Genomic DNA, 65,019 nt, shown 5'->3' with positions numbered 1-65,019 from the left:
CCACCTCTACAGTAAGGATATGCTCCCAGGGGCACACATAATGAGGTGGTAATGATTGATGTCGGTGGCTTAATTAACTAAAATCGTACAATTAAATTTTTAGTGGCTGCAGTAAGCCGGCATGTCTGCATTGAAAGGTTAGACGCAATCGTGTTTCTACACAATTTCATTTGGCAGAATTCTTCTAGATCATCCGTGCTCCGAGCACGGATGAGCTAGAAGAACTGCGAAGTTTAATTGTCATTCGCATGATTACGCATGCAAGACAGTGAGGCCCGGTTCAAATCTCCTGCCTTATCTCGGTATAACAGAAGCTACAATCGGTACAGGCTGCGCGGTTCGGTGTTTTGATAGCGGTTCCGACTTCTGCGCTTTGCGATTACGCCAGCCGAGAGTGAAAGAGGGCCAGTTATCACTTTTGCATTTGCCTCCACCCCGTTGTCAAGCTAAACACCGTACGCAGCAGGCACGTCACAAAAGGGAGGAGCTTAGCGCCGGACTTCACTGTCCTGCATGCGTAATTATGCGAATGTCAATTAAACTATGCAGTTCGATATCTGGGGGTACGGATGCGCTAGAACAATTCTGCCAAATGAAAATGCGTAGAATCACGATTGCGTCTAACTTTTCAATGAAGACATGCCTGCTTACTGCGGCCACTAAAAAGATAATTATTCGAGTTTAGTTAATTAAGTCACCGACATCAATAATTACCACCTCATTCTGTGTCCCCCTGGGCGCATAACCTTACTGTAGAGGTGGCCTTCACGTACATCTAATAGCCTAATTTTAGAAAATACCTGTCGACTTAACTTTGATTAACCTGTATATCTATTGAATTATGTTTGGTATAAGTGATGGCTTGTAAAATTATCGCGTGGTGTACAAATGAGCAAATCTTCTTTATATTGAGATCTTCATATCAATTGTGCATTTAGCGGAAACCCCTTTTAATTAATAATGGTGGTACCTGTCGTTAGTAACTATATGAGCTTTTACCATTGCAAAGGAAAACGCCACTGCGTGGTAGGGACTTGGCCTTCCGCTGCTAAGCCCGCGTGTTCGGGATCGAATTGCAGTCGCATCTCATTTTGGACGAAATGCGAAACACGTGCCTACCAGTGCACTGAGTGTTAGAGAACCCCAGGGGGTCAAATGTAAGCTGGAGCCCCCCACTACGGCGTGCCTCCTTAGCATATCTTGGTTATGGCTCGTAAACACCAGCATTTAATTTACCTTGCCGCGTAGGAGATGATCCAGACCCAACTTTTATATTTACCTATGCTTTTCATATATAAGTGGGCAACAAAAAAATCTTATATAAGTGCTCGAGACTCTCGATTACCTGTGCTATCTCGACATTCAAGTCTTGGCATTTTATTTTTATTTCTACCATGCGCAGGCGCCATTTGTGATCAATTCCCTAATTAATGTTAACGGCCTGAAAAATGGTGCAGAAAACATCATCCTAATGTTTTATAAGTATCAGCACGCATCGCTCTCTTACCGGAAAAAGTGTGTTCCTACATTTACGCTAGTGTCTAGGTGACACTAGACACTAGTCTCTGGGTAGTCTCTAGACACTAGGTTGCTAATAACTGACTTTGTCAATGCATATCTAGATGCAAGGTTTCGTGTGGATTTGCTACTGGCACAAATTTTTTCATAAGACAGCCATTAAAATGCTTATTACATGTTTACTCAAACAATTTAAGTATTCATTAAGAAACGTCCTTATTGTCCTCGGTAAAACCACTACTCGAAGAGAAGAAAGAAAATGCGAGTATATAGAACACGAAATAAAAAATGTTCTTGCGTTTCGGCTGCCTTTTCATCTGACATATACCGCTAGCGCCACCATGTAACCTTTTCTTGCATGCGCTAATGGTGAAGCCCTCAAACTGCGTAAATAAACGTCAGGCGTTGGTTGGTCCCCGCTGGGAGCTCTCGCTTTTCGCAAGCGTTGCGCCTCTCCGGCCGTTAAGCCCGCCGCGTTAGGCCTCACCTACGGCTGCGTCACCGTGACGCTACTACTAAACTGTTATTTGAGCGGGACATGACAAACCATTAAAGACACTCACAGAGTTGACCATGCTCTGTGTATCTCTGCTTAGAGCTGTCGTTTTTTTTTTTTTGCCCTCGCTCTGCGATATGCTAGGTTAGTTCAGCGATAGGTTAGTTCAGCTGATATAGCGACTGCCGCGGAAAGACGTTTGTTCGTTACACGAAACCTAACTTTCTCACGCTTTTCGAATCTGTGTACAGCTTCACGCGCTAGCGTCAGAAAAAAAAAGCTTTTTGCAGAGCGAAGTTATCTGGTGTGAAATTTGTGTTTAGTGCAACACTATTTACAAAATATGTTATTATGCTAAGTAAGCCTTTTTAGTCACAACGTGAGAGAAAGTGCTTTAAGTACATCCTAACTTATTCCAACTTAGAGTGCGTTGTAAAGTGCTGAAAAAAAACAACAAATTTGAACGCATCGTTTGCCCCTACTAGGTGAAATCAGAATCGTTCCTCTCTACATTGGCGAAACGTTCAAAACTGCTCATTCCTGCGTAAGGCGATTCAACAGTTTTACCGCAGTGATCTTATTCAGATATTTAGTACACGTTAAACGTACTATGAGACAAAATGAGCATGATGCGGGCAACACCAGTGTTGCAGGACGTGGTCTGAAGAATAGCGATGCTCAGAGAACATTCTCATCACAACATATAGTTAGAAAGCAATACAAAAGCCATTTCTTTCTACGAAGCGGCCTGCAATAAAGCCTGGATTTAGCTTCTGAGCGGTAACGTCGGGTCATCACTTCTTTCCTGACTTATGGGAATGGTTAGCGTTGTATTCTATATTCAATCCATCACAGTTCAACAGATTAGGCAGGAATATTGCAACACTCTGATCAAGTTATTCAAGCCTCAGTGAATATATCAATTAAGTTAATGCGAGCATTCGAGAAAAAAAGGATTGTTGGATGATTCAAGTTGGCTTGACTTAGCAAATAACTGACAAATGTTATACGCTGCGTGTTGCTAGCAGCTACTCTACAGGGAGCCTTAGTTCATCCTAGTATTTGCATTGAGCTAGGGCACAGCTCATGAATTTGGTGTTAGCGGCCGTAGTTATTTCGGGAAAGTTTGGATCTGCAATTCGAACACGATATGAACGTTATTAGTTGGCACAAACACCAGCGATATCTGCTTAGTACGAATGCCAAACGTCTAAAATTTCGTTTTGGGTGAGGAGATCCATGTACAGTTTTCAGAAGGTGGCCAGTAACTTAAATTTTATATAAGTCGACCATTTATTCGGGTGAGGAGGCAGGGACGTGTGGCGAGCTCTTTCTCCTCGCACAAGCAAGACCGTGTGCGAGCCGGCGCGGCGCTGCTTGAATGTGTTCACGTCGTGCGCTCCCGAATGATTTCGATATGATTTAGCTCGTTATTCGTCAAATTAACGTTATGCCAGTTCATACAATGTTGTCGAATAAACACTGCGCACTTTTTCGGAGCTGCGGTTGATGATATTTTTTCTTGGCTGTGCAAACATGCAACGTGCATCATTAGTCATGGTGGGTGTATGTGTTGCGAACTGTATCGGCGAAGAGAACCAGTGGGCGAAGAGAACCAGCAAAATCTTCACACTACCTGGTCGCTTGGCGTGGTAAATGAAACGCAAGATATTGTGCTCGTGTACGTCCAATCCTTTGCAACCCCGAAACATCCAATTGCCAATCGTGCTTCTAGCGGCCATCGTCATCTTCATCGGCCGCCTTTTATTTATGGCGCGCTCAGGTGTATGTGCATGTGCCTCGTTCATCGCGTTGCCAGGTTAGAAAAAAAGAAGAAGCTATATTTCTTCTCCTATTTTTCTAACCTCGCCGCACGCAGCACGAGGAACTGCGAGGTTAGAGTTATGACACATTTTTCTGAGGCACCAGCATCGTTCTCACTTCTTTCAAGTCTAGTAGACTGAAATCACTGTACTAGGTCCGCGCTAGGTTCCCGTGTGAGGCTGATGGCGTTGCTCAACACAGCCACCACTTTGATTGGTGAACTGGTATGATACTTCTAAGCTTCGTGCTGCGGCCTGTCTTTCTTGCCCTGTAAAGCAGCAATATTCTAAGGGGATCAAATAAGCAGAATCGTGCCGGTATCTTTGAGGACACAGTTTGCGTGATATGGATGAGTGCGCGTAGAAGACGGGACGAACAAGAACGAGCATACAAGGGAAAAAATATAGTTTTATTTCTTCCAATAAGTGGTTGACTAACTGGAAGAATATGTGGAAGCATATGGAATGACATACGCACCAGAAAACCAGAAAAGTCGGAGCTCTTGGTGCTAAGAGAGCACGCTAAGAGGCCGATAACCGCAGCAGATACCAGACCTGGAACTAAAGGTAGGATATACCCTGATTTCGTGTGTTACAACGCTTCGCATCCTCGGACTGTTGATTCAAAAGAACGGGGCCACGGAAGCAGAGTTCGAAAACATTCAGAGAAAAGCGCAACAAGTAACCCACCTCATCAGAACGGTGACCAGCAAAAGTCATGGACTCAAGGAAGAAGACTGCAAGACAATCATACAAGTGCGGATCACGAGAATCGTCACGTATGGGACCCTATGCGTCGGCACGAAGAACAGTCAACGAGACAAACTCAACACCCTCATCAGAAAAGCTCAGAAAATTGCGATGGGCCTGTCGCCCTCCCCGTTCACAGCAGAACTACACAAAGTCGGAGTGCACAACACGCGGGCAGAGCTCATGGAAACGCACAACGTGAACCAGCTAGGGAGACTAAAGCTGACAAAGACGGGAAGGGCTCGAGAACGAGCGGCGGCCACGGGCTGGTTCGCTCAGTCGCTACCAGATGACGATTCAGGCGTTCGGGTCAAGGTTTAATTACCGTCGTTGTTTTGCTGCACCTGGCATACCACACACAGCGATCGGCTAAGCCACTATGTCGTCTACCCATTGATGGCGCCACCGCCTACGCAATATGGTGTGCCATGAAAATCAGTGTATATGCATAAATAATTGCAGCAGATGAAACAATGATTTCTTTCTCATAGAAGCTGCATAAGAGGCAGTAGTGGTCATTGGCGTCTCTTAAAAAAAATTGAGGGCCCTTTTGCACGACTATTTGAGAACACGGTTCTGTTAGGTAACACTTCAAGTTCAGCTCTATGGTATTAAATGCAAGCCAGCAAGCTCATTTGGGAAATATTATCCTGTTCATCAACAAGGGCGATGAATTACAAGAAACGATTCAGGACCTAAACCACGAAATTGTAAGAGTAGGGTTAAATATTATTGTGCAGAAGACGAAGTTAATGTTCAAAAGCCTCTCAAGGAAAATAATTCATGATCGCCAGTCAATCTCTAGAGTCTGTGCAGGAGTCTGTTTATCTAGGTGAATTACGCATCCTCGAGAAGGTAAATTAAAGAATAAAAATGACTTGGAGCGCATACGGCAGAGATCACAAAATCCTGACTGGAAGCTTACCCCTGTCGTTTAAAAAAGTGCACAATCATTGCATTCTATGGTGCTAACCTATGGGCAGAACTCGGAGGTTTAAATGAAGCGCGATAAAATGAAAGACCGTACAAAGAGCGGTGGAGTGAAGAATGTTAGACGCAACATTAAGAGACACGAGGAGAGCGGTGTGCATCAGAGTGCAAATGGTGATAGCTGATATTCTATTTGACATTAGGAGAAATAAAAATTGACTCGCCATCCCGCCCTGCGAAAGTGGATGTCCACCGCTACAACTGCTGAGGGGGTTATGTAATGCTTTATGGCTTTGGTAATGGTAATTTAGAGTAATGGGAGTAATCGTACATTGGCAGCTGGTTTTGGCAGTAACACGGCCGCGGGTCGTATTGGCGTTTCTTTTTCCCTTTGACACTCCGCGTATTCACGCTGCTTCTCGGGAGTCTTAGCTATGCGTTGCGTGCCCATAGCGGTGCTACAACAATAGTGAAACCAGTTGCCATGCTGGGGCGCTATAACGTAAAATGATTCTAAACTGTTTTATTCCCAACACCTGACGTCAAATTTACCTAACCACCGACGCAAACATCAGGCGGCGACCCGAAGCATTGTCTGAACCCAATCAAACACTCTCCTAGTTTATAGGAGGTAATTTTGTTCGTTTTCAAAGTCAATACCATTGTCTACACTCAGCGGTTTTTTCTGATCTAATTGGCTGACAAGACGCCAGTATCACGCTCTAGTGGAGAGGGTTTCGATGGGGCCGAGCCAGCACAGTGCAAATAGACAACCGCATGAAGAGGGTGGCTGCCGGCTTCTCCGATTGGTTCGCTTTGCCTCACTTAGCTTGCGGTGGCTGGTCGAAAATCGCGGGGGCGTGCAACGGAAGGATAAGAATGCCGCTAATACGGATCCTCAGCAAGGAAGAGTTGGCAGAGCGATGTCGTATGCATGCCGAAAGGGCTCGATAACATTTTACTGCCATGCAAAAAGGTTTATCATGCACAAATAAGTCAGGGCCTGAGCGATCGGCGGGACAGCCATCTTCTATTCCTTTCAGAACGGCGCAGTCTGTGGCTATTCAGAAAAATTTTCAGTTTTGTTCAGCATAGTAATGCTTTTTTTTTCGCGTACACGTCACTTTGACGTGGTGAGTTCTCGCTGTTTTGTGAGGTCGCGTGAAAGACAGGCGAAGTGGGCGTAGCCAGAAAACATTGGGCCAATAGCAGAGGGCTAATGGTGAAAAGGCGTCGAATCAGCAATGATTATTTTTCTTTTGTGCAGCTTTATTCATGTAATCAGTGTGTGCACGTTATACCAGTTGGGGAGCTATCGCCGTTTTCGTGACGTCGCGTGACAGACAGGGGAATTTGGGAGTGGCCCGAAAATGTTTTCGCCAATCGTGGAGGCTGATTACAGAAATCGGAATCAAAACAGTTTAGAATCATCTGTACGTTATAGCGCCCCTGGTTATTTTATATAGGAACGGCTAGAGACGTCACTCCCCACGTCGCAAACTTTGCGCCACAGTAATGTTTCCCGGAAAAAGTGTGCGGGGAACGCTAAGCATTTCTCAATGTCATCAGGAGCCCCTTATCGTCAAATATGTGGTTCGGATGCCTGCTTTGTGCTTGTTCTTTATGGAAACGAATGCTGCTCAGCATGTTGTATGCGTGGTTCCACAGAATATATGCATGTTTCGGTTCACTTAGCTGAGTGCTTGAAGCCTCTGCCGTATTGCGTGTTAACCTAGAGAGGGCCACCTGTAACTCTGCCTGTGTGAAAGGCCGATCTAGCTCTTCGTTCGACGCTCCTTCGTACTCCCTGGTGGTGGAGAGGTTGGTGGCAGTGGTTTGCGGGTTAGCTGAGCTGTGTAGCTTCGTCTGAAGTTCAGAAGCGATCGCCGAGCCTCCCATAAGCACAGTAGGTGATTATCGACCGCTGGATTGTCCTCGTCTAGATGAATCGTCCTAGTGTGGCCGTCAGCCGCAGCCACAATACCGTTCAGCCACGCTTCAATGTCCGAAACGTCGTCAAGCTCATTCCTATACGCGTTCCAGTCAGTGAGTCGCGCCTTTCCTGTCTTGGGCGCGCGGTGAGATTGTTGAACCTCGATGTGAATTATGTAGCGATCACTTCCAAGCGTGTCCGGGAGTTGGGTCGACGTGGCCTTTCGCACGTCTCGAGTGAACATGAGATCAGGATTGGTGTCCCTCGACACGCTGTTGCCCACTCGAGTGGGTTGGAGCAGGTGATTCCATAGCGTAAGGCCGTGCTGCTGTGCGGCGTCGTGAACCCGTGCCCCTTTCTTGGTGGTACTGGGGTAGCCGCAGGCTGCGTGTAGGGCGTTAAAGTCCCCTACTACAACAAGCCGGTTGTCTCCCCAATTGTGGTCAGCCAAAAATAAATGTGGGCTGATGAAATTAGGAAATTTGCAGGTGCAAGTTGGAATCAGCTAGTGCAAGACAGGGGCAAGTGAAGATCGCTGCAAGTGGCCCGAGTCCTGAAGTGGACATAAAAATAGGCTGATGATGATCATCTGGCGTGATATTCACTTAATTGTTGAGTGTTAGACCTAGAACATGCTAAGAATCAAGAAAATTGGTATGCTAGACGCGCGTGATTTGATCAAAAGATGGTACGAAATTTCAAATGGATAGCTCACGAATGATAACCTGACCCAATTGAAGCCTATTATAGCTATTTCCCACAATTCTTGGAGCAACATACAGAAAAGCCTAATTAAATTTAGACGACATTTCATTGAGGTGCACCCAATCACTTGAGACCCATGATAACACTGCTGAAATCTTGGAAAATGTCTTTGTGCGTAATCTGGAAGTGTAATTATAAACATCGATATCCGCACCTTTCGCTGGTACGTTGCAGCATAAAGTCCTCAACAGCAAGTAACGCCAGAATTTTTGCAATGAAAGAAGATAAAATGTGCCATTGTGGTGTTTTACATTTAGCACCAGAATATTAAATATTGGAATAAACATAGTAGAGGAATAAACAATAATACAGGAAGAAACATATACAAATAAAAATTCTTCGGCCCTAGACCACAAAATGTACCATAGAAGTGCGCTTGATATATAAGGCATTGAAAAATTTCTTGAAGGCAGTGGCATTGCTTGGCGTTAATATCACCTGTAAAAAAGCGTTGCCTATAAAATAGTGGTCTTTATTTGCATTGTCGCTGTGTATATAATGTGATATATTTGAGATTGTTGCTTTGACAACTTCCTTTAGATGTTGACTGTTATGAATTACGTTGACTGCTATGTGATACTGTGGTTGTGCCTGCATTAGCTGTTCTGCTTTTTCTCCTGCAAACGTACGGGCATAATAATTCCAAACTCTGTATGTACCTGCATCATCTGTTCAATAGACACCATGTCAATAGGCTACGCTATAACAGATTGACCGAACAGGAATTTTCATTTTAATGACTCACTGTTTCTGCCTGTTTCTTGTAATGAGGAAATAGTTACACCCTGTGCAAGTTTCGCGAAACCATGGTTGGTGGAAAAGACATTGTGTGGCAAATATCAACGTGATGAACTTATGAACGTATTATGACACCACTCTGGTGTGTACCTACTTGCACATAAAGTTTATTGACAGGCCACTTCGGCCGCTATTGCCACTAACGTTCCCGCAAAGCCACACATATTCTCGATTTTCACAAATAGTGAAGCCTGTTTTCCGCTCGAAAAATGATTTCGTGGAAGTGATTTTTCGCACAGCTACATCGGGGCAAACAGCTACAGGGCAAACACCATCATAGAAGTCGGCTTTTGTTTTATTTTGATTTATCAGCAATTACCCAGAGTGACATGAAGGCGTTCTCTCAGGCGCGCTACAGCAATTATCGCCGATAGCCTGCACACGTGCTGCTCCACAGGTGTTCGTCAGAAACAATATGAAAAGACGTGGCCTAAATAGCGCATCCATTCGACATGTCGCTTGACAAGGGAATGCATACCTTCGGAATGTCACATACGCCTATTGTAGAATACGTCAGACATAAGGGGTTTGCGCACCCCACCGCGACGGCGATTGTTACTGGGACTTTTCCATCATCTGGAAATTGGCTTCACATTTGTTGTAATGAAGTCGCCATACTAAAGATACGTAGTGTCTGAGTGTTTGTCTGTTTTTTCATCGCAACTTGAGAACTTCAATGTCAGGACGAGTAGACCCAACTGCTGTATTTAAACAGTGCGTGTACTCTGTAGAGACGACTTTGCAGAAGCGACAATTGTGTTATCAGACAGCGCAGAGCTGTGTTGAGCCAGCAACAGCAATGGCATCACCTGCGTTCGTGTTTCTAATGATAAACATTCTCGTGGCATTCACAAGTGGACAAGATGGTCAACCCAGCACTCCTAACGCTTTTCAGGCGAGTTCTTTCTTATACGTCGTAGTTTTGCAGTGTACATTACGAAAGTGGACATATTTATATCGGTCAAACTTTTATTGGCATTAATCTGAAATATAATAAGTAGCGTATCCACAAGCCGCCTGCTTCTGCAAGTTTTTACAATATCTTGTCTATTGCACTGCTATTGTATTGTGAGAAAGAAATTTTGATATGCTTATGTAGACATCCTGCATGCCATAGGACAATTATTCAGCCTAAGATGTGTTGAGAATAGGTTGGGCAAGCTGGTAGTACGGAAACCAAGGTGTTTTAAATTCTGCCTGTATGAAGGGCTTGCAAAGAATGTTTTTCACGGAATGTCATCGGAGAAACACGAGAACGTTTTTCAATGATTGTTATTCTATTTCTTTCCAGCAACACGCCTGTAAAGTGTATTATCGTGGGTACTAAAATATTCCTTCATTCACTGTCTAACAATCTGTAAAGGAATACAGAGGTTAACATGGTTGGTTTCGACTACTGTCGATGCATTAGCAGTGAGGAAAATGGGGCGCCAACTGCATTTCCATCCTCGAAGGGGACTACATTTTTCAATGCGTTCAATATTCCCTCCGCTTGGTAAACACTGTGTTGCGAAAGAACTTGTCATTACAGGAAAATCGGTTAAACTCATGTTCCATCGTCAACCTTTGCCGCCATGGTTTCTCTTTCCTTTGTTGAAAGAAAGTAGGCGGAAGTTGCTCCATTGGATTGCTGCTGTTTCATAACGTGGACTTTAAACCTTGTTTTGCAGTTTAAACCTGAGGATTGGTCGGCATTTTGATTGGTGTGCATGTTAGAATTCAGAGAAACGGTAGATTGCTGGAACCCAATGAAAAATTTCTCTTCGACATCCAATTAAACCTCACGATCCACGCACCCGTCAAGATGCTACTGTTGTGTGAGTGACGAAAAGTTTATACGGGGTAGGAAATGTCGCGGCGTGCTCCTACGTCATGGGTGATCTAAGAAACTACCGCAAAGTATTTAAAGTCACGTATATATACACACTAGGGACGGGGACGTTCGCCCGAACTACGACCTGCTGAAGACCTAGGCTTATCGCAATTGTCGTTGGCCATCTCCCGAAAATAAACGCATTCCACCGTAAAATGAATGGTGGAGGTGCCGGATAACGTAACGCAGTTCGCGACGCACTATCACGGAAGTGCAATGTCTGAAGCTGCACGGAAGCCACTCACTGGTCAGACTACCACCGTTTCACTGGAGATGAACCCAGACGGTGACAATGCGCGGCCTTTGTCTGGCGCTACCTGGCAACAGTAAATGGTACCACGGTCCTTCCCTGGAAAGTCGGAGCAGACATTCAAGAATGACTTAGCCACGAGAATCGGGAGGCCCAATACAACCGCTGGGACTCCAATTTCCAGCACACAGCTGACAAATTCGGACATGTTTCTAGAAGGGTCCCCGCTGATGTGGTAACCACGGAAAGACTCCTAACACATAGAAAAGGTTCCTCGAAGAAATCAACAAGTGTTTCCGAGATCCGTCTGTACATAAGAAGTGCACTGAACAAACTTTATTCCAGCGTGGTCAAGCCCCAAGTTAAACTTGCACAACTTACAGTGAAGAAACCTTGATAATATGTGAGACTGTACACATACTAGTGGATGTAAATTTTCCGTTTAACTGTATATTTTCGCATTCAAGAAGACAAGGTTGGGCACCCTCTCAAAGAAGTTGCCGAGGATTTCTACAACTTCCTCATAGGCTAGAATACCTTACAGTTGGTAGCATATGTGATCAAGAACTGCAGTAAGCTTGAAACTCTCCAATTACACCTAAGTTTGGTCGACAATTTGACGTCACTACTGTTGCTAGTCTGGACCTAACTCCTCTACCATCCTACCATCTTGCGTCTTTTATGATACAAATTGTGCACGAATAACATTGTTGATGTGAAGTTGTCCCCACACCAACTGTACACGGCAACAATGTCCATCCTCTTTACGACGCAGTGTGCAGGTGGCTGGTTCCATTCCGGTGGCATGCGCTCATAATTTTAAGCAATGTTCGTGCAAGCACTGCGATGTCAGCAAAAATTAGCTAGATATGTGACCCATAATACATAAGTAAGCTTCCTTTCAGTATTTTCGAATGACACCTAGTAGTATTACCTAGCGTGCAGCGTTGCCAGATGACAATGAGAACATTAGAAGCCAAAAACGGCGTGATTGCGGCAATAGCTTCAGTTACACTGCGTTTATGGCCAAACTATTCCACATAAGGAAATGCGGTTTGCTGTACCTTTAGGGTAAACGCCTTAAAAAATTACTATGGAAAGATATTGCGCGTAAGCCAAATTAAAATTGATATAGACCCCAATGAAAATGCGTCAAAGCAATGAATGTTTACCAATGAATATGTTTCATTTTTCCACAGAGACGAACAATTTTAGTTTACATTCTAGTGATCACGTGTACGAAGTTGTTCTCTTTTGATGATTAGTTCAAGAGCTATCCTACTTCGACACGGCAACTTATGGCTATACTTGGTCACGCATTTCCGAAGAAAAAAACACTATTCAAGCTGGAACTCTGAAATGTTCAAGAATCAAGAAATGAGCGCTTTTCTATGATTCCGTGGAATTCGCCTATCTTCATTGGGGGATCTACGCAAGAGCAGTGAACTTAGAAAATTTGTCTGCTGGCCAGGTCTGTGCAAATTGCCATTTTTTTTACATATACTATTGACCCAACAACTTCACGAAATACGGGATCTCAGAAAACGCTAAATATCCGAGCATCCTTTAAAAGTAGCCAGTAAAAGCGTACATCACAATGGCGTTCGCATTTACCAGTAGAGGTTGTAAATGGGAATACCAGGCTGCGTTGTGAGGCTGCGGAGATATTCAGCTTTTTGTCAGACCCCTTGGTCTGTAAACGTGTTTGGTCGATAGTACATGCTGATTCACTATACCAGTGTTGTCCGTTAGTAGAGCCATAAAATTTACTGGTAATTCTATCACTCACGAATGTTTATAAAAGTGTTTGTAAAAACATTCCCTATCAGTATTAAATGTCACAGCCGTTCTTTTTTTCTTCTTCCTTTTTTTTTCTCCGCGGTAGTGCCATCCACGCAAAAAATATTTTACGTGGAGGCAAACACAACAAGACAACGCATTCGCAGTATATTTACAAGCCGATCAAGCGTTTAACCATATTGTTGAGAGCGTGCGCTGGATCATCAGCGTCTTCTTCATCGACGCTCCTCCATGTCACTATTGTACAGTGACATGACACCCAGCCACTGAAGCACCGTCACGGTGCGTGCTATGGTACGGGCTAGTAGCAAGGCTTAAGGCGGGATACGTGAACAGCGTCCGTAGGTGGTGAAACGGTTGGAGAGGAACACTCGAGCGGGCCAATCTCAAACGTGGCGTCTGTCACATGGCGTAGGACACGGTAGGGTCCAAAGTGCCGCGAAAACAGTTTTTCGGAGAGTCCAATAGGCCGAGTCGGAGTCCATAGAAGCACAAGGGCTTACCGAAGAATAGACAACATCGAGATGACGGGAGTCATAGCGGTGCTTCTGGCGGCTTGCGTTGTGGTAAGGCGACGGCGAGCAATTTGGCGTGCCTCATCATCTCGGGAAATGGGATCGAGAGCGCACTCAATTGACAAATGAACGGCATCGCGGATGGTAGTGTCAAAAGGTAACGTTAGGTCACGACCAAACCGAACATAAAAGGGTGGAAACCCAGCATTATCCTGACGGGAAGAATTGCAGGCGAATATAACGAAGGGCAACGCAACGTCGCAGTCAGTTAGCGTCCGGTTGAAGCGCTCAGTCAAGCCGGTGGTAAGCCGTCGTAAACTTGTGTTTTGTCGCGAAGGAACGAAGCAGGTCATTGATAACTCTGGAGAGAAAGCAGCGGCCAAGGTCGGTGAGGAGATGAGAAGGGGCTCCATGATTTAAGATGACATCACGTTGCAGGAAATCAGCGACGTCCGTAGCACAACTAGTAGGGAGAGCGCGTGTAATTGGGTACCGGGTGGCGCGGTCCGTAGCAACGGCAATCCGTTTCCAGCAGTAGAGCCCGAGAAAGAGCCGAGGAGGTCAAGGCCAACTCGGAAGAAGGGGTCAGTTGGGACGTCAAGGGGCTGAAAGAGGCCAGCAGGAGGCGTAGGTGTTTTTCGGCGTTGGAAGGGTTCAGAAGCAGCGACGTAGCGACGAACAGAGCGGCAAACAGTGGGTTAAAAGAAGCGACGCCGACCAGCGGTTGGGGCGTCCTGTAGCTGGCCGAGAAGACTGAAGCGCAAATGCGTAGGAACGACGAACAACAGTTCGCGTCCGTCCAGGTGAACATTGTAGCGATATAAAATGTGCCATCTTTAAGCGCAAATGACGCAAGAGGGAACTCCATGCGAGCCTCCTGCCAGACCCAAACCCACTTCCCATGGGACTTCTCAGGTCGGCGCAGGTGCTGCTGCATATGCTAGGTGCCGGCTTCGTCCTCCTATTCCTATTCCACATATTAGGCCCTCGAGCCATCCTTCAATAAATACATTTTATCATCATCATCAAGCACGAAGAGGCGAAGGGAAGGATCGGGCGCTGCGGAATCCAGCTTTTGAATAAGCTCACTTAAAATGCGATCATGGCTCTGTTCATCACGGTGTGGCTTAAGGCGGAGAGGGAGAGTCCACATGCAGGCGTGTCATCGGAGGATCCACGGGATTGCGGGACAAACAGTCAGCGTCCCGGGGCACCTTCTTCTTCTTTCTGGGGTTTTACGTGCCAAAACAAGTTCTGATTATGAGGCACGCCGTAGTGGAGGGCTCCGGATTATTTTGACCACCTGGGGCTCTTTAACGGGCACTACAACGCAAGCACACGGACGTTTTTGCATTTCGCCTCCATCGAAATGCAGCCGCTGCGGCCGGGATTCGATCCCGCGACCACGTGCTCAGCAACGCAAAGCCTTAGCTAACTGAGCCACCGAGGCGGGTCAGCGTACCGGGGCAATCGGCCAGATTTATAAGAGACGGAGTAAGTGTATTCTTAGAGCCGGAGTGCCCAGCGACCAAGACGCCCAGTGGGATCTTTAAGGAACGAAAGCCAGCAAAGTACCTGGTGATCGGTAGTGACGGTGAAATGCTGTCCATGAAAGTAGGAGCAGAATTTGCCCACCGCCGAAACCAGAGCAAGAGACTCCCGTTCCATAATCGAGTAGTTCTGTTCGGCTAGGGAAAGGAGACGGCTAGCATAGGCGATAGCACTGCCATGCCCATTGCGATGCTGGACTAAAGCAGCGCCGATGGCGTAGCCACTGGCATGGTTGAGGAGTTCTGTTGGAGCGGAGCTGTCCAAATGTGCCAGGACAGGTGGTGTAGTGAGCGACGTGATGAGGGTAGAGAAGGTGGCAGCCTGCGCAGCACCCCCCAAAAATAAGACGCCTCTCTTCAGTAAGTTTGTGAGAGGGTGTACGATTTCGGCGAAATAATTCTAAACTATAAACAAGTCATCAGACTGCAATGTCTGTGTTATTCCCGGACTGAATCTTGAAAAGCTTAAGCGTTACTGGAAACATTTGAAAGAAATATAGCCAGTGTAATTGGAAGAACTATTCGAACCTGTTGGAATACTAGGCAAAAATGAGGCTACATTGGAATCTGATAAAGCATGCAACTTGCATGTAGCAAGAGGTGCATACGCACTGCAGTGGCATCTATTGGCATGCCAGACCTGGGAGGCAGGCGTAGTTAGCGAGTCCCTCCGCCAGACGAGCAGGTGATTCCTGGCCACTCCCTCATAGGGAGTGTAGTGGTTCAATTTTAAACCATATGAAATCAACTTGGAACACTACATGTTCGCAACTTAGTACTGATCATTTATTAAAGCAACAAAAAAAATTGGCTGGGTCAGAAAACTGCCACGACACTAGTTTTCTGACCATGACGCTAATATTATCGGTTCGGCTGCAGAGAGTGATTGAGAGCGCGATGCTTGGGTGGCTTGGAGTTATAGACGAAGGCAATCAAAGACAAAGTGTTAGGTAATGCTAACTCATGTTATTTGTTACACGCAATACACACGCCCAAGGCTTGCACGATGGTCTCGCGCGTCCTGGTGGGCTTTTCTATGCTGCCTCCTTCCAGTTTCCCAGCTCTCCCGCATGTCGACGACACGCACTTCCCGCCATGGCGAATGTCACGGCAGTTACAATAGACGCAGTTGACGGTTGGCACAGTTCTGCCAGCTTTTATGAGGGCCACTGAAGTGAGTGGCACGCCTAAAAAATGTGCTGTGGCACGCGACAAATTTCGTTAAGCTTTCCTGCAAGGTCACTAAAATTAGCGCTATACATTTTCGGTGAATTTTAAGTAGGCGTCTTATGAAAATATAAGCTAAGGTGACGTAAACCATTTGCCGAAACTTTCCCGTTTGGTTAGGGTCACGTGCCCGTCAGGAATAAACAATAAGTTTATCAAAAGTGTCTAGTGGGATATTACTTTAATAATAGATTTATAAAGGAAGTACGATTATAGCTCAAGTTCGGCGTTTACGTTCAGATAGTCAGGTTACAAAAACAGCACGATTCAAAGAAATTAGTACTTCTTCTTGACACGCGAAGTCGCATGGTCACCCGCAAATTTTCTACTTCTGGGCGTGCTTAAAAGGAGGGTTAAAATCGGCGACACGCACTTAGTCTCATTTGAGCACGGCGATGATAATTACGTCATGTTTTTGTCGGTCAAGTGCTACACTACCTCCCCTCAATTAAAATAAATTCTGGGGTTTTACCTGCCAATACCATGATCCGATTGCGAGGCACGGAACAATATTGATGAACTAGGGTTCGTTATGATGCACTTATGCACAGTCCACGGGTGTTTTTGCATTTTGACCCCATCAAAATGGGGCAGCTGTGGCCGGGATGTGATTGGGTGATGCTATATCGTAATGGCCATCACTGCTAGTCCGCCACCGGAAAGCTTCGCGCAGTATTGATTTGTGGAAAAGGCATGATATTTGCGTGAACGAGCCCGGTCCCTCCAACATCTAACCTTTTCTGCAATTTAACCGTCCTATTTATAACCTGAGGTGTTCTAAATCGTACAATTAAGTGTAGTGAATACATTATGGTAATTTTTGAAATTTATTTAAATACCCGCTCAAATGTCGACCAATCGAATCTATTTAGAGAAAGTGCCCACCTCCCAGATGATTAGAATGCATTCAAATTGGTTTCGTAAACAATTATAACAATCAAGAACTCGCACTTTATGAGCACACTGAATCCTGTGGATGCCACTGTGTTGTTAAGCGTAGTGTGAAGACCATCAATGTGAAGGCAAACATTGCTTCGTGATGTTCCCAGAGCCATGCGTCGTAGAGCCAATTTCGGCCGCTTACAATAAAAATAAAATTTTGAGTAATAAGGTGTGTTTGCGGAGGCCATATTCAAAAGAAATTTTCCAACTTTGCTGCCACTAAAATGTTTCGAAATTTTTCTGTCCCTGGCTAAAAAGCTAATCGGCAGCTAACTATGAAAAAAAATTCGCTAAACAGAAAAGAAAGTCGCTAAATGTAGCGTCGAAATTGCTAAAATGGCAATACTAACGGCACGACCACATGCACTCGCAGGTTAAGGCTCGCGTTATGCTTGTGAGAGTACCTGAATATACTAAAGAAAAAACACTACCCAGTTGACACCGTTATAGTGCTCGGAATCAAAACAAGGAGCGTTGGTTCAGCACCAGACAGGATACCATTTTTACCCCATATTCAGCCGCGGCTGTTTAAAGGTTGTGATCGGCGAATACAAGTAGCCAGTTTTCAACCTCTCATAACTCCTTTTAGCAGTAAAGGATACGCTACTTCGTCCGGTGCTGCACGTACCTTATTTGATATAAACTGCGAAGCAGCCATATTGTCAGTACCTGAGCTATTGGTCTGCCAGCTTCATCTGTTTGTCCTTCTGTTGATTTTCTGTCATCCTCCTACATAACGTTTAGAACTGACTTTCGCGTTTTTGATTTCAGTGACAATATTATTTACTCGCATAAGGTTCCTATTCAATTATGGTGCTGTTAACAATCTCAATCCTTTTGTATTTTACGTTTCATTGTTTCCGCCGCGATTAATAATCTTTATGATAGCGGACAAGATGGAAGCTCAAGTGTCATTTACTGCAGCGAGTAATCCTTGTCCCCTCCGAATCATGTGCGATGACTGTTGAGGAGCACGGGACCATTCTCTTAAGGTGACATGATTATATCCACCGTCGCACTGTTTCTACTTGGTCTCTAAGTTCTGATAAAATATTTTGGCATGATACTGCAGGAGCGGCTCCTTCACTTTCTTTATTTTCGCACGCTCGCTGCTAATTACTACGAATTCGCTTACGACTTGAATGCCCCCGTTTTCGCACTATTGTACGAAATGACGTAATCGTGTTTTATTCATTTTGCAGTTCGTTATAAGCATACCAGAATTTTTGGTGTTTGGTGACTCTAATAACGATGGCATCTTCGAATGTCAGACCCTTGAACGAACAGAAGTGAATGCCGAGAAAACCGAAGCTACCTACCTGCTTAACTTCAAGGGCCGGCATGGCAGCAAGGTGTACGTATGCTTTATTTGTGTGGGCAATGTGAATGTTTTTTTGTGCAGTGATTGCGAGCATCCTGATCGTAAACAGTTTTTGCAATAGACCATCCTTACCATTTCCTTAATTGCAGCACAATCAATTAAAGCGAGGCTGCTGTGAATGTAAATCTTATCTTTGCACACAGATACTCAGTTTTCGAAATATGGCTGCTGGTCTTGAAGCTGCACCAACGTAATCTAAACGGTGGATCGCTTCCTAAAATAGCATGCTTACGTCACAGGCCATTAATCAAAATATTTCACTGCTGTACTGGACCCAGCAGAATGATACTGATGGTTATAATAAACGCGATAAGAACTGTTATAGCACATTTCTGCGGGGCCTCATTAGTGTCGTGAGTCTGCCTAGCTATATAGCTAGCTATATGGCGGACATTATATAAGTACTGCATGTTGTTGCTAGGTCATAACGACTTTAATTATGAGCCCCTGTGTACAGTGCTGAAGGACCGTACATTCGACTAGGGTCATATATTCGACTCTGATGGAACCTAAAGCATGCTTTCATTACAAACTGGCAGTGAGGAGCATAGTTGCGTCCGTTTGCATGTATTTGTATGTAAACGGACGCTGTTTGGAAACAGTGCCATATACAGAGTGGTAAAGGCGCACTCAAAAATGGCGTTGACTTGCAAACCGTTACTGTGTAAGTATCCGCCTGCAGGATGGTCTTTACCCTGTGATTACGTGCTTCATTCCGAATGTTTGGAGCAGTTTACTTTTTCCAGTTTTGAAAATGGCGAAAACATCTATTGTGCAGATGTATCACATTCCGTAACACAGAAAACAATCTGACAAACCCTTGAGTGCTTCTAAAGAGACGCTTGTGGTTTTGCGGGCCTCGCGCTGAACCTTTGCGCAGTTGACAACAGCGCCAAAACGCATTGCTTAGCGAGCGCGCGTCCAAAGAAAAATTTAAGGGACGCATTCAGATTAACTTTGGCCATTCTGAATGCTCATCAAGAGGTGAAGGTGGTACTTGAACATGGCCGCGCAAGCATTTACAAGCTGATGCTTTGGAACATGCTAAGGTCAGCGATTCATACTCATGCATTCACCTGCTTGCGTTGGGAGTCTTTTATTGATCTTTATTGCTTTTAGTGGCTGGGGCAGCGGCTATTCAAGGATAAATAAAATAGTTACATGCGGCATTGTCTGGTCGGTGCAGAATTGAAATTGAAATTGAATTTTATTTCTCGTTCATTCAAACGAGGATAGGCTGAGACTAAAGGCCTGACAAAGGTCTCAGCCCCCACGAACGACAGGGTTGACAGCAGATCATACACATATGCACAATTTTGCGCGTTACAACAGCGTTGGTTACAGTGATTGATTTCGGCTTTCCCCGCTATTCATTACCGTCGCTGTAGCGCACAAGAAAAAAAAAACAATTTCACCATTATGAAATTTAAAGCTTCATACACAAGTCGGACGACGCAACAAAGCTTAGTAACGTCATCTTCTATATGACGGGCGTAGCCAATGTTTGGTTCACTATCACCAAGCTGATGTGACCACCTGGTCTGCATTTATTTCAAGCGCCACACATTTCAGCCGCCACACAAGCCGCCACACCTTGTGCAAATTTCGGCCAGAATAAAGTCGTCGTGGGTGGGAGCAACAGCAGGATGAGAACTTTACTAGCAACGCCGAAGACGGGGTCAATTTATTCAAGTGCGTGAACCCATTGATGACGGAAGTATAAAAGTCAAAACAAATGCTGAAAGGAATGGATGATGATGGTTTCCAGATGTAGCGAGCGGAAGACCCCAGAAACTTTGCTGAAGTTGTCAATATACGTCAAAGTTTTGACCAGTTACAGAAGCAACGGGCTTCTCGGGTGACGCCCGCTCGCACAGGAGAACTCTATTACAACGTTCAGTCTTGCCAAGGACCCGAACTCGGACGACAAAGTGATTAGTACAAATACTGGTACAGGAATAGGGCCACATTCGATTTAATAAAATTTACAGGAGATGTCATGCTTTAAAGCTTGCGAGCCTTTACACGCAAGGCCTCATGACGCTACGCACCGAGAAAATTGTACATCCTTCTGCAACTGTTCAGTTCCTCAATTGCATTATACAAACGTTGTTAGGTCAAAACGCCACAGTAGCTCAAGATATCGACGCTGGGTCTCACGCACCTCGGCGGCAGGGCCCATACCGCGGTTCCCCTGCTTAATGTCATGTAATCGATTACAAAGATAAGAACATGCTGCAGAGAGGAATCATTCGGCTATTTTGCAATCACTAGGTCATCACCTGTAGTTCTCGAAAAAGAAACACGACTCAATTTCGTTCTGCGTCTATTACCATTAATTACATTCTTGCTAGATCACTCGCAACGATTTTCACCCTGTTCCCCGTAAGGATGGTCTATGGACTGTTTGGAAGGGGCTGAAATCATTTATTCTCTTCAATTGCAACCTTGTTGCTGACAAGTTCCCATGGCCCCTTCTGATAGCACCAAGAGAACAATTCTGTCCCGCGGCGGTCTCTTCAAACTCCATACAGTGCCTTGCGGACTCTGCAACCTGCCGGTAATACTTGAGAGTAGGATAGAGAAGACCTTACCCGGTCTGAAATAAAAATTTTGCCTCGATTACTTGGATGATGTTGTCATGCTTTCTTTAGATTTCGACGCCCAGCTCATTTACCTACATTCAATCGTGAGCGTTCCTGACGTATGCCTCGAGGGGCCAATCGCGCGGCAATTTTGCGTGCATTTTCGGGTTTCTTTCGCTCTCAGAAAAACACTTTTAAGTAGCACGTATTGATAAAAATACCTGTATCGGCAGTTTTTGATGTTGCTCTACAATAATCTCATTGACACTTCTCATCCAACTACAATGTTTGAGAAGTTTAGTTATTTAGACTAATAAAGCAATTAGGCGGAATGCAAGAAATAATCTGGGTATCTCCAAGCGACGGCAAACAACATTACCTCAGTTCTGTCCAGCTGTGTGGCTGCTGCATATATTTATTTTTATTCACAATTTATGTACAAATACTGCCATCTTGCATAAGCAAGATATGGTAGGCGTGGGTACATAAGTGTTGAACAGAAAGAAAGATTAACACACATAATTGGGTAGTTGACCAACAAATTGATCAAGAGGCAATTCACGCAAGCACGCTTCAAGGTTATTCCAAAGTTCAATGGTGCAGGCGAAGAACGAAAACCGAAAACAATCCAGAGATGGTTTAAGGGGAACAAGATTCAAGGGATGGGTCCGCCTGCTACGGAGTGCTGTACAACTTGTGAAAACAGTGGGGAATATAATATGGAATTGTTGATTAACTATTTTTTTGCAGGACAATAATTTCGCTCGCGCTTACGTCTGATTGCTAGCGGTGGCAGTGACAGCTCGATGGTGGTGGTGGTGGTGGTGGCGATGTTGAAGCAGGCGGGGACAGCTCGACTGCATAAAAAGAATGCGAGAAAACACGGTCACAGCGGCGAAAAATAAATCGAACAGCTTTCTTCTGCACTTATTCGGGTTTATGTACATCAACGACTAGATGAGGGGACCAGACAGTGGACGCGTATTCAAGTATTGGTCTACCAAGGTTTTGTAGGCGGTCAGTTTGCATTCCTTAGATGCGCTGTTAAGGGTTCACCATAAGTAGCCTAACTTTCGCTGTGCTTTCTCGCAAATTATATATGTGCCATTGCAAGTTAGCAGTGATAGTTGCGGCTTTATATTTATTCAGTGTTTATATTCATTAGAACTGGCCAGCATATTACAGTTACAACCATATGTAAAGCTTAGACGTTGTTTCTTGTCTGTAATAGTCATTGATACAGATTTCTTAAAATTATTAGCCATCTGACATTTGCTGTTCCAGTCACAGAAGAGTGAAAACGCCATGTTTAGTTTCTGTTGATCAGTTCGGTTAGATACACTGGTATATAGCACGCAATCATCGGCCTACAATCTTATTTTCATGGAAAGGTCAGGCAGCGCCTCAAAAACGTCATTAATATAAATAAGAAACTATAGTAGTCCCAGGACCGAGCCGTGTGGGACCTCCGAAGTCACATTGATATTAGCCGACTGTGAACGGTTAAAATCAACGTACTGAGCCCTTGAACGTAACTGATCAGTTAACCAGACAAGGAGCTTATCTTGTTCGATGAATAATCCAAGTGTATGGAGAAGCTTATTGTGGCAAATCGTATCAAATGCTTTTGAGTAGTGTATGAATATTGCGTGTATCTGTCCTCTTAAATTGAATGCCGAAGCAATGTCGTGAGTGAATTTAATTAGCTGTGATTCGGTAGAAAAGCCTAACCAAAAGCCGTGTTGTGCCTGAGATATAAAGTTATGTTCGGTAAAGTACTCCACGATATATTTGTGAACTATATGCTCTAACAATTTACAGAAGGATGATATCAAGTATATTGGCCTGTAGTTTGGTATGATATGCCTGTTGCCGTCCTTATTAATTGGAATGATTCCAGCATTCGTCACGAGTAGAGGTACAGTTGATGTTCCCAATGACTGCTTAAAAATTACGGTTAGGTATTTATCCTGTTCAGAACATATTTGATTGTGATCATATATAATCAAATATTTTGAAATCTTGGTGCATGATAGATGGGGCACCTTGCATATATATATATATATATATATATATATAACACCTTAAATCCCGCCGTGGTTGCGGTTGCGTAGTAGTGGCTATGGTGTTTTGGGTGCTCAGCACGACGTCGCCTGATCAAATCCGTGCCACGGCGGCCGCATTTCAATGGGAGCGAAATTCGACAACACCCGTGTGCTTAGATTTAGGTGCACGTTAAAGAACCTCAGGTAAATTTTTTTGGCTTAAAGACCGTGTCACCTTAACCCGATGCGTCTAAGTACCGCTTTCGAATTCAACCCAGAAATTTAACACACGCCAATATTCAACAGAATGGTCTAGTGTTGGTCTACGTATCAACTCAGCAGTAGTGTTAAATAAGTGCACTTCGTCATTCTTAATTGCAGTGAACAATTCCATATGGAGTGTCAGGTTTAAAATGTGCATTTAATTTCCTGAAAATGAATTGCGACTTTGCCTTTTCTGTCGGGCACTCAGCTGCGTGAATTATTTCGTTTCCGTAATATTTATCGAGGGTCCATTGTACAAGCAGCAATTATGGAACATTGTGAATATATGCATATACGAGTTTTCTATTCTGAAAACGTAATAACAATAAGTGGTTAATAAAGAATAGCAGGCTAGAGTTCACCTTTCCTGGCTAATCCGTCTGTCTTTTCTGTAAATAAAGTGTCTATCTCACGGGGTTATTTAATGTATGAATACTCAATAAAACATTTTACACTTATAGCTATATGCAGTAATGATAAATGAACAAATGGTGTATTGATTCTGCAGTGGAAATCGTAATTTATATATGCAGGAAAGATGTGCCCTTCCACTTAATTGCTGGATCAACGCCCGACACTTTCGCTTACACTCCGGAAGACGGTAAGTTTGACAAATTAGCAAGTTAATTACTGCGCAGTGCAGCCAACCAAAAGTAGCTTAAGCAGAAATGTCTTTATGACCAAATTATTGCACCTAAGTTCAGGGGTGCGATCGGAGATCCTTGTTTGAAACGCGTTCTGTTCAATTGCTGTATTGTCAGAGTGGCACTGTGCAAAATTTGGGAGAACGGGAGGGAGAGAGCAGCTAATCACCAAGCGGTGAACTCGCCGGAAGTTTACGTGCCTCGTTTGTCGTCTTTTTGCACACAATATACTACAAAAGGAAATGTTTCTCACATTCCAACCAATGAAATATCCAATGAAAATGTATACTTCCTTCTCAAGCTTAAACCGGTTCTGAAATAGTAATACGTATGACTGCTGCAATTTATAACTATTAATTTCTCTCCGCGGTCGCTAGGTGGTCTCTCGCACAGCGAAAAAAAAAGATGGCGGGAACAGTGGCGCACTTTTCAAGAAGCAACAACATTCCGCTGGCTCGCTGACACCCGATGGTGCGGTCTAGTTCCCCGCACAACTAACGCACTGCTCGTTTCCAGAAAGGAAAGCGACACCAGGCATTCGCGTTTTCCCACCTCCTTAAACGCATTTCGCACCTGCAACTGCTCTGCTACCTCCTCGAGCAACGCCAACGCAACAACCGAAGCTTCCATTACAAGAGCCATTTTCTTGACTTAGACTATGGATTGGATCCGAACGCGGTAGGTGCATGTGCCGCTTGGATCCAACGCAATCCACCAAACGTGCCATGCGAAGCCGGTCTCGTAGCGAGCGGATGACCGCTCAGACTTCACACCTATCGTCGCATTCCGCTCCTAGTAGTCGATGTGCTGGTAATCAAAATGATTGACAGTAGCGTGTTGTCATTTTGACGTCACGAAAAACGTGGCCGCGCTCCGCGGAAGACAACGTCAGCGCGGCCTAGGCCAATCACAAGCGGCGTAACCGAACGCGCGCTGCGAACGACCTCTGATCGCGGCCCAGTTGCCAGGCTCATAATGAAGCATTCGTGATTTAGTATTGCAGAAAACGTGTCTGGTATTTGAACTACTACGGTAAACACCATGGCTCACTTCGGCTGTTGAAATTTATTTGAAGCAACTGCGTTCCAATTATGTCACAATAAAACGCTAAGAAATAGCCAGACTCTTAAGACTGACTCCCTTGCTAAAAATAATGTGAACATCAATTATAGAAATTGACTTTGGAAATCGCATTCAACGAATACCATGAGCACTGAATGACCCTTTTCGTTTCCATAAAACAACCTGTGAGCTATTTGGCATCCCCGGCCCGGAAGGACACCTTTAAACAGTTGAACAACGCTAAGCGACAGCCCGTGATCTGACATAACGTGCTGCATTTTTACAGGAGTAGAAGGGCGGTGGCTGGCCTAATGTTCTATTCCAAGTATTTCACGCAAGAAAAGCATGAATAACGAGCCCTCCAAGAAGTGGTCTCTGCTTATTTTGTAGTTCCTCCTCGCGCATTATTTTGAGAATTCGTTTCTAGAAACAGCAAATGTTGAACAAAACATGTGAAGGGCAGCGCCAATGCTGATGGGGCAAAGAAAAAGCCGGCAGATCCTACGCCCTATGGGAATCGATGTTATACGAAGCAGTGTGCGGGGAGCCTAACAAGTTAACGAAATTACCATGAGAGCACCAATACCTAGGCGGCTGTTTCATGACCTACATGAAACGCAGGTCATGACATGAATGTCATGAGTCCTCTGCAGTCTCTTTAGCTACTACGCCTAAGAGAACGTAGAGGGATAGTATTGGCCGTAGTGAGGATAGAAGAACTGGTGAGGCTTATGGAGTGCTGACTAACGGCCACGTCCTCTCGTAAAGAGGTCTTCCAGATAAGGGAGAATCCGGGGGAGAATTGCTAGTCCACAAGGACATAGCAGGTAACAGTGATGAATTCTACAGCATTAATGAGGGGGTAGCAGTCGTCGTAATAAAGCCAAATAGGAGGTATAGAATGAAGATAGTACAAGCCTACGTCCCAACCTCCACCCACGATGATGAAGAAATAGAACAGTTTTGTGAAGAAGTTGAATTATCGATGAAAAAGCGCAAACTCCGTATACTGTAGTCATGGGCGACTTCAATGCAAAAGTGGGGAAAAAGCAGGCTGGTGAACAAGCAATGGCAATACGGCGTCGATTCTGGGACGACTAGAAGAGAGATATTGGTAGAATTCGCGGAAATGAATAGGCTCCGAATAATGAATAACTGCTTCAGGAACCACAGCAACTGAAGGGGACCCAGAAAGGTCCTAATGGAGAAACAAGGAATGAAATAGATCTGATACACTCTACCCATCCCAGCATAGTACAGGATGTAGAAGTGTTAGTTAGGGTAAAGTGCAGTGACCATAGGTTAGTGAAGTCTAGGATTTCTCTCAATTTGAAGAGAGAAAGATTAAAGCTAGTCAAGAAGAAACAGGCCAACCAAGACGCAGTAAGGGTAAAAGCAGACCAATTCAGGCTGGTGTTCAGAAACAAATATGCAGCTTTAGAAGACAAAGATGAAGATAACATAAAGGGAATGAATGAAACCGTAACTAGGCTGACCTCAGAAGCAGCAATTGAAATGGGAGGTAAGGGACCAAGGCAAGCAGTAGGTAAGCTCGCCCAAGTAACAAAGGACCTAACAAAGAAACGACAAAGCATAAAAGTGTCCAACTCAAGAGATCAGATAGAATCGCTGAACTGTCAAAACTTATCAAGAAGAAAGTAAGGGATATTCAAAATTATAACGCGGCAAAAATTGAGGAAACCGTAAAATATGGGCGCAGCATAAAATCAGTGAGAAGAAAACTTGGCATAGGACAAAGCAAGACGTATGCAGTGAAAGATACGCGGGGCAATATCATCAGATATTTTGATGACATGATAAAAACAGCAAAAGAATTCTATACAGACCTGTAGTGTACCCAGAGCAGCCAAGCTATTTTCATTTGAAGTAATGATGAACAAGATACAGAGGCTCCTTCTATAACTAACGATCAAGTTGGAAAGGCCTTGCAACACATGACTAGGGGAAAAACTACTGGAGAAGATGGAATAACCGTCGATTTATTCAAAGACGCAGTAGACATCATGCTTGAAAAATTGGGAGGACGCTTAAGCTTCGCCTTTAAAATTGGAACGCGATAGCATTCAAAGATGCCTGACTGCTTCTCACGCTTCCTGACAACTGCAGCTTAAGCAACCGTAATGGTTACCGGGAAACACTGGTGGCGAACGCTATGCACGAAGGCGAGCTTTATGATAGAAACGTGGGCTCTTGCGTGGGGCGATCCCGGAGATATTGCACAACCGCGCCAAGCATAATTTTCAGGTAACCGTTTTTATTTCGTACTTTTATTATTTCAGTCTGAGAAGATTTAACATAAAAGGCATGCGCTGTGGGTGTTTTGTTTCATGAGATTTGTTTGTGGATTGCCATTCTCAAAATTCCGAGGAAGAGCTTTGCCAAGAATGCAAGAGAAGGTATGAGCAACATTAATGATAGAATGGTGTGGCATACCTAAACATATTTGGAGGGCCTTCGTGGTCGGGGATGATTTTCTCGGTGGCGGGTGCCGACGCCGACACCGACGCCGGTTTTTCTCCAACACGGGGCCCTTAACGCTATCGCAATAAAAGCTTACGGACCTATATACGCAACGCCTCAGGACTTCAAGTGTACCATAGAACTGGAAGAATGCCAACATCATACTAGCCCATAAGAAGGCAAACGTTAGAGAATTGAAAAATTATAGACCCATTAGCTTGCTCTTAGTACTGTATGAAATATTCACCAAGATAAGTTCCAATAAAATCAGGGCAACACTTTACTTCAATCCACCAAAAGAACAGGCTGGCTTCAGGAAGGGGTATTCTACAATGGATCAGATCCATGTCATCAATCAGGTAATCGAGATATCTGCAGAGTACATAAATGCATTTCATCGTGTAGAGATACCACGAGTGATTCAGGCATTGCGTAATAAAGGAGTATAGGAGGCATACGTGAATATATTGGGAAATATCGACAAATATTCAACAGCTACATTCGTTCTCCACAAGAAAAGTAGAAATTTACCTATTATGAAAGGGCTCAGGCAGCAAGAGAATCTCTCCGATGCTATCCACTGCATGCTTAGAAGTATTCAAGCTACTAGACTGGGAAGGCTTAAGAGTGAGGATCAACGACGAATATCTCAGCAACATCCGGTTTGCAGATGACATTGGCCTGTTCAGCAACACTGAGGACGAGTTACAACAAATGATTGAGGACCTTAACCGAGAAAGCGTAAGAGTAGGGTTGAATGAGAAGCGTAAGAGTAGGGTTGAATATTAATATGCAGAAAACAAAGATAATGTTCAATGGCCTGGCAAGGGAACAAGAATTCAGGATCGCCAGTCAGCCTCTAGAGTCTGTAAAGGAGTGCGTTTATCTAGGTCAATTACTCACAAGAGACCCTGATGAGTATAAGGAAATTACCAGAAGAATAAGATTGCGTTGGAGTGCATACGGCAGGCATTGCCAAATGCTGACTGGGAGCTTACCACTGTCATTGAAAAAAAAAGTGTGCAATCATTGTATCCTACTGGTGATACCATAAGGGGCAGAAATTTGGTGGTTAATAAAGAAGCTCGAGAACAATTTAAGGACCGCACAAAGAGCGATGGAACGAAATATGTTAAGCGCAACGTTAATAGACACGAAGAGAGTGGTGTGGATCACGAGAGCAAATTGGTATAGCCGATATTCTAATTGATATTAAGGGAAAAATATGGAGCTGGGCAGGTCATGTCATCCGTAGGATGGATACCCGGTGGATATGTACTTACGGGGGATGGGAGCTTTGTCAAGCCGCGATACCCATCTCCTCAGCCATGTGATGTGTTACATGTCTGGAAGAATAAAATACTACTGAAAGGCTACTATTATTACAGTTACAGAATGGATACCAAGCGAAGGGAAGCACAGTCGACGACGGCAGAAAACTAGGTGGGGTGATGAAGTTAGGAAATTTGCACGCGCAAGTTGGAATCAGCTTGCGCACGACAGGGGTAATTGGAGATCGCAGGGAGAGGCCTTCGTCCCGCAGTGGACATAAATATAGGCTAATGATGCTGAAGAGACCTTAAGGCAAAAGCCTTAGTCATGCTCATGACTATGACCTCAACCATCAACCTTTAGCCTACTCATTCACTTAGTACCACGTCTGAACTCATTCCATTGGTTGTTAAGTGGTAATCTTTTTTTCGCTGAGGCATTGTCATATTTGCTGAGTCATGGTCATGACTATGACTTCTACCACCATCCTTTAGTGTTTCCCTCACTTACTACCCACGTCCGAACCCACGTCTGAGCCAATTTGAGTGGTTTTTGAGTGTAATTTTTTTTTCGCTGAGTAACTGTCATTTATGCCTAGTCATGCTCATGACTATGACTTCTACCATAAACCTTTAGTATTTTCTTTACTTAGTGCCCACGTGCAAACACATTTGAGTCGTTTCTGAGTGTTATTCCTTTTTCGCTGAGTCATTGTCATTTTTCTGAGTTATGCTCATGACTATGACTTCTACCATCATGCTTTTGTGTTTATTTCACTTATTACCCATGCCCGAAACATTTTCGGTGGTTTTTGAGTGTTAATCCTTTTTCGCTTGATCATTGTCATTTAGGCGGCCGTTTCATGCCTACATGACACGCATGTCATGACATTCATGTCATAACCAGTCATTTATGTTCGTCATACACTCTTGTAATACTATGCCAATTTCGGTACATGCCAAGTTAACGAAACAACCATGAGAGCACCAAGACGTAAGCGGCTAGACAGATAGATTATGTCAAAGTGGCAAATGTGTGTCACGTGGGCGCGATTCCCAGCACAGCCGCCGACGGACCTGCCAGACGACGCGCGCTACATTGGCGCCATCTCGTAACCATCGTCGCAGCAGTACGCATTCCTTCTCCCGCTTTCGCCATACCCTCCTCCGCTTTCCGCCTCATGGTTCCACTGCACCCTCATCTCCGATTTCCTCCTCGCGTGTTTCATGCCCCACTGGGATCCGGGTTCGCTTCCATCTTTCGCTATACTCCTTCGCTCGGTTACACCACTGATGCCGACGCCGAGGCTCGCTGCTGGAACTGGCGCCTAAAACGCGCAGCAGTGAACGCGCACCACCTGCCCAGTACGGCTGTCTATATATTGCCGCCTTTTATGGTGTAGTGAACGAGGTGATCTCCACACAAAACAGTTGGCGCTGCCTGCGCCTAATGCGGGTACGTACGCATTTCCTCTATCTCTGCGTTCCGCACTGCTTAGAATAACCCTTATGTAAACGCACTTTCCCCGGTTCTGTCTCACGTCATAGACATCTCTTGCATCAACCATTCAACGTTTTAACCAATAAACGCGACATACGATTTATCAAGATTGCGCGGCATCGTAACTCGCAACAAAATAAACTATGTGGTCTTAGGGCCAGAAGTGCAATTTCATTATGAGGCACATCGTAGTGGTGGCCTCCGGATAATTTATGACCACATAGGGGTACTTCAACGTGCTTCTAAGTATAAGTAAAGGAGAAGTTTCCTATCCCCCGCCCTCCCCACCAAACGGCCGCAGCCAGAAATCGATCGCGCGACCTCGCGCTTAGCCGCTGTACGCCAGAGCATCTAGCGAACCACGACAGGCGTATCTCGCAATACAATTTCCCATAGAAGTGACACAACTGACATATTTACGCATCTTCTCAGGGTTCTGGCACGTGTGTTCCAGAAATGATCGGATTTCCGGACATGAAATCCTGCCAGTGATATCTAGCGTGGGAGGAAAAGAAGTGCTGAAAAGCCATTTTTGGCGGCTGCCTTGAGGCACACGCCAAGAACTAAAACACTCGAGTGCATGAATGCGGTCTAAGCTAGCCAAAGCAGTGTCATCGTCGTCTGGCACTCGCAGAGATAGTTTCGTGGTAAGGTGAACGCAATTCCAGCTTTTTTGAATCCAAGATTCTCCTGGTGATCGGGTAATGGTGAATAGGAAACGTTTCTGTTTATGTAATAACAGCGCAAATAGACACAGACAGGGGGGTGACAAAAGTTAAGTCTTTGAACTGGAGGTTTATTGCAGACACGTGAGAAATGTAAACAACAGAAAACACTTCAAAAGGAAATTCAAACTAAATAACCAAAACCCTTTTACAATTTCGCTACAGCAAAGTTGTAGTAATGAATATTATCTAGAAATGCACATTCATGATTTGCTAGAAAAATGCAAGCCTAGCGAAATCGCCCGTGCTCGCCGTGCTCAGAAAAAGCTTAGGTGTGCCCGAAGCTGGTCGTCTAAGAAGTTACTAAATACATGTTTTTATAAGCAATACAGACATTTGTTCTTGCAACTCACCAGAAACAAAGCATGCTTTCCTGTCTGCCAGAGTTGATGCATAAAGAAAATGCCCTAGACGAAAATGGGCGTCTGCTGATGGGGGTGTTTTTTGCCTAACTCACTGCAAACAACAATCATTTTTTGAGACGTACTCGAACTTGAGAAATTTATAATTTCAAATTCTTAATCTATGACTTTTCCTGTTTAATAAATATAATCAGAGAAAATTGGAGAACTAATGCAGGTGGGAATCTGAAAACCTCACCGTTTGTTTTTATAAAGTGGTAATTAAGCATCTGTACTTTTATCTACATATATGATATCTTTGGTTATCTGTTTTGCCAGTATTTCTGAGGGACCGCAAGCCGTGTTTATTATGCTGGAAATAGCCCTACTGCGACAATAGAGAGATCTGTCCTAGAGGCAAAGGGACGCTGCAGTAGTATATGTATTGGTGATAGACTGCAAAATGGCATTTCTATGTCATAATGAGATTGTATACGATGAACAGGTTCTAAACCTCAGTGTGATTGAGATTTTCTGAGAACTTCCCGCACATGTCGGTGTGTGTCAAACTATTTTCATGTCAACTTGGGTCACAGGTTATATGTGCTGCTGGGCATGCGGCTTATAGAAAACCTGGGCCATAGGGTATGTACAACTGGGCATGGGATGCTAGGCCACTGAAAATTCTTGTAGTTAGTTCCTCAAGAATTGGTATTTGCCACTGGGTAAGTGCCAGGATAGACAAGCAGAAAGAGGGTATAAAAGTGAAACACTTCTATGGGTCTAACGTTTCTATACGTCGTGAACACACGAAGAACAAGACCAGAAGGTGGCATGAATGCGCGCTAACTTTCAACTACTTTCATTACCATAATAACTATATGGACACCCCAAGCGCATTTCTGCCGTTGTCGTCGTCGTGACATTCCGTATAAAGTCCAAGCACGATAACATCCTCCACGAGCACCGCAAACTGCATGTGCGAGTGAAAGCTTGCGAGGGTTAGCCAACATCCGGCTGGCCCGATTGTCAGCTGGTGGGGAGGGGGGTGCTGCTGCTTACGGCGCGGCCTCGCGGGCGCCGTATCTTGAAAGCGATCTGCGATGTGGACAAAGTGCACGCCCGCGCGGGCCTCATCTTCAAAGCGATTTGCTATGTACAAAGTTCGCCGAAGGCCGGTAGCTTCGTATGCGCTCTACTTTCGACGTTTAGTTCGCTTTGAAGATCAATTCGCTCGCAGTTCAGTACGCAGGTCAATTCGCTCGCTGCTTCGGTCCCGCTTCTTCACACCAGCGTTTTGACAGCGAGTTTCCGCAGTCATCAGGTGAGATGTGTTCATGTTAACCTATGTGTGCGTGAAACCGTGCTTGTTAATTTGGTTAGCAAGCGAATGTTTACAACTTGATGCGGCCGATAAAACTAATTGTCCTTACTTCGTATAGCCATCTACTAATTTACTATCACCATCAATGCTTCGCTTTTCAGGCCGAAACTGCGACTTTTTTATTTCTTGACGTATGTAGTAGTAGTAGTAGTAGTAGTAGTAGTAGTAGTAGTAGTAGTAGTAGTAGTAGTAGTAGTAGTAGTAGCTAGAAGTTGTAGTAAAACTATTATATTCAGAAACCGGACAGGCGCCTACCCCAGTCCTCAGAGGGGGTAGGGGGTTAAAGACGAAGTTTGTCCAGCAGGATGTTGCCCCTATTCCGAAGGCCCCACTAGCACGGGCCATTCCTCAGCTCGTTGGATGAGTCGTAGATGATCTTCCAGGGCCGGGCTACACAGCAGCGCCTCCCATTCGTTCCACGGGCCGTTTCTTTTGTGTTCTCCGTGTTCTGCACACTCCCACGTGATGTGAAAGAGTGTTGGTGTTGCTCCACACTACGGGCATATGTCTTTTTATGCCATGATGTAGATCAGGTGGAGTGTGTGCAAATTTATGTGGGTGTTCGTCTGTAATCTTCGCAACACTGTTGCCTCCGCAGCGCTGAGTTTACCGTGCGGGGGTGGATAGATCTTCCGATTTTCTCTGAAGTATTTCAGAATTGTTGCGAAGCAAGGGTCTAGGGGTGTAGGGTCCTCTATTGCAGTCTGGGGTGGCAGGGTGATTTGTAAAGCCTCGAGCCGCCTCGTGCGCATGCAGGTTCCCGGGGACGCCCTCGTGCCCCGGTGCCCAGGTCACAGTTTGAGTCTATTGAACCGTGGGGTCTCATCCAGTCCCGACAAGTATTCGGAGCACCTGTGCTCCAACTTTGCCGCTTAGATAGTTCGTGCAAGCTTTCTGTGAGTTTGTGATTATCGTTAATGGAGCTTTTCGCGTCCAGCCTTCTTTTATTGCGAGCGCAATTGCAACCTCTTCTGCTGCTGCTGTAGAAGCGCAATCTATTGAAGCGCAGGCTGTAATTTTCCCTTTACGGTCCGTGACCACTGCCACCGCCTTCCTTGCATCTGTCTGATAAGGCGCAGCGTCAGTGAATGTTGCCGTATTCATGTATTTTGTCATTTTTTCTATGTATTGTGCCTTAGCCGTTCTTCTCCCGGCATGCAGGGTAGGATCCATGTTATTTGGTATGGGGGATGCCGTGTACCATTCTCTAAGTTCGTTGGGTATCTCATTAGTTTCTTGATGTTTTTGTATTAGTGCATCACGCCCTAACTTGCTTAAGACTTCTTTGCCTGTTGGAGTCTGGAGCAGGCGATTTTCTTGTGTTCGTAGCTGTGCTTTTGTTAATTGTTCAATCAGTGTTGTGTAGACCAAGCGCCAGTAGCTTCTCAGCTTGAAGTATTCCGAGGTAATCTTAGAGCAGTCTTGTAGACCATTCTTATTATTTGGTTTGCTTTTTATTTCTCTTCCCTGTTCATATTATGATAGGGGAGTGAGTATGTGATGCGACTGACGACGAGACTTCTTACTAGTCGGAGGGTATCTTGTTCTCGCATCCCCGTACGATTGCTTGCTATACGGGCGATCATGCGTGAGATCTGGTGCACTGCTGATTTGAGGGTATTTAGTGTATGTAGGCATCTCTGATTAGCTTGCAGCCACATACCAAGTAATATTACGGTATCTTTCTCTTGGATGATTTTTCCTTCTAGCTTTACTTGCAGCTTTAGACTCGAGTCCGTAATTAGTGATTTTCTCTTTGTAAAGCGGATACGTTCCGACTTTTCCGCTGAGCATTGGAGTCCCCGTAGTCTCATGTACCCTTCTATGGTGGTAGCTGCCTGTTGTATACTCTATCTTCTTTCTCCGCTAGGCTACCTGTAGTTGTCCATACGGTTATGTCGTCGGCATATATCGTATGTTGTAGACCGGCGATTTCTTTGAGTTGCTTTGCAAGGCCTATCATGGCAACTTTGAAAAGTGTGGGTGATATTACCGCTCCTTGTGGTGTTCCTATGTTTGGTGGCCGAATGGTGTCGGGATTCATAATCCCCCATCTTGATTATTGCAGTTCTCTGATTAAGGAAACTCCGGACGTATTGAAATATTCTTTGTCCACAGTTGGTTTCTTCCAGCCCTTCAAGTATTCCTTTGTGATTGATGTTATCGAAGGCTCCTTTTATGCCAACGGCCATGATGACATTATCCCCCACCTTTGAGACGTTCGTTAGTACTTCTTTTAAGAGTAGCGGGATATCTTGCGCTGAAAGGTGTGGGCGAAAGCCAAACATTGTGTTGGGCATCAGACCGGTGTGCTCAAGATGATTTAGGAGCCTGGCGTTGACCAGTCTTTCAAAGATTTTTCCTAAGCAGGACGTAAGCGAGATCGGTCTCAGGTTCTCGATGCTCAGCTTTTTTCCTGGTTTAGGCACCATGACCACAATCGCGTGTTTCCATTGTCGTGGCACAGTGCCTCCAAGCCAATGTTTGTTAATGAATTTTGTGAGAGCTACTATGGATTCGTCATTTAGGTTTCTGATCATAACGTTAGTGATTCGATCTGCACCCGCAGCCGTGTTCTTTTTTGTACTAAAGATTGCTGCTCTGACTTCTGTCTGCGTGAAAGGCTTGTCTAGCTCAGGTTTCGGTGATCCTTTATACCTTCCGAATACTTCCAAAACGTATGGCACAGATTGACACATGTAAATAAATAAAAAAAGATATAGCACAATCACAAGCAGCACCAGCAACGCGCAGAACTGTGGTCGACGCCGTCGGCGTTTTGTCCGCGCTTCGCACCGAACGCGCGCGGCGTTGGTGAATGTTGCCGGTGCCTCTGGGGCGCCACCGTCGCGCCTCTAACCTAAGCTGCTTCGCATTATAGCGCGCGGAGCCGCACCTGTTGCCATTCGTTGTGCAATCCGGAGAGGAGAGGAGCGTCGGAGAGGAGAGGAGGAATGCTGAGAGGAGAGGAGGAATGCCGAGAGGAGATGACATAAGGCGAGAAGGGTGAGGAGGAGAGGAGATGAGACAAGGAGAGGAGGGGGAGGAGGATGCGCATGCGCAGTAGGGGTGAGGACGCCGCACGGCGGATGGAGGGATGGAGGGAGCCAGGGAGTGACATAGCCCCGAGCATAAGATGCCTCACATCTAAAAGCTCGCCTTCAGTGAAGTATACTCTGTCTTATAAGCGGCGTTTAGCAGAGCCAAGGCTGCAAGGTGTGGGAGCGCAGGTCCTTGAACAAGGCGAATGTAATTCGCGTGTCAGCTACCCCGCCCCATTAACGTATTGTTGCGCAGCTCTGGACGCTGCGGTCACTGAGGACGCTACTGGCGTCGGTAACAAGCAACAATTGACGGACGAAAACATTTTGATGTTTTCGCCTTCCTCATTGTCCGTGGCACCATTAGTTTCTATAGAGCTGGAAGGAGCATCTCATACATATTATTACAGTGGCGTGTGCTTTTTTTAAGGCCAGCTGCCTTAGCACACTCTAAAACAGCCGTCGTATGTCATTGCTACGACTACGGCAGAAATCTGACCAGATGATTAGCGCTTGCTAGAGTGGAGGTCTGCCCGCAGGTGGGCAGGCGTCGTCTCGATATACGTCAGGGTAAACTTTGTGCAAAACGGCCAGACACGGATATGTGCCGGTCTGTAAAAGTCTAAGCGAAACAGCTTGTGCCCTATTCAATTTGGGGTGAGGGGGTGGAAAGACCCTTCTGGAAATGTAGAAAAATTTTGTTACCTCGTTGTGAGTAGCGGGAGCATCCCTGTGGCCGTAGGGCGGAGGGATGTCGGCTCTCCTTACAGAAGAAGCGCGGTCGGTGAGGTCGCGCGCAGCGTCGTGAGCAGACTCATTGAGGTTCGGGGGAGCACCCTCGACCGACCCTACGTGAGCGGGAAACCAATGAATCGAATGATGTGTGAGAGCCTCCGGATTGGAGACGCTAAGAAGACGAGCAGCTGGCTCGGCGATGCGACCCTTCTGAAAAGCCCTAACTGCCGTTTTGGAATCGCTGTAGATCTGAGACCCACGACCGTCTAGCAGGGCGAGGGCGATGGCGGCTTGCTCGGCGACTTCGGGGCCTGAAGTGCGAATTGAAGCGCTATAACATTAGGAGGCGGGAGAATGTAGCAGATATTCGACTTCTTCAATTGTTAGAGATATCGAATCGTTGTATACAATCATCTAGAAGTTGACAAATATCGAAGGCCTGTATGATTTCTCGGTTAAGCTGATTATGGCTGTGGGCGAGAATGATGATGTTAGTGTAACAAAGCAAATACCGGCACTTTGCAATGGTCTGCTAAGTGGGAATACGGTGAATTGCTCTAAGGTGAATAAGTCGAACTGGTAAGCTGGAATAAGTGAACTCGCAGTTGAGAGTCACCGCACCCCCATGTTGCTTCTTTTCCGATGTCTGCGTCCCTGGCGCTATATTATATATTTAAAAACACAGACCGAGATCCAGAAATTGCTTCTCTTTTTCTGCCACCGTCAGGCACGCGAAGTCCATACATTGGCTCATTAGTTGATATATGTCTGATGCTTTGAATATTAATCTGGTCATCGTGTCAAAGAAACGGCTAAGTACTGTTGTATTGTCAAAACTTGACACGTACCCACAATCTCTGCAATGTATGCCCAAATGACCGGAAGTTTGTGTTGATGTAATAATGATCGCTTCATCGTTCTAGATTACCCTGTATACGCTTTGCCACCAAACAAGGGAACGGAATATACTAAGTTCTCAGCGAATTCCACAAAGCACATGCGATGCTGCGTAGAAGAAGCAGCCGACTCCATTTCTCTCTCTTTTTTACGCGCGTGCAATAACCTCTGGAGCCAAGAGCACCACATGCGCACCTAGCTGCTTAGGTCCCTATCTATATGGGGTTATTCGAAATGCGATGCAAGTACTGCACAACTGTTACATTTTAAAGCTTTTCAGCACGTCCGTTTCATATTGTTCCCACCAAGCACCGCTTCCGCAATCTTGCCCCAACCAGAGTTGGTAATGATGAGGTAGCCAGCTTCTACCATTCATTTAGCCTGGTCAAGCAGACTGACTTCCACCCTGTGCTCACAAATTATTTTAGGACATTGTCAAAATGCGAAAATATACCTTCACATTTCATCACTTTACAATGGGCGAAACCAAAAAGTAGCACAGGTATTTTGCCACTCACCTCATACCTCCAACAAAATTACATCCCTAAATCTACAAATCTGATGAAGCCATCAACAGGAGCTTTAGGCATAAAGTCTACAGGAGCAAGGCAATCTTAAAACATCGACAGGGTTTTTAGAATAAAGAAAATAAAAACAACTACAACTGTCACCAATAAACAACTAAACATTTATCAAGAACATGAAAGCCACGACTACTTCCGTGTTTTTAAACGTTCAATAATATTTCTGCCACAGTTACACCAATTTAAATCACCTAAAAATTTATACAAGAGCCGATGTCAACAGCTTTATTTAGCGTTGCAATGTGACCATTATATATCGCAAATATCCAATCAAAGTAAAAGAAAAGAAACTCTAAAACGTTTCGCCGGACAGCTAGACCCCACTTATTCTCGAACGATGTTTTAGTGACAGACAAGCAGATAAAATTGCATTCTCCTCAGCGGACAAAAAAGGTGCAAATAGATACCCCTTTACGACTTCATTAAATTTAGCACGGAAAGCATTGATCGACTAGGTAGCAGCATATTTTAATAGGCGGGTGTCCTGCGACAAGTTAAAAAAATTCTTTATTTTTTAATCCTAACTGAACATGTTCAATATGGGGTGGTCAAATTGTTATAAAAGAAAGGTCTTTGCGCCTACTTTGGTGTTTCTTCTTGTTTAGGTGACTTTAATTTGTCTAACGGTCACGGTAAATGACTGGTTGAGGTTGGCAATGCTGCACCGATACTGACTTCGGTAGCAGAAGGTTTGCGGTAGCTGTGCATGGTGCAAATACGCAATGAACCATTAGGTCTTGAAAACCAAAAGAGTGACAGTTGTACTTGCAGCGCATTTCTCATAACCTCCAATGAACAGACAGCAAAGCGGGCATCTAGGTGGTCTCTCTGCTCGTAAGCCCCTGCAAGGGCGTAGGCAAAGGACAAAAAAAATGAAATATGTCGCTTGTTCTACGCTTTACGCGTTTTTGTGGAATGTGCGGTGCACCCAGTTTACTATATTATATACCCTTGTATATTAGCAATACCTATATAGGGCAAACTGACCGGTTGCAAAACGAAATAATTACCATTACAACGTCCACGCAGCCATTTCTGGTAATTTAGGCTTAGACTGCCCAGATTGTGGACGCGTACCGCGTTTTGATGATGCACCAGTACTTAGCCGCTTCTTTGATGAGATAATCAAGCCAATAATCGAAGCAGCAGACATATCTAAACTATTGGACGCATGTGTGAGCATGTCCTACTTGACGCTCATAGAAAAAAAGAATCAAGTTTGAGATGCGATATGTTTAGAGTGATAAGTTATCCGATTAAGCGGTCACCACGTGCTAGTGATTGGTGTTTCCTTTTTTTTTCGCGATTCCGATTTAGGCCATATATTTTCTACACTTCCGTAAATAACAGTCGTTGAAAGACAGTGTCCGTAGGTGTCGCCTACTCATCTTGTCCTTTGTCTGTTCGCACTGTCAAGTGTTGACTGTGCTCCAGAACCAAATGGCCCAGCAGCAAATTTTGGTTAAGAAAAGTCAACACAAAATGGAAGAAGTAAGCTACAGAGAAGGGAAAATGTCGGTATCAAAGTAGCTGAACGTGGAGAAGGAAATGAGATGTACAGAGGGGCATAAAAGCGTGCATGGAGAGAGGACAATATTAAAACAATAAATTCTGTGCTTTCACGTGCCAAAACCCAGATATGATTATGAGGCACCCTATAGTGGAGGACTCAGGATTATTTTTTAGCACCTGAGGTTCTTTAACGTGCACTCAATGCACACTACATGGGCGTTTTTGCATTTCGACCCCTTCGAAATGCGTCCGCTGCAGCCGAGATTCGATCCCGTGGCCTCGGGATTACATTGAGCGAGGAGTGTTGTGCTATAAAGCTGAAAATTCCAGTAGTGAAAAATTGAAGACGTGGGCTACACAAAAGCGAAGAACATGACAATAAGTTGTCTCGATGGAGTGCTTGAAGGCTAATTGGAATAATTTCGATAGTCATTGTGATATCGGTGCTGCCCATTTTTTGTGCTTGCAGCGCGGAAACAAAGCTATGTTCACGATCGTGCGGCATTTTCAGGTCAGGTGTAAAGGTAGTCACAAACCAGTGTGGTCTCATAACACGTTCATAACTTCATCACGTTTATATTTGTAATACATTGCCTTTTCAACCAGACATTATTACGTCAAACTTGCAAATCGTGCCACCAATTCATCATTACAATAAACATAAAGAAAACGTGAGTTGTTTATTGACATAAGAAAGCTATCTTTTGAATAGATGGTGCAGTTATATCCTTGCTCATAGTTTTGCAGGACAAACAGCAGAACAGCTAATGCATACCCAACGCCATTACCGCTTAACAGTTAACGCAATGCCGCAACATTTAAATTAACTCCGAAGCAAGAATGAAAAAAAAATTCCATCTTATACACAGCGACAATGCAAAAAAAGAGCACTCTTTTAAATGCAGCGCTTTTCATTACAGGCTACTTGCAAGTGAGAACATTATTGTGCATCATGCCAGGGGAACTTGCAGAATTCAATGTTTATATTGCCGCTTTCAGATTACGTATATAAAACCTTTTTAACATCTACACGGCATTATAATAGGTTTGCTAAGTGTTTGGGTATACCTTAATGAAATATAATCTAGATTTCTATAGCTGCTTCTGTATGTTGCTTGTATGTTGTATGCAGCAATAATAAAAGTATATTGTTTGGATGCTTCGATTGGCCCGGCTTTTCACTCGTGAGCTATACATCTGAAATATTAAATGGTCTTTGAATCAGACCAACCTCTTCTAGCGTACCAATTTTCTTCATTATACGTGTGTGCTGGGTCTAACACTCAACAAATATCATGCCAGATCATCATCATCAGCAGCAGCAGCCTTTTTTTCTGTCCACTGCAGGACGAAAGCATCTCCCAGCTATCTCCAATTACTCCTGTACTGCGCTTGCCGATTCCAACTTGCGCCTGCAAATGTCCTCATTTCATCAGCCCACCTTAATCTTCTGCTGACCCCAACTGCGATTCCCTTCTCTTGGAATCCATTCTGTAACTCTAATGGTCTACTGGATATCTGCCCTACGCGTTAAGTACCCTGCCCAGCTATATTTTTTTCTCTAAATGTCAACTAGAATATCAGCTATCGCCATTTTCTCTCTAATCCACACCGCTGTCTTCCTATCTCATGACGTTACGCCTAAAGTTCTTTCGTTCCAACGCTCCTTGCACAGTCCTTAACTTCTTCACCAGCTTCTTTGTTAAACTCGAAGTTTCTGCTCCGAATGTTAGAGGCGTAGAATGCAATTATTGTACACTTTTCTTTTCACCGACCGTGGTAAGCTTCGAGTCAGTATTTGGTAATGCCTGCCGTGTGCAATCCAAACCATTTTTATTCTCTAAATTACTTTCTGCTGATCAGGGTGCCCTCAGAATAATTGACCTAGATAAACGGTGCTCCTGCACACACTCTAGAGGCTCACTGGCGATCATAACTTCTTTCTTTCCAGACTATTGAACATTATATTTGTCTTCTTCATAATAATCTTGAACCGTATACGTTCACACGTTCTCGCTTTAGGTCCTCAATCATTTGATGCAACGCATCGCCAGTCCTGCTGAACCGACAAGATTTTGCAAATTTACTTGCTGGTTCGTGTTCAATACTATAAAACTCAACCTCAAGTGTCGCCTAAATGGCGTTTGCACAAAGCAAGCTTTCGAATAGTCATGCTAAATGGTCTTCGGAATTTTTTAAAGAAACGCCAGTGGCCACGAGTGTCAGTTTTGCTGTTTCCATGAAAAAGAAAAGTGTGTTTAATATGCGCATTATAATACATATACACCATTCTTTATGGACGCCGCCATATTGCGTAGGCAGTGGCACCATCTGTGGGCAGTCGACACGCGACGTGTGGTATGCCAGATATACGCTCGGCGGCAGTTTCTGGTGGTGGTTTTTGCGCTCACGTGGTCTACTTAGTATGATGTAGCATATGGTACGCGAGAAGTGGTACTGTAAGACGTATTGAAGTGATTGATGTCGACATGGCCGAAGTTTCTGCTGGCCTTGTGGTGGACGGAGCACCGAGCGCAATGTGTGCACATGTGTTTGAGACTACACTCAACCACGAAGATCAGTTGCGCTTATCTGAAAACTTGTTTCGCTATTGCGACCTCACTGCAGCATTCCCACTGTAGTTGTAAGATGTGGTTTAGCAGCAGTGAGTAGTTACGAAACATTTAACCGTATCCTACCAGCGTGGGTACCGTTCTTCTGCGGAATACGTTGTGTTGTCTACGCTTTTACAAGCGTTAAAACTGTTAACTGTAGATAGTTTGCGCGACTACCTCGTTTGTTGGTAGAGGTTTCCACTCATAAATAAAAAAAATTTTGGTTAGAAATAACCATCCATCATACAGTGCAAATGACCCTTGTTGAATGGTTGAGTGACTGGCTCAAGACTGGGTGAGTGCGGAAAGAAGTGGTGGGTGATTGGTTATAGATATGTTTGTTCTATATTAGCGCATAGCCCAAGCATGCGGCATGACCATGGGAGGTCAAATTACGGTGTTAGCCGAGGCTTTCCTTGCATTCTTTTTTCGCTAGAGAAGGGTGTTGGACAAAGACGCCTTAAGGTCAAGTATTTATTCAGCCAGCAGCATAAACATACAGACAGAAACGATTGAGCGGCTTCGCCTTATAAAGGGAGCCTGGGTGCAATCGAGGCATGCCATTGGCTAGCGATACATTAGCACATGTGAACAGTGACCGCGGACATCAGATACGCGGCGCGCAGTAACAAAGTAACACTGGATAATCGTTGCACCGATACAACAAAGAGGAAGAAGCATTTTTTTTCGCTTGGTCTTCGTCTTGTCGTCTGCGACGCACTCACCCGTTTCAAAGAAATTTTGTCCACACTAATAGCCGTAGCATTCTTTTTATTCGTTCTATTTCAGATATAACTGCTTTACATGGCAAAAAGGCCAGCACAAAGCACAACGCTTAGCAGTACCATGACGGTTTACCAGCCGCAGTTATTGCTGTGTTGAGTAACATCACCGGCCTTATACAGCAAGATAACGAAGATATAGCACAGTTATTTCACTCTACTAGCCTTTAAATGCTTGAGAAGGGTGCGGGTGGATGACGCAAATGTTTTCTAACAATTGGTGGTTTTGTATGTTTCGGGGTTGCATTGGGTCGGGCCTACACGAGCAGACGATCTTGTGTTTTTTTTACCACGCCAAGCGACCGGATAGTATGAAGATTTTCCAATTCACGCTGCAGCTCAAACACTGGTTACTTCGTCAATAAAAAATCGATGCAGCCAAAATTGTTTGCAACACATACTCACACCGAGGCTTGTCGAATAAATATGCGCGTCGGATATTTGCGTGGCCAAGTAAAATCTCCGCATATTCTAGTTACTGCAACACCGACAGTGCACACAGTGGTTGTTCGACGACCTTGTGCGAACTGACATCACGTAAGCTTCAACAAGAGCGAGCTAAAACATCTCTAAATCGTTCCGCAGCAAGTGACGGCAACACTTTTAAGCGGAGCCACGCCAGCTCGCGCAAACATGAGAGGAGACAAGGCTCGCCGCGCGCGCTTCCTCCTCACCCAATTAAACGGTCTATATACATAAAATTTAATTTACCACCAAAGTTCTGAAAAATATATTTGGACCTGCCCTCCCGGAAGGCATTTTCTGATGTTTGTTGTTCGTCAATGTGATACTAAGCAAATACCGCCGTTGTTTGTTCCCCTCAATAACGTTGATTTCTTCGTATTGCAGATCCGAACTACACTGAAGTAGTCAAGATCACTTACACCAACTTCAAGAACTGTGGTGTAGCTCAAGGCAAATACTACGATGAACGTAAGGCCCCCTGTGGTAATAGGGAGTGGCAATAGTCGCCTAGTGGCAATAGTCGCCTAGTGACTCGTAGTCGCCTAGTCACCTAGGAGTCGCCTAGTGGCAATAGGGAGCCTATAACACTTTTCAGTTATTTGCTGCGTGACGCCAACTTGAATCATTCAAAAGGCTTTGTTCTCGGATACTCCCACTAACTTAATTGATATAGTCACTGAGGCCTGAATAACTTCACAGTGTTTAAATGACCCTGCCAATTGTGTTGAAATGTCGTGGATTGAAATAGAAGACAACCTGAATCATTTCTATGAGTCAAGAAAATAGTGATGGCCTGCACGTTATTGCTCATCAGCTAAAATCAGGCTGTATTGCAGGTCACTCGTTATAAAAAAAAACGGCTTTTGAATTGTTGTCTAGCACTATGTTGCGACGAGAATGTTCTTTGAGCATCGCTATTCTTCAAACCACGTGCTGTCACACTGGTGTTGCCCGCAACATGCTCATTTAAAGCGCCCAATAAATCTTAATAATATCATGGCAGTAAAACTGTTGAATCGCGTTAATCAGGATCGAACATTTTGGAACGCTTTTTGAGTGCAAAGACGAACGGTTCCTGTTTCGCGTAGTACGGGGAGACAATTTAGTCAGATTGTTTTTTTTTCAGCGCACTTTAAAAAGGAATACGTTAGAGTGTACTTAAAATACTTTCTCTCACGTTTTGAATAAATGAATTGCTTAGCACAATAACGTATTGTAGCTAGTGTTGCATTAAAGACAAAGTCCTCTCCAAGAAAGTTCGCTGTGAATTAGAAAACTTTCTGACAATAGCGTGTGAAATAGTACACATCCGAAGCGTCTTAAATGTTAGTTTTCGTTTAGAGAGCGAACGCCTTTCCACGGAAATCGCTTTATTATATGAACCATCCTGGAGGCTAGCATATCACAGAGCGGCGGCGAATTAAACGACAGCTCCAAGCACAGAGACACAGAGCATGGTAAACTCTGTGTGCATATTTGATGGTTTGCGATATCCCGCTGAAATAATAGTGTAATTGTGGCGTCAGTCGTAGGTGACGCCTAAGGCGACAGGCCTAACGACCGCGGACGCGCAGCGCTGTCGAAAAGCGAGAGCTAACAGCTGGAACAACCAGCACCACACGTTTATTTACACTGCAGTTTGAGGGTACCAGGCTCCACAAGGCCTGACCCTCATGGACATACAAGAAAGGGCTACATGGTGACGCTAACAGTTTGCCAAGTGAAAAGCTTTGACCACCTGGGGTACTGCAGCCCCCAATACATGGTACATAGGTGTTTTCGCATTTGGCCTCATTAAGATGCTACTGGGATTTGATCGCGCGGACTCAGGGCTCAGTATCGCAACGACACAGGGGCGTGTTTCTTCGTATTGCCAAAAATGCATATTGTTGCTAATGGGCGAATCGACAGGAACCACTGCTGTTCAAGAAAAATGGCTTGCACTAAATGCAGTGCTGATATAAAAATGTTGCTCTCAAAGTAAGCAAGATTCCATTATTTCTATGCCGCGCGATGATATTCCAAGTCAGCACTTATGGAAAACATAATTTACTAGATTAATCCCTGCGGGTGGGCGCAACCTTCGGCGGATAATTTATTCGATATATATATATATATATCGACTCCTAAGCGTGAGTATTAGGAAAGCAAGAGGACGATCGACATACCCAATCAGGCGGACGACAGTGGGCAGTAACCTTGTGAAAAGACTGACTTATCAGCAGAACACTTTCAGGATTTTTAACGCACCTCTCACTCTGTGCCGTGTGTGTTGTAATTCCTGCCTCTCATTATTTTTACTAATGTCATTTGGCCGTAGCGTTCTAAAAATCAAGAAATACTCACAAATGTTGTGCAACATTTTTTTTGCTCTAATTACTGCTCAAAGAAGCCATATGCTCCTTAAGCAAACAGTGATTGAGGCAAACCGTACCTGAAGTCAGTGATTCTATTGTTTATATTTGTTTCAGTGTACTCGAATATTAGCGGCATTTTGTCTTATTTCGCTACCGCGATATTTGGCATTGCTTTCATAGCTCGCTTGTCATTATAATTTGTGAATACTTTTTTTCAATGTGTGGTATTGAGGCTTGTTGCCTTATTTCTATTTAATTCTCATACAATCTTCCTTAACGGATTATTTTATTTGTTGATTCCGACTAAATAAATTGTAAGATCATCACACCTGAAATGAGTCTGAAACTGCGTATGTGTTTTGTTTCCTGTTTTTTTCGCAATGTGTTCCTTTCACTGTTCCAGGTTGCCTACTGTACGTCACCAAGGATGTTGCTAATGATGTGCCAGCGGAATGTACGAAAAACTTCGAAGAAATCTGCGGAGTCTCATCTTCCTCTAACTGGGATGACGTATGTGGAGAAGACGCGTAGACCACGCGGGCATCAGGAAAGTGACATAAAAAAAATAGCCTTAAGACCCGTGAAGTGTAAACAAGAAAAGTTTAAAATAAACACATTTTCCGGCAAGCGCAACTTACTGAACAACTGATAAATGCTGAAAACACGACGCCTGCAAAAGCCAGGAAGAGTAAAAAGGTATAATAAATTCCTGTAAGTTCGTTGTTTTCAAAACTGAGGTATCCTTCAAGAAACTGCAATAGTACTCGAATATAAATTGGTGTAAAACTGTAATTTATTCAACAACACAATTTCTTTATATTACTATGTCGAATAAGTACGCAAGTGTTGCACTTTTGTAAAGCGTGAAGGCCAAAACCTGCGAGCTGTGGATGAAGACGACGATGAACGCGCGAGCAGTGGCACGAGCGCGTCTCTGTGACCACGTGACGTGTGCAGTCAAGCACGCACTAGACACAACTTTATTAAGCCAGAACCGTGAAGCAGTCGTGGCTACAGGAAAGCCTGCTCGTCCCGCACCACGGACGCTCGGGTTCGATTCCCACCAAGACCGAACTGAGCCAAATTTCGATTTCGAAATCACTAATTGACTTTGTTCACAGGAACCTCCCTGAGAAATGTGACGTCAATCCGAGCATTTTTAGACATGTTCTTACTCTTTGCGGCGTCGGCCATTTTTCGGCACGGTGCAGTTTCGCCAAGGTCACCGTCAGGGACACCACCAGCATAGACAACTCAGGCTTTCGCCGTAATGAATTTCTTTTCACTGAACATGCTACAGGCCATGTGCACCACGAGAAAAAAGAAACGGCAAAAAGTACGGAGAAGAACCTAGGCGCCCTATATTGCCGCAGCTGCGATGCAAGAAAAACGTCGGTGCACGTACAAGAACTGTACTTATTCGTCGGACAACGTTGAAGAAGGTTTTTTATGCTGAATTTCATATGCTGGATTCATTTTTTGTTAAGCCGATGGCCGCTGGCACATTTCAGGTTACAAAATGAATGTTATCAAGCAGAATAGGGCAACCACACCTCGTAGAAGATGGGGAATCAAAAGCGCGAGATCACGTGTTATTTCGTTATCTCGTTTGTTCGCGGCTCCACATTTTGTCAAGACATTCACTAATGCGAAACCCAGTGCCACTGTATCCAGTGGCAAGCTGGATTGCGGGTCCCGTGTTTCGCTTGAAACTGGAGCGCTCGACTGGTGCCGCAAAGTGAAAAGCGCTGGGCGCGAGTGAAAAGTAGCTCACGAGTGAAAAAAAAAAAGAAAACGCAGCGCCTTCGGGCCATATAAAGTTTTTGAATACAAACAGTGAGGAACATCTACCTAATACAATAGAGAATTTAAAGAAAAGAAAGCATATTTCAGGTGAATCTAACATCACGAGAATTCGAACATATCACCTACCGATCAGAAGCTGTTTCGTGCGTGCGTGGCTGATGGTGAAAGTAAAGGCAAGCTTGCGACGACAAAGAAACCACCGGGTTTATTTGGGGCCAGTTTTATGGCATACATTGGGAGAGGGTCCAGTGCGCATGAAAGGAGAACATATGCACACCGGGCATACGCACCGCGACGATAGAAATGTTGCACAACTGACGCGCTTGCCATTGTTATCAGAAACACACACACGATACATCTCCCCCTCTCAATAAACATAAGCTTAAACATGGCTACCACCAAGACACGCCGCAGCGTGTGCGTTGAAGTGCGCCCGTTTCAGCAGGCCAAGAGACAAGCGAAGTGTCGGTGTTTATATGTTGCGCACAGCCAGAGTAGTTGCAATTTCTCCCCCCAAATAAAACGGTCACCGTTATTTGCCTCTATGAGAGAGATTACAATATGGTGTCTCTGTCGAATGATGATCCGTCAAGTGCTGCAACGCCTATTTTCTTTTATGGTTGGCATTTTTAGCTCGCGAAAAATATCTTTCAAGTGGACCACCAACCCGGACGTTGGACGGGTCATTATTGCACATTTCGATATCCGTTTCTACTCCTTCGCGCTGATCAACAGCTATAAAATATTTCTGTTCAAAATAATGTAGCTACAGAAATATAGCGTGCGTGAGAGCTCGCTTATTTTACGTTTCTTTCACGGAAGCGGAGAACCCCGTACAGCTTTGGTGCTGTATATCTTCTATCGGCACGGCAGCACTATCGAAACCAAAATTTCATATTCGCTTGACAAAATACAAATAAAATGCGCCAGAAATATTCAACTGCATCCTATTTCAACAATGCGTACCAATCGAGGCGTCGTTTTAGACACATATCTCAGTCACAGAAGCGTGAGTGTGCGGCTGGCCGCCTACGGGCAAATCACATATGCGGTACGTATGCTTGCAACGCATCGCATTGCTGCTTACTGCTTCTTGTGCGGACACCGTGGATATAAAAAAAAAACGGTTTACTTCAGATCACTGATTCCAATAGTGAAACTTATAGTCCATCTCTATTTATCAACATTGTTTATTGCGGAGCCCAGAAGTGCCGATCACGTGTTGACACGTTATTGGCATAATGTAGCGCAAGGGCAGAACCCCAAAGAGAAACGCAGAACACGTCAGAGGGGCTACTCCAACAACTTTGTTGAAAAAGCATTGAGCGACACTATATATCTGCTCTTTCGTATGCGCGGACGCATCACCCACAATCAACATGCTACAGAGAGCGTTTATCAAAGCCGGCAAAATGTTCTGCAAGATAAAAAACTGTTCTCCCCGTTTATTTATTTATTTATTTATTTATTTATTTATTTATTTATTTATTTATTTATTTATTTATTTATTTATTTATTTATTTATTTATTTATTTATTTATACATGTACCTACAGCGCCCTCTAAGGGCATTGTTGTAGGGGGGTTTGCTATACAAAAATACATAAATGACATCATGCAATACAATATGCAACAGTTTAACAGCATCCGATATATGGTACGAATACATAGGCAGGACAATTGCCTTTGACATCAAAAAACAGCAAGAAAAAAAAAAACATTATGACAACACATGCTCTTTTAAAAGTTCAGGAAAGACAGTGAGTGGGGACGTAACAATCCGCCCCGGAAGGCTATTATTCCACTCATGTATTGTTCTAGCGAAAAATGTATTTCCAAAAGCGTTTGTTCGGCACATATATTTGCGTACTTTCAAAGGATGGTCCCTTCGTGATGAAATGTAGCTAGGTGATTTTATGTAATTATCTTTATTGATCCCCGTTTTGTCGTGTATTATGTTATAGAAGAGACATAATCTGAGATATTTACGCCTTGATGAAAGTAAGGGTCATCCCAATGTGTTGACAATTTCGCTTGAGCTTCTCGTGAAGTTGTAATTGCCCGTCACAAACCGGGCGGCACGTTTCTGGACACGCTCCAGTTCATCGATATTTACTTTAGTTGCTGGGTCCCAGGCGGTGCAGGCGTATTCCAATATTGGGCGTACATTTGATACGTATAGAGTTTCCTTAAGAACAGAAGGTGCTTTCCTGTAATTACGTCGTAGAAAGTTTAAAACGCGGCTGGCTTTTGCTGATACCCTATGAACATGGTCATTCCAGGATAGTGTGCTGTTAATGACGACCCCTAGGTACGTATATTCCGTAACAACACGTAGTGGGGTCTGTTCCATGCAGTAATTTGTAAGTAGAGGCTGCTTTTTTTCGTAAACCTAACAACACTGCATTTTGACACGTTAAGCTTCAATTTCCATTTGCTACACCACGCTAATACTGAGTCGAGGTCTTTTTGCAGTTGTTCCGAATCCTTTGTACATTTAATATCGCGATATATGCAGCAGTCATCTGCATACAGCTTGACATGACTGGTCACACATTCAGCAAGATCATTGATATAAATAAAAAAAAAGAAGCGGCCCCAGAACGGAGCCTTGTTGCACGCCCGATAAGACAGATACATGTGATGATGACGCGCCATCAAGAGCGGTGCATTGCAAGAACGGTGAATTGTTTTCGGCATGAAAGATAGGCTTGTAACCATGCAAGTGTGTTAGCCGATATGTTAAGGCACGATAATTTTAGCAAAAGGAGCGAGTGTGTTACAGTGTCAAAAGCCTTGCTGAAATCGAGGAATATACAATCCATTTGGCCACCAGAATTTAACGTTGCGGCGATGTCATGTGTAAATTCTATTAGTTGCGTGTCACAGGAAAATCCTTTTCTAAAACCATGCTGTGTAGGACAGAAAAAGTTGTTAGCCTGAAGGTGGTTTATTAAATTTGTATAAGTGATATGCTCAAGGCTTTTACAGGACACGCATGTTAAATAAATAGGCTGATAATTACAAGTGCTCGCTTTGTCACCATTCTTGTAGATGGGAATGACATTTGCTCGTTTCCAGTCATCAGGTAATGCCCCTTGCGATAAAGATTTTCTGAACACAGCTGTGAGAAACTGGCTAATGGAAGCAGCACAGTTTTTGAGAATGAAGTTCGAAACCTGATCTGGACCTGACGCTGAAGTTGCTGTAAGGTTCTTTAAATAGGAAGTGCAACACCCTGTTCAGAAACCTCTAACTCAGCCATTTCCTATAACGCTGCCTATATTGTATGTTGCAGTTTGAACAGCTGACGACACTGAAAACACCGTTTGAAAATATCGGTTAAAACAATCAGCTTTGCTCGCATTATCGGAAATGTATTTATTACCATCAATTATATCTGGTATAGGCGCCGTGAGATTTAGTCTTTCTTTTAACGTATTTCCAGACAAGCTTAGGGTTGGTTTTCACTTTATTACTTAGGTTACTTAAATATGCACCCTGTGCCTCGCGCAAATCTTTGGCTATCTTCTTTCCAAGTTTTTTCATCTGTATGTACGCTTCAGCGTCTGTCGTCTGGCAATATTTACGGTATAGACGATCTCTTTTATTTATGAGGGTTCGAATTTCCTTGTTCAGCCAAGGCTTATCATCTCGGTGTTTGGCAGATAGGATTCGCGATGGGACGAAAGTTTGTGTTAGCGATAACAGTTTTGTCTTCAGTACATTCCACATAGTGTTCACGTCAGAACACAAACCTAATTCTTGAACCTCGAAAAACTAAGCGTCAAGATTTCTTGAAATGGAGGCATAGTCCCCTCTTTCATAGAAAAACACTTTGCGTGGCGCTGAAGCTTGCTGTTTTGCCACATCACATTTTAACATCCACAAGGTCATGATCACTAATTCCCGGCACTGCAACGACAGAAGAGGCAAGGCTTTGATCATTGCAAAAGAATAAGTCTAACACATTTGCTCTAGTACTGCAGACCCTCGTAGGGGCTGTCACGATGTGATATAGCTGGTGAACATTCGTGATTTCCTTGATAGCTCTATGCAGCAAATACTCACTGTGGACTACTGGTTTGAATGAGTTCCACACCACATCTGGCAGGTTAAAATCGCCAGCAAGCATTACGTAAGTTGTGTCTGGAGATGACAAAATATTGCTTAAGGTAAACAATGGTTGTGGTGTTACATTGCCAGGAGGCCTATAGAACGAACCAACAGCCACAGTGGAGCCATTACTCAGAATTAGCTTGCACCACACAGTTTCACACAAGTCACTATCAGTATCGATGTGGATGCTACTAAGACTGTTATGAATCAGTACGAAAACACCACCGCCATGAGTAATGTGGTCCTTTCGATATAGTGTATAGGTCAACGGAAAAAATTCATGATCTGCGATAGTGTTATCGAGCCATGATTCAGTGCCGAAAACTATATGTGGTTTAGTCATTTCCAATAACGAGACGAACTCTGTTTTCTTGTTTTTCAAACTGCGACAGTTAACTACAATGGATGTTAGTTCACATTTCCGAGCTTCTTTTTAGGCGGTACGACATTCCGCGATGGTGGCTATCTGAGGATAGGCACAACGCTATCTATGGCGCTGTTGTACAAGAAGGTTTGGCGATTCATGAATAATTTGTTGAAACGAAGCCTCAGTTTTTGTCTCTCTAGCCTGATTTTGGGCGAATAGTCTTCGCTTATTCCGAACTCGGTTCCCTTAAGCTTTCCAGAGGTTTTCAACACACGTTCCTTGTCCTTGAATGATAGAAACTTCACTATTACGGGCCTTTTTTTCATCGCTGCATAACGGCCTAATCTGTGAGTACGTTCAATAGCCTCAGGCCAAAATCAAGCTTTAAGTTACTAGAACAGAAGGAAATTAGTTTTTGCTCTGATTGCGCCCACCTTTCATTCTCAGTGTCTGGAAGGCCGTAAAATATAAGATTATTTCTGCGAAACCTCCTTTCGAGGTCATCCTGGCTATCCTGTATTGCCCTGCATACGCCCACAAGTATTTCGGTTTGGGCTGTGAGCTGCTCACATTCCTGCTTGCCTTCAACACCTTGCGATGCGTTATTTTCTACGCGTGTTATTCTCTCGTTTACTTCTGCCAATTGCCGCTCAAGAGCCTGTTGCACTTTTCGTACTGAGTGGATTTCCTCTGTTATTTTTTGTTGGAAAGCTTCGTGATTTGCTCGAATAGAGCTTAGTTCATCAAGAATTGCAGACTGAGATTGCTGCATTGACGGTATAGTCATGATGACGTCAAACATCTGCTTTTCTTGTTGGGGTGTTAGAGGGCCCGGATTTTGCTCTACATCGCCAGATAACAACAAAAGCGTTTTGAGCGCACGAAGCAGCATTTGTGCACAGAGCAGACACGTAGCAAAACATTATGCACAGTACAGCAATGGGATCTGAAGCCGATTTCTTTAATGGTCTACCTTGCACAGGGAGATAAAATTAACTAACCTGAAGAAATACATAACCTAAGTTTCCGGCAGCCATGGCGGCGCCAGATGCCGAAGTGGCTGAACGGTGTGCGAGCTTTTGTAGTCTTTTGCTGTCCCAGGGTTTGCAGTGTTGCCAGCTGCACTGTCGGTTGCCGCCGAACGATGATACCGCCGGTAGCACCGTCATGTCAAGCGGCATTCGTGCCACAGGAAGGCTAACAACATCCTGGCAGAAGTCTTGGGTTACGGCAATGTCCTCCAAAGATGGACACATTGACGCTGCGTTGCCCTGAGCAATAGCCGTGATCTGCATGAACTGAAGAAATACGTAACGTAAGTTTCCGGCACCCATGGCGGCGCCAGATCCCACGGCTGCAATAGATACAGAGACTGCCGTGTCTGCTGCAGCTGCAACAATGTACGAGGCAAGCAGCAGCACGTCAGCATCAGCAGTAGTGTCAGAAGGAACTGAACTAGGCCTGGTAGGGCAACATGGGTGCTACCACTGTGACTTTTTTGTAGTGCATAAACCTCATTTGCTCAGCATACAAAAGCTTTTCACGACGACTGTGAGCCAGTGTTCTTGTGCATTGAGAGCAAGACTACGTTTGGTGTTATAACACAGTATAAGCATCACTTTAACATATGCAAACCTATTACAGTTCTTGCCTCCCCGGCCAGCCCACATAGCGACAACAATGTGGAACGCATGTGGGACACACCTCTCCTCCATTAAAAGATAGTAGAGAGACTGTCAGTGTTGTTACTAGATTAACTTGTCATTGTATCCGACTTGAAGGACAACACAGGTGTCATAAGATTGTTGTTGATGTTGTTGCTGAAGAGGTAGAAAAGATGTTTGATGCAGCTGAAGCATTCATATTGAGGAAATCAAAAGCGACCACCTGAGAAAGCTACACTATCAAAATTTGGGTATCTATGTGCCGCCAACTCTGGTAAAGCTCACAGGGAATGTGAAGGCTTATGTTGAAAAGTTAGCAGACCTCCTTCAAAATGTGCTAAGGCACCCAAGCCTTGTTGACTATGTAAGGAAGCCCTGCAGAATGCAGACTGACTCTGCACATAGTGACTTCTAGGATGGAACAAGGTTTAATTCGCATCCCATTTTTAACAAACACAGAAAATGTTGTTCTTCTCAACCTGTATTATGATGACATAGAACTTGCTAACCCGATTGGTACCAAAAGATGCAAATTGGGCAAGCTCACTATATTTTATTTAAAAATAATAAACCTGCCACCTTCTCAGCATTCTAAACTGTCTAGCATCTTTTTGATGGGGGGTGGTCACATAGCTTACCTGAAGAAGCCTAATGCCCAGTTAAAATTTTTGAAGATTTCATTCAAGTGGTGAGAGTGCTCGCCAACGAAGGAATTGTCTTTGGTGCAGACAGAGGCTGTGAAAGGTTTTTTTTTTTGGTGCCGTGATGACCGTTAGATGACATTCTTTAGCTGCCCACTAAGCAGGTTTTAAAGAATATTTTGGCCCGACTGTGTTTCGATCCTGTCGAACATGTCTTGAACCGTCATACAGTTATGCGCAACATGTTCGTCACGGAGTGGGTAACCCGAGATCGGAGAGTGAAATCAAGTTGCAAATGCAGGAACTGAAACAAGCAGCATCAGTTTCAAATAGGAAGCAGCTTTCGAAAGAATTTGGGATCAATGGAGAATCAGTGCTGATTTCATTTCCCCTTTTTTGTTGACAAAATATATTTTGTATCACCCGATGCATATCCTGCGACCACTCCGTGTGACCACTTTCCATGTTATTCTGCATGATACCGCTCAACCTACAGAAACGAGACTACAACTTGTCTTTAAGAAAGCTTTCACAAAAAACTATTCATAACACGATTAACACAGCAGTATTTTTATGGGTTTGAGGTTCCCGGACGTTTATTGTTGCAAAAAGTGAAAAAACGAACAAGTGTCTAACTTACACCTATTAACAAGTGCGACGGGGACACAACTTTTCTAGTCATACATCTTCACCATATCAAGTTTCTGAACGCCTTTTATAATTAGTATTACCAGTTACTTATATCTGAGTGCATGGTATGCATATAGCAGGTGTAAAATCAGGTCAATTTGATCAGATGCCTTATCTGGAAGAGATTCGTATATTAAAGAAATTTGAATTAAAATAGGTACATTAGACACAATCTCTTAGCACTTTATTGCGTGGGGTTTAAGCATTGCTCACTACTTTTCTGGATGGCAGTTTCAACTAGCACAGCACTGCGCTTTGCCACGGTCACATGTATCTTCAAAGTGATGTTTTCCTGTTGTGTTGGTCTCTTTGTGTAGGCATAGAGCAAGCTTTTTATTTTTTTGCATTCACATGTTTGTACTAAGCTTATATAATGCAGTTACAAAATGTGTGTCACCATAACGACCTGTTATATTGAGCTTACACCTGCAAAAATAGTGCTCAGATGGCCGCACTTCTATGTAGGTGCACCGCTAGCTTTGTGTATGTTGTCATGTTTGTATAAAGCATATATAAGCCAGTTACAAAATGTATGTCACTAAGCACTGTGATATTCTTTAAAGAACTGCTTGGTTGGTTTTACACTTGTGAATTAGTACTAAGGCGGTGGTAATTACATGTTGGCCCACTGCAAGCGTTCTGTGTGTTCGCGTGTTTGTATTAGGCTTTTACAAGGGAGTTGCAAGATGTACGTCACTAAGCGCTGTGATATTTTTTAAACTGCTTTGTTGATTTTACACCTGTGAGTAATAGTACTCAGCTGGCACTGTGTAATCATGTGTAGGTACAGAGGGACCATTTGTGCACATTGTACTCAAGTAAAGCAGTTAGAAAGTGTATGCCACTAATCACTGTGATATTTCTTGAACAATTAGTGTGATCGTTTTACACCTGGGAATAATAGTGGTCAGGAGACAGTACTTGTGATGTATAGTTGAATTTATACAGTCGAAAGAGATGGGCTGTGTACGTACCAAAAGAAATCCATGTCATTATATTGTTGTGATGATTATTACTGTTTGGATTTGATTAAACTGTGATAACTTTGTTTCTTGTATCAATTGAGGTATGGCAATTTGTCATGCAACCAAAATGAGGACCTGAACATGTGCATACAAATAAACAGCTGATTTACGAGTATACTGCTCATATTCTGCTAAACCACTTTAACAAATCTTGTAATACGATGCTGGACAAATTACAGTGCTGAATTGGATGTACAGAAAGATTTCTGCACTGGCTGAAGGACTGCCCCACACTGGAGTTGGTAATTGCATATATTGGAGTAAAACAGAAAGCGCACTTGTATTAAAAATGCGACAGTCAGTGCAGACACATAAGGTAGACGAGCAGATGTGGCATTTTTATTTCAGGGCCCTCCATGCCTACTACTGCATTTCTAGTCTTCCTGTGCTCTGCTTATAAGTCCTTGTTCAGCCAAGCTTTCTACTCCGTGACAGTTCTACAGGGTTCGTAGAAATATTGAAGGAAAAAATTCAAGAGTTTTCAAGGACATTCGAGGCGCCAACATAGCAACTTCAAGGACCTCATGCGATGTGTTTAGTAGCTTGGACAGGCAATAACTTGTTCAACAACGACATCGTTAATTCTAATGCAAATAAAAAAACACGAATAGCATTTCACTGATTTCAAACATTTGGAACACTGTTAATTTGCCTTTCACTGCCCATCCCTAACGCACACAGTGCCTTAATGCACACACAAGGAGGCATTTAAAGAAAGTGGTCGAAATTTTTCGGAAATAGCACAAATAACTGCTTGGAACTGCAACATTTGCAGTTTCTAAATACTGTTTGATTTGATAGTGTATGTGATGTCTTTTGTTAGCCCAGCTTTTCACCATCAAGTAAGCAATAGTCATTTCTAGTTTCTATTTATTGTGTCTGTAGCTCTCGATTTACTCTTCAACACGGCTTCTCCTCGAATGCCTCAACTGTTGAGCTTTCTGCTTCTCCTGTTCCTCCAAGTACACTTTGTGCACAAGGGTACCATGTGCCCAAAACTTGTATCCGCAGCTCCTTTGTAATTTAAGCATTAAAGATTTCACCTTCCTTCTATTATCTCCACAGACAATTCTCAGTGACACACTCTCGCGTGTCACACAAGGAAAAAAGTCTAGCCAAGTGTACAACTTTAAGGACTTTCCAATACTTCAAAAATTCAAGGGCTTTCAATGCGTTGAAAATAGCATTTTAGAAATAAAGGGTTTTCAAATATCGCTACAAACCTAGGATTCTAGCATCTAAATTACTTCACAAGCTTATTTTGGCAAGGAATTCAGAAAGTCGTGCTTTTTAACCAACACTGCACTATCTCTGTACATTGAAGCTACGAGAGCGGAACTATTTTGTAGTAAAGAAAAATACTGATAGCCTTCAATACCACTCTTTTTTTTCTATGGAGCTTCGTCTTGCCTAGTTAAGTTTACAAATGTGCCTGGTTTTGGTGGGCGTTCCTTCGACATTTTCTGTGAGAAGCAGATGACTAAACGTGTACAATTCGGGGCAACGCACTGTGCCATTGATACTGAGAGGAAACGGGGAAAAGAAAGTTAAACCCCATGCCCTGAAACTTTCGTGCACCTAGCTGTGCTGTGCATCTATCGTTGGAGAAGAAACAGCGCAAATACAAGGACGACGAAAAAGTATGAACCACACCAGCCCTTCGTGGTGTGGTCCATGCTTTTTCGTCGTCCTTGTTTTGCGCTGTTTCTTCTTCCACAATGCTCATCCAACTAGCCGGCCAGTCCATCCTATGCATGTATGTTGAACACACGCATGAGTGTAGATGGTCTTCGAAGCTTTCAGAACGAGCGCCGCCACAGTACACGAGCAGTGCATGTGCAACAAGTGGACACATTAGTAATTTAAACATGCGTTCCGATGCATGTGACGCGGCCACGATCTTATAGAGGAGGTGAGGAGTTTATATAGAGGAGAGGAGGAGTTTATAGAGGAGGTCGTGGACGCGGCTATCGGCATGCGCAGTCTCCAATTGCTGGAATGCATACGCCCAAAACGCTAACCACCCGCTGCTAATTCAGGACAACAGCTTACAGCGGAATGAACCAAACTGTAAACCAATGCACTTGAAAAGAACGCATACACGGTATAGTGTGAGGCACGGCGAAATGTCTTCGTGACACCGGTACTGGCGTCGCAGTTGACCATATACGAATGAAAATGGCGGAAAAAAATGAAAAAAGGAAGTGGATATTGGTGCCGGCAGCCGGATCGCAATCATGTGGTTCACATGAATGAATGCTCTGGAAGCTTGGCTGTATGGCCTAGGTGAAAGAAGAAGAAGCCGGTTCGAACGGCAACGTCTGCGATGAGCTCTGCTGGAAACAGCGCATCGGCCCTCGGCCGGGGATTCCAACCACCATCAACGACTGATTCCGGTAATTACAAGTTTGTTCTCCCTCGTCTACCATCTGGCGATACCGTTCTCAATTCAGTTTTTCTGCATGCTGACCTAGCAGGGCGGCCGTATGGGGCCCCGGTCTTTCGCGATGCGCTCCTTTCTGTTATGAATTCAGCTGATATCCGCGGCGCAGGACAGTACCAGATGAGCCATTTGTGGCTAGTAACATGCGTTAATAGCATCGCGAAACAGAAACTTGTCGACAAAGGCGAGCTGCTGATGAAGGGCCTCAAGTGCCTTGTCATAGACCCGGAATGCAAAAACATCAAGATGAAGCTTCTTTGGCTTCCCCCACACCTCAAACAGAGACGGATTATTGAAGCGCTAGAACCTTATGGGATAGTGCAGTCTATCACGAGAGAAATGTGGCGGTGTAACGGCATGGAGGGCTGGAAAATGACAAATCGCTACGTGGCGTTTACACTGAAGGACGGAGTCTCTGCCAGTAATCTGCCTCACCTATTGAGCATATACGGACATCAGTGCCTCGTCTTGGTTCCTTGCCGTCCACCACCATGCCTACGGTGCAACAGAGTCGGGCATATCCGGCGACATGTAGGACATCATGCTGCAGTAACTGTCACCGCTACGGTCACATTGCAGATGCATGCGTCGGAACCTACGCTGACAAGCTTCGTGCAATTATACCAGCTGAGGATGAGACCATCACCGATCATCTAATGGATTTGAGTGAGGTTGTGGATGCAACCGCTGAAACACCCACTGAAGCTCATCGACAGGAAGAGACAAAGCCTTCATCGGCGGACGATAGCCTTAGCCCAAAGCCGGCCGCTGTAGAGGACACTAAGTTGCCTGACGACGAACCAACTATGTCACGGGCTGAATTGCCACCAGTCCAAGACCGTTCGCCATCAGTGGAATCTGTATCGATGTGTGAAGCTACTAAGAAGCATCCAGCGCCAGCTGACAACCCATCGCCCGCGGGAAAGGAGGCCCGGGTTCCCAAAGTGTCAAAGTTGACAAAACCGCTCCGGGGAACGCCTACACCCGCAGATAGCTCATGCGTTGAAGTGCAGCAAAAGGTCGCCAGTGCATCACCTCATCAAGAAGGGAGTGATGTACCCCTAGAGCAGCGTGTATACGCTGCAACAACATAGGTAATCATGGCGGGCGCTCTTCCCTTACAGTTTGGTACTTTAAATGTCCGTGGCTTACGCAGTAAGCGACGGCAAGTTCAACTCCTTCGTTCGCTACGCAATGGGAAATTAGATATTGCTGCTATCAAGAAACAAAGATTGAATGCGATGAAAACACAGAAGTAGCTCTAAGTCCATTTCTATCTGCCTATAATGTTTGTATAAGCCATGCAATAGGAGTTTCCACTGGTTCTATGTTATTCGTTAGAAGGCAATTACAATGTGATGTGCTGCATTTGTTTACAGATAGGGAAGGGCGCCTAGTATGGTGTTATATTGATACCAGTGGTATGAGCTTAATATTTTTGTGTGTTTATGCCCCAAACAAGCTACGTGAACGAGAGTGTTTCTTTTTATCTATAGAACATCATTTGTGTACTAATCGTGCATTGGTCCTTTTTGGGGACTTTATTTGTGTATTTAATGTGCAAGATCGTATGTCATTGAGGCTGAGACGTGATTCAAGTGGTGATGCGTTGCAACGCCTGATGTGTGATTATCAGCTTGTGGACATTGGGGAACATGAAAAAGCGGAGTGTCGCTACACGCATTTCCAAGGTATCTCGCATGCAAGGCTTCATTGAAATTACGTTTCGCTTAGCGTCCTATCTTTATTCATGGTTACACTGTGCACCCTGTGTTCTTTAGTGACCATTGCCTATAGTCTCAGCATCTTTTGGTAGTCGCCGATACCAAAGCCGGCGTATGTGCTGGGAGTTGTGTAAATTTAATAATCAACTACTTTCGCGTGAGTGCTTCCTAAAGCGTGTTACTGAGCTTTGGTATCATCTGTCAAGCCGCAAGGACTTGCCTCTTTTTGCTGTGTGGGAATTAATCAAACAGGAAGTTAAAATGATAGCTATCGAAGAATCATCGCTATTGGCCTTTGAACAAAACAATAATTACAAAGAATTGTATAGACTTCTGAGGGAATTACATGAGCTTGAATGTCTGCATCCGGGTGAATATATTGATGAGATTCATAACACCAAGGCGCAGTTACAGGCTTGGTACACATAAAAATACAGAGGTGCACTAATGCGGGCGCGAGCGCAGCGTTTTCTGGAAGAACAGCCATGCATTAGGTCTCTCGGTGATGAGCGCCGACACGCGCTGTCTAAACAAATCCTAGATATAGACTATGGTGGGATCGTTGTGAATGACCCGACCCTAATAACTAAAGCGTTTTTTGAACATTACCAAAAATTATTTCGAAGCCATAATCCATTAGGTACAGGTGTGTCTACCACCAAATTTGTATCGTTGCTGCCCCAGTTAAATAAGGACGAACATAATTATACAAATGATGATATTGATAATAACGAGATAACTGTATGCATAGATTCATTATCGAAAGGCAACACGCCCGGTCCGGATGGTCTTAGTGCCGAATTTTATCAGTGTTTTCGTTCCCTCTTGTCCCCATTATTACTTCAGGTTTACCGTGAGGCCTTGGAGGTAGGGTACCTACCTGCCACAATCTACGATGAGCACACTGTCCTCATAGCCAAAAGCAATGATGAAACTAAATTCCAAAAAGTGGACGGATACCGGCCTATTTCCTTATGTAATGTGGATTATAAATTTTTTGCAAAAGTATTAGATAACCGTTTACAAGTTGTGATAAAATCTGTGGTAAGTGACCATCAAAAATGTGGCATCAGAGGTCGGTCCATTCAGACCAACATTCATGTTGCGAGATCGGTGCTAGAGTGTGTAGCTGAGGGGATTGGACAGGTAGCAATGGTTCAGCTAGATCTGGCTAAGGCGTTCGACAGGGTAAATCACTCGTTCCTGTTTAGTGTACTAGAGCACATAAATATCGGATCCCGGCTCCTTAAAGGTGTCAAAATATGTTATGCTAATGGCTCAACGAGGTTGATAGTGAATGGTTCTCTCTCCGATCCGATTAGGCTTTTATCATCAGTAAGACAAGGATGCCCTTTGTCACCGCTTCTCTTCTGCCTGTATTTGGAGCCATTTTGTATGAGCATCCTGAAAGAAGAAAATTTCCCAGGATTTAAACTGCCATCGAGTGAGATTTGGGTTCTTGCATATGCAGACGACGTCGCCTTCTTTTGTACTGACAAAAGATGTGTATAGACTGCTCTCGCAATTACACAAGAATTTTGTGCGGCTTCTGGTGCAAGCATTAACTTTGAAAAAAGTTCAGGTTTTTAGTTTGCACTATGGGCCACAATGCCATCATATTACGCAGGCATTCAATGGAAAAAAGATCTGTGCTATTTAGGTGTACCTCTCTCAAAGTCTAGAAATTGCATCAGTCATTGGTCGGGAGAAGTAGAAAAAATACAAAGTAAAGTGAATTCATGGCGAGGACGGAATTTGTCAATGTTCAGTCATGCTGAACTGTGCGACGTGTTCTTAGTTTGCCGTCTCATGTATGTGCTGCAAGTACTGCACTGCTCAAGACTTCGTATTCAGGCACTGTATCGCGTATTTGCAACATTTATTTGGAGCTTGAGTTGCGAATCGATGCGGCGCGATAATTTGTTCGTCCCTCTTGCAAGAGCTGGTCTAAGATTAGTCCATCTCTTCGTCAGGCAAATTGTTTCTAGTCTGCTTTTCTATCGAGACAGTGACCATCCTTTTTTGCTTGAAATGTTACAGCTCCGATTATTTCATTATCTTCCTGATATAGTAGTACACAGGCTCCTTGGGACTTTCTCAAGGAGGTCGTTGATTCATTCCTTTTTTTTTTTGAAAGTTTGGTTCAGCCTGGAGTACATTTTCACTGCGTGTCGAAAAGCAATTTCTGCTGCTGGTGGATTCGATTTTCCCATATCCTTTGTATCATGCACCTTAATTATTTAAATCAGCCATATCAGGATGTACTTCAGCGGGTCCGTAAAATGTGTGTAGCTCTTGGAGCTAAAACATTTTTCTTTAAATTGCATACGGAAACACTTCATGTTAAAACCTGGTGGAACGCGAGGGGCTGCTTCGTGCCATGGTCCACGAACTGTCGACTGTGTCCACGTGCTGAAACCATAGATCGCTGTTTTAGAGACTGTACGGATGCTATATTTTTTCTGGGACATTCTCCAACGAACGCTTAAAAAGGACATTGACATTGAACCAGTTTGCAGGTTCCTACCGTTTAAGAATACTGGCGGTCCTCCCTATGACATGTTCATAGTAGGGGGTTTGTATAGCCTATGGAGAGCTAGAATGCGTGATCGCCATGCCGAAAGCCCGCGATCTACAAGATCATTCTTTCAAGAAAGTGCAGCTTATGTAAGAAGTGTCTACGCTGCGCAGGAACCTCCGCCGGACTGGATGCACTTTTTGGACGCATGTGTGTGTTTGCCCGAGTTTTAAGTGTGTAGCTATGTCTGCACTGTAATATACCTTCAGTTTTATTTTCCATGCATTAAAGAAAAAAAATGTGGCTGTATGGCCTAGTGGTTACGACGCTCGCCTTGGGAACAGGTGTACGCTACTTCGAATCCCGCCTTGGCTAATTTTTTTTTTTTTTTTTGGTATCCCGCTTTGCTGTTTTTTGCTCTTTGTTTGGCGGCGCGGTCGGTTGAGCCCCGGCGCCGCGGCGGAGTGCCGGGCGCCGACGCGAAGAGGCGGTCGTTGGGGTGTTGCGGAGCGCAGCGTAGCAACAACCCAAATAAAAAAATGCTGCTCCAGTCAGGTAGACTGCTCCCTCCCTGAGAGTGAGATTATATTTGGATCATCAAAACAGTGATGCGTTTATTAGGAATGCCGGCTGCCGGCAAAATATCCGTGAATGCTAAAATGCCGGCATAATATCCACGCCCTAAAAAAATGCTCACAAGTACACACTCGAATGAAATTCACATACGTGGATGGCTCGCGCGATACTTTATATCCGCGTATTTTCGGAGAAGATATAATGCATGGACTGGAGAAGCACTCAACCGTGAGCAGAACGGCGCATCTGTTATTTTCCAGCGGTGACAACAAGCCGGGAAGAATAGTTCTCACGTTGTCGCTTAAGACGTCGACGTCGACAAGCAAGCTACACCCGTAGGACAACGATAGCGGCGAACAGAGTCGGCAATTGTCGAAATCTGGTCAGCGGCGAAACGAGTCGGCTTTTATACATGAGTGTCGAAGGTTCCATAGTAATCCCTGGTGCCCACGTGTCTTCCAGAAAGTACTAGACAATTCGCGTCGCTCATAAAATCAGATTACATAAGCGTTGGTGACAACAGACAAAGGATAGAAGTACCGATAACGTTCAAGAAACTTCCGATACATACAGGCGCGTCCTGTGCCTAGAGATAACGTTTAACATTTGTTAGCCGTTGAAAAGCGGTCAACAGTGAAAGATAAACATGTACACATGTCAGTACCAAGGAATGCAAATGATGCAAACGCAAACATATTCCGATACTCAACAGCACAGCACTGCCGAGAAACGCCACACACAGCCACCGATTCCTCAACTACATTTGGTAGCTATACGTATACCCCTGTAAAAGAACACCTCCGACCGTAGTGGCGCTGTGGTCAGATCATTAGGATGTGTCCTTTGGGATTGTACAAATGCGAGTGTACGCGGGCTCGATTCCACGTGATGTGCTATGCAATATTGGTAAATCTTGATGAGTGTGTTTCTAATTAAGCTATGTGACTCCTGATTGCGAAACTTGCCACGATAATTGCGGATTAAGTGTTAATTCGCTTTTTTCCCCGCAAGTGGCGTTCGGGACGCATACGCATAAGGCCGCTCAGAGCAGTCACGCCTATGGTAGGCTGCAAAAAACCAGAAAAATTTTGACTTAAAATCCGGCATAACGTTGCTGATGCCTATCCTGAAGGTCGCCTGAAACTTGAGCCGCTTGAAAATAGGCCGCTTTCTCTGGGGGGAGGGGGGGGGGGACATGCGCCACGCCGGTAACATATATTGCCTGGTGATCTAATATGGCTGTGGACTCCTGTGCGGAAACGCGGGTTATGCCAAAAGCTTTTGGCCACCTACGATGGACCATTTGTTATTATTAACAGAGTCACGGAGGTCACCCATAACCCAGCTCACCTCACGGCGAGTGTTAGAAGAGCTGCAAAGACCCAAGTGGTCCTTGTCGCCCGCTTGAAATTGTTCACGTCAAGAGAAATAGGTTGCCTCGCCCGGCGGGCTTCGTCTGCGATGAGAGGAATGTTGCCCATACGCGCGAGGAAAACGAAGACAGGTGAACGTACTTGTGGTGCGGCGTTGGAAAAGAGGTAGAGGACGAAGTTGAGTTCTTCAACCAGCTGGCCGCTCTTGAGCTCACCTTCGCTACCTAAAATA

The 65,019-nt window shown here is 44.3% G+C and overlaps 1 long non-coding RNA gene across 2 annotated transcripts; it reads left to right on the top strand.

The window, feature by feature from the left end:
• Nucleotides 1–18,370: 18,370 nt before the first annotated feature.
• Nucleotides 18,371–46,431, top strand: LOC119462840 (uncharacterized). Of its 2 annotated transcripts, none has more exons than XR_005194238.2 (4): nucleotides 18,371–18,524; nucleotides 23,979–24,046; nucleotides 43,870–43,953; nucleotides 46,246–46,431. It is a non-coding gene; the product is annotated as an uncharacterized LOC119462840 (long non-coding RNA). The 2 variants fall into 2 exon arrangements; XR_007468479.1 differs by lacking the exon at nucleotides 46,246–46,431 and adding an exon at nucleotides 44,051–44,065 and having other exon boundaries at nucleotides 43,870–43,978.
• The last annotated feature ends 18,588 nt before the right edge of the window (nucleotides 46,432–65,019 follow it).

The sequence above is a fragment of the Dermacentor silvarum genome, chromosome 8, assembly GCF_013339745.2.
Source record: "Dermacentor silvarum isolate Dsil-2018 chromosome 8, BIME_Dsil_1.4, whole genome shotgun sequence".
Taxonomy (NCBI): domain Eukaryota; kingdom Metazoa; phylum Arthropoda; class Arachnida; order Ixodida; family Ixodidae; genus Dermacentor; species Dermacentor silvarum.
This window is presented reverse-complemented; position numbering and strand designations above follow the sequence as displayed.